This window comes from Talpa europaea (genome assembly GCF_964194135.1).
Source record: "Talpa europaea genome assembly, chromosome: 7".
Lineage (NCBI taxonomy): Eukaryota > Metazoa > Chordata > Mammalia > Eulipotyphla > Talpidae > Talpa > Talpa europaea.
Genome location: NC_140074.1, coordinates 131,950,192 through 132,018,932, shown reverse-complemented (window position 1 = coordinate 132,018,932; position 68,741 = coordinate 131,950,192). Strand labels below are relative to the sequence as shown.

The window sequence follows — 68,741 nt, the reverse complement described above, 5'->3', positions numbered from 1 at the left end:
ATTTCTTGCTAAGCACATGTCCTCTGTCCTTCTGACCCCTGTCACATCAATAGACTCTATGGGGTCTGCATGCTTCTCCGTGGCTTAAGTGTTTGGTCATCTGATGGGGTCTGTCTAATATGAGAGGATAGAGTTGAAGCAAAGTTGTCCATTTGCTATCCACCCCCTTATACCCAGAAAGTTCCCCGGGATCTGCAAGGCTCCTGCACCTGTAAGGAGATCTAAAAAAAAGCTGTTGATGAGTGGCTGGGTGTGGGGTTGGGGAAAAAACTGTATGAGAGTTTCCCCAGGGCAGGATTACCCCTACCTCACACCATACACAAAATTAACATGCCATGGATCACAGGCATAAATGTAAGAGCGGAGCTATAAAAAGTAGGGAGAAGAACCTATTGAAAATAGAAAGAAAAGGTAGACTTAGAGGAAATATTTGCAAATCATATTTCTGATAAAGAACTTGTATCCGGACTATACTGAGACCTACTGCATCCTGGGCATGGTGAGGAGCAGGCCACATGCACTGTCCCTGCACACCCACGTCAACCCCAGAATACTTGTCACAGTTCTCATTCCACAGATGAGGAAACTGGTGCCTAGAGAGATTAGGTACCTTGTCAAAGTCAACGTCACAGTGTAACTGAGGTTAAATGGCTAAACTGCTTGCAGAACCTAGAGCACAGAAGACAAAAGAACCCCACTGATCTTCGTATTCACCGGCACAGTTTATCTACACATGACCCAGCCTGAAAAAGCAGTACTGACTGATCCTGAGCTGAGCCCCAAGGCCGAGTGGAGCTGGGAAACTGTAAATATGAATGAGGGACTACCCAGAGGTCAGGGGCACCACAGAAATTTAAAACTCCAGTTATCTCTGCATGAACTGCCCTGAAACTAGCCAATGACCTTCAGCCCAGTCCACATTTCTTTGCCTCAGCCCGCACTTCGCTTAATAAAATTTAACTCCTTTGTTCTCAATCCTGGTTCCTAAAACCTTTATAAGCTCATTCCCTTATTTAACCTTGGAGGCAGACTTCAGCTTCCTTCCTGCTCTTTGTCAACTGCTTCCCAATAAAGTTTCTTTCTTTTCTCACTCGTGGTGCACGGTATTGGCCTGTGCTCATCGTAGCTAGCCCCCTGCGTGGTATCAACAGTTCTTACGTGCAGGCAGAGCCAGGACCCAGACACGCCTGGCTCTAAAGCAGTGATTCTTAACCTTGGCTATGAGTGTAGAAATACCTCAAGGGCTTTATAAAAAGCACAGCGCTCAGCTGACACAGACTGACTAAAGCAGAATCTCACCAATAATTTTTAAAACTCCCTCGGTAATCCCCACACGCAATCAAGCTCGAGAATTACCAGTTTAAAGTGAGGGCTCTTAATCTCTCAATCAGCATTTCTCAGATCTGAGCTGTTCGTTCAAAATATGGAGAGTCCCAGAGCCCCCTGCTGCAAATGCTGATCTGGATGTCTGGGGTGGGCCCCAGCAATCTAGGACTTCTCACAATCATCAGATGAATATCGGGACCGGCAAGCATCCAGGGTGTCGCCCCACGCCATCTCCAGGGTTGCAAGAAATCAGACCAGTGGGCTATGGCTGCTGACCTAAGATGGACGGTCAAGTGCAGGGTGACAGCTTCAAAGCATGTGCCAAGGGTGGCTTTGGCCCTGGAGGCCCTGGGGAAGGGGGAGAGGAGAATAGGGGCAAGGGTTGGGGAGTCTTGGGTGACTCCTAGGTCCCTTTGCATCCACATACATTGACGAGCATCACCCCACCTACTCCTGGACACATTTTGGCTCCTCAGACAAGGACAGGGGCTGTGACAAGAGCACCTTCAACTGAGTCTCCCCATGCGGCACATGGTTCAAGTGTAACAGGCCTGCACTTGGGAGCTCCCACAGGCCTGCCTGGCTCCGCAATTATCGGCTGTCTGCCCCCCTCCATGAAAAGATGATGGCTGTGTGCGGCAGCTTTGAGCACACACAGGGAGGCTAAGAGCTTGAGGAAACTCCAGGAAGACAAAAATAACATCTTTAGCCCAGATCATATTTTTAACAACTTTGCTTTCCTTCTTAGAGCTTCCCAAGGCCAAGGAGCAAGAACAGAGGCATTGTTTTTATCTGGAGGCGGACAGAGGGACATTTAGAGGCTGGCTGCGTGCCGGGAAGTCAGCTCATTCACGGCCCAGGGCGGGCGCTTTCTTGAAGGCCGGCAGGCGGGAGATGAGCAGGGAGGTTAGAGTGGAGGGGGCTCAGCAGGTCTCTCTCTGGCCTGGGGGTGGAGGGCAAAGGCACAGGCTGCCGGGCAGTCTGCAAAGCGGGCTGCAGAGGGTGCAGGGCCAGCATAAGTGCCCTCTGGGGCCTGGGGCCGATCATCCACCCGCGGGAACCAGAGGCCCAGAGGCAGAACCTGTGGGGAGTCTCAGACACAGGAACACGCAGAGCTGGACACCTGCTGGTCCCAACTTGATTTCCAGCTCCCGCAGCCCCGGCCCTCAGATCACAACCTTCACCACCTGGAAAACTGCTGAGCAATGACAACTAGCAAAGCAATTCCTGGAAAGAAACTTGGTGGCTCAAGAGCACCCTCCACGCTGGGAGCAAGACTAGCGCCCTGGGGGAGCCCAGGGGAGGCCACGCCCTGCAGCCGACCTGCCCAGTAGGGAAAGCAGATCGGAACCGGCCGCCCTCCCTGAGGTCCCTGGGCCAGCAGGTCTTTGCACCAGGGACTGAGGGCTCCGGGTGGCGCCTGCAGCGCAGAGGACCGGGAGGGCTGCCTTCCCTCTTTCTGAGGGACCTGGGCAGCCTCTGGAATCTGGGGACCTTACTGCCTGCCAGAGAGGCAGATACCCCTAGAACACTCCCCTGCCCTGCTGCTTCCACCAGGACAACGGCAAGCATGCTGGTCAGTCTGGGGTGAGCTCAGGAAGGGTGGGGGGCAAGAGGAGTCCCCAGAACTGGAGGGTGACCCAGGTCAGAGTTTACCTGCTCACCCCACCACAAAGCCATCTCTTGGCAGGAAGACCGGGTCTTTGTATCCCTTGCCCCCCGCCCCATCCTCAGCGCCTGGCACGGCCAAGGAGCCTCTACTCCCTTGGTGGCATGGGGGTGCCAATGTGACTCCTGCCATCTCCCAGGGCTCACCTGCAGGGCTTGCTTCCACCCTTTCAGCTCTCTTTAGAAGCCGCCCCCCTCCCGGTCCCCAATCTCCCTCCAGGACACAGGTGCTCCGGGTCTGACAGGAGTAGGAGGTGCAGGAGGCAAGGTGTTTGGAACTTGGGGGTCCTGCGCCTGGGGGGGCTGGGAGTGAAGACCTTGGTGGACACTGGGCGCCTGGCCTGGTACCCACTATCCTGCAGAACTATCCCGGAGGACGCCCCCACGGGGAGTTTCTTGCGGGTGATTATTACCCTCGGGGGCTCGCCCCTTCTCTCTCCACGCTCCTCTTCAGCCGCGGCCGTCCCCGGGCGCCCGCCCTTAACCTCGGTCGGCTCCTCCTGCCGCCGGGTCGCCGGAGAAGCGGCCGGCCGGGAGTGGCCTTCGTGGCGCGCAAACGGCTGGGAGCAGTTTACCCGTCGCCTAGCAACCCTGGCCGGCCCGACGCGGGGCAGCGCAGCCCGGAGCGCGTGACCTCCTGCCCCGAGTCGGAAGCGCCTCCAGGCCTCCCCCCTCGTCTGGAGACGTCTCTGGGGTCAGGAGGAAATTAACCCACAAGCGGGTCCCACAGCGCTGATGACGAACGTTTGAGGATCTGCGCCAGGGCGCTTATCCACGTCCACAAATATGTCTGGGGCAAGATCCTGGCGAGTGCGCCCTGAGGTCTGCGCCTGGGGGTCCTGCGCCCCGGGCTGGGGGGTCCTGCGCCTGGACTGGGGTTTCCTGCTCCCTGGCTGGGGTTTCCTGCACCCTGGCTGGGGGGTCCTGCACTCTGGCTGGGGTTTCCTGCACCCCGGCTGGGGGTCCTGCACCCCGGCTGGGGGTCCTGCACCCCGGCTGGGGTTTCCTGCGCCCTGGCTGGGGGGTCCTGCGCCCGGGCTGGGGTTTCCTGCTCCCTGGCTGGGGTTTCCTGCACCCTGGCTGGGGGGTCCTGCACCCTGGCTGGGGTTTCCTGCACCCCGGCTGGGGGTCCTGCACCCCGGCTGGGGGTGGCGCGCTCTGCTGTTCAGTCGCCGGTGATCTGGCCGTTCGTTTTCCGACATCTTCCTTGTCTGTTAAATGAGAATATTGACTTCCAGCCTCCCCTCTGCCCCACCCAAGTGGCCACTCCTGGAGGGCCGCGGCCGGGGTCCCCATGGCTCAGCTTGGGGGTTGGCACATCGTCAGCTTGGATGAGTCACTGAAGGAATAAATGAATGGAAGGATAAACAAGATGAAACGTCTGGTGGGCTGCAGGCAATGAAGTGAGCGGATGTAAACCACGGGGGGGGGGGGGGCGGGGATTGGGGGCTGACGTCATGGAACCCGGCTGGGCCATGCCAGCCCTGGTCAGAGATGGGGCAGGAGATCTGGGCTGAGGAGGACCAGAAATATGTCATCCAAGAATGTGGGTTTGGAGCTGGGCATTGAAAAAATGGTTTTGAGTTGCAGAGGGAAGGGGGCAGTGGTTCCAGACTGGGGGGGAGAGCATGGTGTGAACCCTGGAGGGGCAGCTGTCCTGGAAGAAGCACTGTGGGGGTGGGGGTGCCTCATGGTGGTTGGAGTCACATCCCTGCAGGGGAAAAAAGAATGGAATTTGCTAAGGTCAGCCAGGGCCAGTTTGTGGGGGGTCTGAGAGGCTGGCTGAGGTGCCTGGACAGCTTCCTGTGGGGTTTGGAGCAGGGAAACTACAGGAAGAAAGCAAATGTTCCCCACCCCCTCCAGCTGCCCAGCTCCCCATAAATGTGTCCTCACCAGCAAGCAGCTAGCTGAAGTGGGCAGGTGCAACATTTCCAAAGAGGGTCGCTTTCCCAGCTGCTCCCCACAGACCAGCCGCGAAGTGACTGCTGGCTCCGACTCCCCCACCCTTCACTCAGGTCTGCTGAGAGCAAGGATTCCCTTGGGGTGGGTGCTGCGGGGTGTATGGGGGCTGGAGGGGCAGCTGCAAGCCCGTTGGACAGGCTTTGTGAGGCCAATCAGAACCAGGGCCGAGAAGCCACAGAGCCCCGCTGCTGCGAACTGGGACCGAAGGACCAAAGATCTGTTCTCCCTCCACCCCCAGCTCTGGGAAGCTGAGGCCCTCTGCACACCCTCTGGGCGGGGAAGTGGGGAGAAAGAGAAGTCACCACCCTTGGAAATCTCCGTCACCTTTCCCACGTTATTGCAATGACTCATCACAGCCTCCCCGCCCCGCCCCCCCATTCAGAAGCTGCCAACCCCCAGGCAGCTATGTTCAGTGGCAACACATCTCACCCCTTGGCAGGCTCTTCCCAGCCGCCTTGGGAAGCCAGCATGAGGTCATATAATTAGGAATAGCACAAGGGTCCAACTGAAAACAATTTGCTCTATCTCTCAGATCTCCACCCAATGGCGGCAGAGTTGGGCAACTGAGAATCTGAGGCCTTGGGTCCTCCCAACCTCTCCCAGTTCCACAGTTCCCTGCCATGTTGTCCCCCACTTACCCCTCCCCCATTTTTCTTTTTATTGCGGTGAGATAGACAGAACAGAACATCGACCACTCCAGCATCGTTGAGTGCACCGTCCAGTGGAATGAACACATTCATAGTGCGGGGCCATGGCCCCCCCCCATCTCTGGAGCCGGTTTGGCCTTGCAAGACTGAAACTCTACACCCATCAGCACTGAGGCCTCACTCCCCTCCGCCAGCTCCTGGCAACCAGAGTCCTACCTTCTGAATCTGTGATTCCAGCTAGTCCCTGTGCTGCGCACACTGGGGATGGGGTGGGGGGTCAGGGGGGAGGGGTTAATGCAGTTTTCGTCCTTCTGTGATTGACTCATTGCACTTAGCAAAATGCCTTCCAGGCTCGCCCAGTTTATAGGATATCACAGAACTGCCTTCTGCTCTAGACTGAGCAATGTTCCGTGGTATGGACAAGCCATTCTTTTGTTTACTGGTTCACCCACTGAGGGGTGCCTGGGTTGCCTCCATATTTCCATATTTTACTTTTGTGAATAATGCTGCGGACACAAGGGTACAGACATCTCTTCAAGATCCAGTTTTCCGTTCTTTTGGGAAGTGGAGTCATGAGATAATGTATCATATGGGCCAGATGGTAACAGATTCTATTTACGTCATAGAATTAGTAATTTACAAAGAAAGCCATACATTTCCCAATGCAGCCTGTCCAGGCACGTTCTCCCCATGTGCACACCGGTTCCCTTTCTCTATGTCCTCACAACACTTGTTAGTTTCTTTCTTTTTTCTTTTTTAAATAGTAATTGCTGGGCCTCCCTGGTAGCACAAGGGGTTTGTTAAGATGCAACACTCACTATGAAGTTGTCTGCAGCACAAATTCGATCCCCAGCCAGGGAGCTACCCACATGGTGCAGCAGACCTCACCTATTTCTCCTGCTGCTCCCCTCAGCAGTGTATTTCAGTAGATCCACCTGTTCTGTTCCCTACTCTGTCTCCTTTCACCTACCGCATCTCTGGCCTGCACCCCAGCTCTTGTATGCATAAATAAATCCTTAAAAATAAATAAATACTAACTACCCTGATGGAGGTCATATCACATTATGCTGCTGATTTGCATTTCCCCACTGATTAGTGATAAGCTTACTGGCCACTCCTATTTCTCTGGAGGAATATATTTAGTTTAAGTATTTTATTGATTTAAAAAAAAAGATTTATTTATTTATGCATACAAGAGCTGGGGTGTAGGTCTGAGGTGCAGGGAGTGCAGGGATTCATTAGAGACAGAGTGGGGAGCAGAACAGGTGGATCCATTGAAATACACTGCTGAGGGGAGCAGTGGGTAGGATAGGAGAGATCTGCTGCGCCATGTGTGTAGCTCCCTGGCCTGCTGGGGATCGAACTCATGCTGCAGAGGCTGAAGATACTTCACGGTGCTGTGCTTAACCCCTTGTGCCACCAGGGAGGCCCTTTTTTTCTTGTTTTTGAATTGTATCTTTTTTTAAATTGAGGGAGTTGCACTATTTGTTGAAAGGAGATGCTTCTGGCTTCCTTGTCAAAAATCCTTTGACCATGTGGGTGAGGGATCAGAGTGTGGCACTCTGGGTCACCACAGGGATCCGGAATTGGAGGGAGTCCAGGAAGAGGGTGTGTTAGGTTGACCACAAGTTTCAAAAATTTCTCACTGGTCAGCCCGTATTTCCCCACAGAACATAGGAAATATTGGCAAAGGCCCAGCTCTCTCAACTACCTGGGCCAGTCCTCATTCTATCCAGGGTCCATTTGTTGGTGTGGAACACACACACACACACGCACACGCACACATACACGCACACACATATACATACACACATGCACACACAGGACCTGCCTTCTGGGTTGCTAATCCCGTGTTCTCTGGTCTTCCTCAGCTCCTTCTTCAGTCTGCTACTCCAGTGCCAGGGTCCCATGATGGACTGCTCCCACTTTTCCTGCATCTCTCCAGGGCGGTAGCAACCACATTGACATGGTGACGCCAGATCTGGGTCGCCAGCCCGGGCTTGAGTTGACCGCGTGACATTTCCACTCAGGTGTTACACCCACCCTGAAACCCAACTTATCAGGAGTGGGGTCCTCCTCCCCCGAACCCCCACTTGCACCCTCGGTCTTCCAAGCACCTCCCTCCATGCATCCAATCGCCTAATGATCGGTCTTCACCGACTCCCGTGAAACCAGGTGTCAGCTGTGGACGGCCAACAAGACCACCAGGCCACGCTCATCATCCGCTCAGCCGATGTCTTGAGCTGAGTTTATGCATCGAGCTTCAGGAAGGCTTTTGCGCTGAGCTTGCAGAAGATACCGGAGCTGGCACCTTCACCGGTTGCTGGCAAGCAGGAGACTCCCCCGGGAGCAGTGCTGGCGTCTCCACTCTCCTCCATCCTCTCCAGTCAGGACTTGAAAGTGGAGCACATTTTTTTGTTGTTGTTTAAATGATGGGACGGGGTCCAAGAGAGAAAAAGAAATTGCAGAATACGATGTACAGCGTGATCATGTTTCTACAAACAAGTGAGAACAAAACCTGGAGGAACAGACATCAAATGTGGGTATTTTTTTCCCCAGGTGGTTTGGATTTGGGGGATTTTCACTTTCTCACACAGCTTTGTCAAATTTGAAACGTGTGCATCACCCACTTTGTTTTGTAATTAGAAAAATAAGGATGATTTAAACTGATCTACCAAATTGAGAAACATGAGAAACATCTTCTTTTTTCCCTTTCTTTTTTTAAAAAAATTAAAAAACATTAAAAAGTATAAAAACTGCTCTGTACTATTAGGTCACGCAAGCAGCAACTTAGACTGAGGGCTCGTTATAGCCTGTTGGCGCCCGTACTAAGCAATTGGTGCATTTTCAATTAAATGCATGAAAAGGAGAAAGGAAGGGGAATTACCTGAATCCAGTAACATCTATTGGTGGCACACCAGGCCTCAGTTCATGAGCATAGATGAATCAAGAGGCGGGGACATGGACCCTGCACCTTTGAAATGAGACCTGGAGGCTGCAGAGGAGGGAAAACTCCCAGCAGATCCTGGCTCAGGGCAAGTGGAGATGAACCACTTTTGGAGAAGGGACCACTTTGTTGGCTGTTCCATGGGAAGCAAACCCTAGCTGGAGGCCTCAGACGTGCTGCTCCCGGCTGAGGCGCCACTGACAGATGGGCCTGCTGGAGTTCATTACTGGTCCCTGGCTTTGCATTACTTCCCCCTCTGGAAGCAGGTGTCTGGGTCTGGAGTCAGGCTTGGGGGCGGGGGGTAAGGCTACACTGGCAGGTCAGTGGGTAGAACAATGGCTGGGAGGCCCTTTTCCTGGGGGGAGAGCAGTGTGGGCTGAGATAGGGAAGGGAGCTGATACACAGCGATCGAACTATCCTTGCATGTCCCATGGCCTCGTTCTTCTTTTATACAGAGCCAGCCCGCAACTCAGGGGGTAACTCACTCCAGATCCCACAGGGATCTCACCAGGACATGGAATTGTAGTTACCTGAACAAAATCAGATTAACTACACAGAAGTTTCCTTGTTGCTCCAAGCCTTGTCCCCAAAACTCCCCATATCCTGAGTCCAGGGAGAAAGGAGGTTGTTCTGCTAGCTGGGCTGGGGAAACACTTCCATTCAAGGGACTCCTGGCAAGTCCAGCTTCTGCGTTGCCCCTCAAATGCTCCCAAAGGATGCTCAAGCAGTTCCCTTCAGGAAGTTCCTTGAAAGGCCGTAAATTCCAGAAGCACGGCAGCAGCAGAGGAAACAACAGTTTAGGGCCATGGGCCAAGAGGGGACCCTGCCTTGGTGAGCCGTGTGGTTTGGTGTTTCACCACACAAATGAGACACTGCAAAGGATGAAATCACGAAGGGCACTGTGTGTCTCAGGGGTCCCTGCCCAAAGAGGCACCCCAAGAGGGCAGAGGTTAGGAAGGGCACAGCAAGGATCTGGTACAAAGCTGGGGGAGGTAGCCTGCCTCATACCCACTGTCCCAACCCCCTAGGACTATTTAGAGGCACTCAGTTTGGGCTCTGGGATAGACGCCCTTGGCTCTGCCACTCTCCAAGGCCTTCCCTGCTCTGCACTGTTGACTTTTTTGCAAACTGAATAATCTCTTGGTTATTGTACACTTTGAAGAACAATGAATGTAAACATGTGGAAGAACCCCTGGTCCCCTGCAGGTACTCAGTGCCAGTTATCAGTGACCTCAGGAACAACCTCTCAGGGGAATTTTGGGGCAGGACTAGGGCAGAAGTAAGGTCTGTCTTTGGTCCTGATGAGGAGCCAGAGGCCACATGCACGAGACCCCATGACGGTCATTCAAAAACCTCACCCTCTGTCCTGTGCTGACATGGGCTCGGAAGCCCTGCCACCGTATAACCTAGCACTCATGGGCACCCTGTTCCTGGCAGCCGGCGAGTTAGAGTAGGCGCACAACTTAGTACAAGAGGTTTATTTCTCCCAGGGGGAGGCACACACACATCAAGCAGAGGTGCGCCCACCTGGCTCCGACAGGAACCGCCCGAGGGATTCTGGTTTAGTTTACATGCATTAAAAATAACTCTTTAGTCCCTGACAATGAAATGGTGAAGAAGCAACCCCTCAACGGGGCAGAGTTCCGGGCTGCATGCGCCTCGGCCACGCAAGGCGTGTGACCAGAACGGGGTGTGCACAGCTGAGTCCCGGCTGACCTTGGCCTCGCTCACCTGCGGAGGCTTGGCTGGAGCTGAGTCACTCCGCTGTCTCGGCAGTGACGAAAAGGTGGCTCTTCCAAAACGGAAACAGAACCCTCGTCCCAATCTACGGCCGCCACGTCCCTGCTTTGGTGCCCAAAGCTGCGGGGGGCCTCGGTGTTGTCAGGGAGGCTGGGAGCCCCACAGGCCCAAGCCCAGATCCTCCGCAGACAGGACAGTGGGGTCACCATTTCCGCTTGCCAACGAGCTGCTTCTCAGCAGCAGGCGCGGGGCAGGGCCTGGGCACCCGGGTGGGGACGGCGAGGTGGAGGACGTGGGGCAGAGCCCCCTCACAGTATCCACTCGGTTGTGCTGCTTTGCTACAATCTTGCTTTGCTACAAACTTGCTTGAAGACAAAGGGAAAGCAAGTTGCTCTGGGCATCCGGCCATCTCCCGGGGACAGGGGGTTCTGTTCAGCTGACCCTCTCGGCCCTCTTCCTCCCTTCAAAAGCTTTCTTCCCAGAGCAGGATGAGCCTCACCAATCAGACAGCGGCCTGGGACAGGATGTCTCGCTGGTCTCTCCCAGGTCCCCAAAGAGCCGGCCGGGGCCAGCCAAGGAACGATACACAAACCAGATGTTAGAAATGAGCCCTTCGTCTATGTTAAAAACTGGATATGTATGAGTCTCAATTCTTTGGAAAAATCAAAATATGTAAAACACTGGGGGGAAAAGTTAAAGTCGCTTTGAAAGTGTCTGTTAATACCTGAGACGGTCCGCAGCTGCAGCAAACTCACAGCATCGCTGCTGGCAACGCGGGGGCGGGGGACGGAAAGCGACAGGTTCCCATGTGTCCCTGGGGAACGCACCAGGCACCAGGCTGTGCCACCCCCCGCCCTGGAACCATCGGCCTCCTTGGCAGAGCCCCCAACACCTTCCCTCTGTGGCCGCAGGAGGCTGGCCTGGGCAGTGTCCGGTCGCGCCAGAACACACTTCCCGCGAAAGCACCTTCGGACGCGCCCTTTCGTCCTTCCCAGGGGACCCTGCCCCGCTGCACAGCAGGACAGGGGAGGCTCAGAGGGTCACGGAGCCTTCAGTCCTGGTTATGGGACCCTGAGCCTGGCCTGGCCCCCTCACGGCCACTGTCCACCTGGCGAGAGTGGGGTGCAGGGGTGCACTGATCCAGACGTCCAGCACTGTTGCCTCTGGGTGTGGCGAGAACAGAAGGACAGGCTGACCACGTCTTGGGCCTTCTGGGGGCACGAGGCTTTGGTTGGGGGTCTCAGTCGCCCCCCAGGGCTGCTCTCCTTGAATCCCAGCCGCCACCCTGCAGCAGCAGGAGGCTTCAGTCCCGCCGCGCTGCAGGTGGCCTCCGACGCCCGCGGGGTCCGGGAGAGAAAGGTGCTTGTAGTTGCAGTAACCAGAAACGCAAATGGCTGGAGGGGCAGGAACCGCCGCAGGTGTTAGGCCGGAAACTCGCTCCCGTAGTGCCGCAGGTGCTCGTCCGCCACGGACAGGTAGGTGGCCCGCATGCTGGGCGAGTACTGTGGGAGAGGGACAGTCAGGCACAGTCACACCAGGCTACCGATGCCACCGGACACGCACACGCCAAGGTGCGGCAACTCTCCGGGAGGGGAACTGGGTCGCGGCACCGCGTTTTGGTCACCGGGCCGTGTGGGGACAGGACACGCGAGTGGCTCGGGCCGGCGCCATGGTGAACACCTCCAGCTGGGGTCACGAGCAAGACACACAGAGACCAGCCACCTCCCTCCACCCGGCGGCCCATCCACGGCAGGGCACAGAGCCAGGGGCCGCCACACGTGTGGGAGCCGACCTCGCCACAGGCAGGGGGTGCAGGCCCAAGGCCCAGAGACCCAGGTTCAAATCCCAGCCATGCATCTTACCAAGCCCCTGGCCGAGGTCCTCTGACCTCTCTGAGCCCTGTTTCCTCACCTGCAAAATGGGCCTGAGAGCGCTCAGCAATTAAGTGAGAGGATGAAGTGACCGGTTAAAGCAGGCAGGACTTCCTGATGCAGTGTTTAGCAAACTGGGGTGCCCATGAGAAACAGCTGGGGGGTTTAAAAACTCCGGAGGCCCACTGGTATGTTTTTGTGGTTGGTGATGTAAGAGGAGCTCAACATACATAAAATAAGGCGTTTTAAAAAGCCAGCTGTTGCCTCCTGGCCCGGGGGAAGTCTCAGCATCGGGTCCTGGCCGCTCACACCAGGGGGCCTGGATGCCGAATTTGGTGGGGTGATGGTAAGGGAGGGATAGAGGCCAAGGCATTAAAAGGGCTTCTCACCAAGGGCGATTTCGCCCCCCAGGGACATTTGTCCACATCTGGAGCATTTTGGGTTGTCATATCTGGGGGGTGGAGTGCTATTGGCATGAGTGGGTGAAGTCAGGGGTGCTGCTAACACCCCAGAATGCAGGACCCTGCAAGAGGGTCCAGCTGCAAACATCTGTCCTGTTGTACGCCCAGGGGCTCCAGTCGGCTGCCCAGACCCAGAGCTCCCAGAGTGGGAATCAGCTTTTCCTGGGAACGCATCAGCGATGCCAACCCCTGGGCCCCGCCTGAGATTTTCTGAGTCAGAAACAGGATGGACCAAGCAGCCTGGGTGTAATGCCTCCTCTGTGATGGGGGTGTGGACTCAGGGCTGAGACCCTGCCCTTGGAGCAGCTTTTCCAGATTGAGCTGGCTGGCAGGGCTCCCGGGGCTGGCGACACCTGGGGTGGGGACTGTGTCCTTGACCGTGTGTCTCACCTGCAGCTCGTCTCCCTGCTAGAGCTCTGGAGTCGCCCACGCGCCTCTGGGATAAGATGCCCTCTCTTCTCAACCTGCCCCCATCACACCCCAGGCTCCCGTCCTGATGCTGCGTCTAGGTTCCCTGGCGTGAGGTGGGGGCACAGACCCCCCCACCCTCCAGTCTAGGGTGCAGGGTAAACATCACGAAAAGTAAAAAATTCCCTGGAGCAGAAAAGGAGAGCGCCCTCCTGCTCTTAGGTCATTTCTTCTAGAAAACTAATTATTGCCAATGGTTTCCATCCCCTTTGTGGGTACAACCCTTTAAAGGCACTTGTAAGTAAGGCTCTCGCGAGTCTTCCCACGCAGGAGGGTTTCTCATGGCCTGGAAACCCTCTCGGGGGAGCACGGCACCCCACGTCCATGGCACTTCACCAATCCTGATGTCACCCCAGTTAGGTGGACTGAGGATGGGCTAGTGTACTAGTGTCCTCCTTGAGGACAGCATTGGCCAGTGACCTTCCACGAGGGGGGTTTCCCTGGGGCCTGCGATGTCTCTAGCAGCTGCTGGCCACGGGCCACGGGCCTGGCTCGGTCGGTAACAAAACTTTCATTTTTCTGCCTTGCTGGATGGGCATTGGGTTGGCAAGTTTGGTCTTGAATTATTTCCCCAACAAGGGCTGTAGCCAGGACTTGGCCTTGGAAGCACAGGTTACCGTGGGAGGGGGGGAGCCTCTTCCGATGAGCGGCACATTCTCGTAGCGGGGGTTCCCACCGAAGAGCAAGGCTTGGTTCCTGGGGGGCAGAGAGGAGAGCTCAGGAAGGCCAAGTGCGCGGGGGGTGGGGGGCGGCGGTGGATCTTGACAGCGTGAGGGAGTGTGGGCAGGGCCAGAAGGCCAGCGCTCCAGGAGCCCCAGGGGAGGTGGCAGATGAGGCAGCAGGGCCAGCAGCAGGAACTCATCCAGGGGACTCCAGCCAAAGGCAGGAGGACCTTCCCGCCAAGGACCCTGGGGCTGCTGTGGGATACCAAGGCCTTCCCCGACCTGGCACTCTGGCCCCAAAGGTGCTGGCTGCAGACACAGCCCCCAGGGCCAGGAGGAGGAGGAGGGCTGCCCAGTCCGGTGCAGAGGGTGAGTGGGGGGGGGTCTGCCTACATGTACTCCGAGACAGGGGCGTTGGAGATGGTCTGGGCTGGGGGCTGCAGGCTGGTCTGGCTGCCCAGGCCACTGCTGTAGCTGCAGAAGCTGCGGAGAGGCCCCCGAGGAGGCATGTGCGTGGCAATGCGCCGGGCCTGTGGGTTGAAGGGGTCGTCATCGTCGATGTCATCATAGTCTCTGTCCCTAAAATGATAGGAGGCAAGGACAGGTGGTGAAGGGTGGGGCTTCTCTCGGGCAGGGTGCCCTGCTGCTCCCCAATCATTTTCCTTGCCGGACTCTCCCTTGGCTTGAGTGTTCTCTAAAACATGGCCCTGCCTCTTGCAGACTGCCACTTCCCAAGTCACAGCCACCTCCTCCAGGAAGCCCACCATGCATCCTCTTGTCTGATTTCCTCTGTTGACCTCCTCAATGAGAAGAAAGGTTTGCTGATAACAGGGTCACAATTTACCCTTCCTGACAGCCCCTGGGGCACCCCTCCCAGGACTGAAAAATCTTGTGGAGAGAGGACAGGTAAGAGATGCCAGGCTGTGACATGATGGCTGTCACCCTACTCTGTTCTGTCCCTGCCTGGACCCTCAGAACCATTTTTTAGGAGGTCCGTTGACTCTCAGGGAGGCCTCTGTAGAAAGGCACCTGCTCCCTGGTGAATGCCTGCCCCTGCCCCACCCCGTCCACCCCAGGTTACCAGCTCTCAGCTCTCCCACCTGCCCCACACCCCTGGAAGTCCCTCCCCACTGGGGAGCCCACCTGGTGGTAAAGCTCTTCCAGGCCCGGGGTCCTGCACAGATCATGATGGAGAAGGCCAGGGCAGCCAGGAGGGAAAAGAGGCCGAGGTAGAGCAAGCCTTCAATGCCATCATAGCAGATGCCAGTGAGGGCATCCAGGTAGTCCTGGAGGAAGGGGACAGGCAGTTGGGGGGACACAGGGGCAGGCTGGGGTCTGAGTTGGTCTCTGACCTGGGACCTCCTACCCGCTCCATTCCAAGCACCACATGCAGCTGTGAGGGTCCACGCTCCAAAGCGGGACTTTGGGGTCACTCTACCAACACTTGCTAAGCACCTACTATGCGCTGGCATGAGAGGGTCATCTCTGAACAAGACAAGCAAGGCTGCGGGTGAGGGAGGTGAGAGCACAGGGCTTTTATTCTGGGGTCAGGATGGCAAGGAGGAGCGGAGCTCACCTCGAGAGGTGAAGCACCGGGTACAAGCTGGGCAAGCTCAGGGAAGAAAAAGAAAGGGGCTGAGATGGTGCCCATCACGCTGGGCCTTTCAGGCCAGGCCAGGGACTTGCATGTTATCGAGGGTGTGGGGGTGGCAGGGGTGTGATCCAGTGTGCTTGGGGCTGTGTGTAGAAGGCCATGGGTGGTAAGGGGAGGGCAAGAGAAAGTGGGGACCAGTTAGGAGGCCATGGCTGACCCCCAGGGCAGCAGGAGCATGGCCGTTACGGAGGGAGAGGCAGGTGGATGATTCAGGATACTGTTGGCCATGCCCTCGCTGGGACTTGCTGGGGACATGGCTGGGGAGGTAGAGGGCACCAGGACAGCCCCGTGTTCTCAGCTCTGAAGCCAGACTGTCAGGGCCCAAAACCCAAGCCCTGGACTCGCCAGTTCCGGAATCCTCAGGGAGCTGCTTTATGGCTATATAATCGATATTAGGTATGGAATGGCGGCCGGGGTCGCTGTGACAACGGTTTGCTCTAAATCCATACGGGATGTGAAAGCTGCCCACAGCCCAGCTTGCTGCTTTGGGAGAGGGGCTCATATCCTACTGTGTCCCTGAATCAGTGCCCGGCATTCCAAGTTCCTGGGGGATCACCCTCGCAATGAGGTCCACTTAGGAAGAGCGATGGGTTGACCAGATGACTGGGAGCCTGGCCCTGGGGCACAGCCTCCCCCACATAGGTCAGGCCCACCAGTGGTCCAGGGCTAACCTGATCCCGCCTCCTCCGGCCCCCGACCCCTTCCACTAGGTCTCCCTGTCTTGGCTACTGGGGAGAAGCAGCAGCCAGGCACCTCCTCTGCCTGCCCATTGTCTGGCTTCCGCCCGTTCCTGGCCTGGAGTGCCTGCAGCCCACCCCTTGCCTCTACTGGCTTCTCTCTGGGAAAAGGCGGTCTGTGGGGGGCTCCTCCCGCCCTCCGTGCCCCGCCCCAGCACCTTGTGCAGCCCCCGGCAATCCAGCAAGGCCGTGAGCTGGTGCAGGCTGGACTCTGAGGAGTTCAACAGGAGCTGCATGGCGAGCAGATCATTCTGGAGTGGAAGGAAGAGGCAAACATGAAGCTAGACACAGCATGAGCCACGGCAGGGGAGGCTTGCGCGAAACCCAAACACAGGCTCAGCTCACGCAGAGGCCTTGAAAGCAGAGGAAGGAGGCCCAGGAGAGCGGGGGGGTGGGGAGGGGTTTGGGTGAGGGGCGGGTCCCCCAGCACCAGGGTGGCAGGGTCCACCAGCGGGGGCTCCCCCTCCTGCAGCAGAGGCGCTGCCCTACCTCTGCCGTGGGGAACAGGGGCACGGCGAACCGCAGCAGTCCTGCCACCTGGACCTGGATGGCGGTCAGTGAGCGCTGGAAGATGGTCAGTGCCTGGGCCGGGAGAGACCCAGTGAGCTGTGACTGCCCAGGCGTCCCCACAGTGCCTGGGCCTGCGCCCCCGCACCCCCTCTTCCGGCTGCAGTGGCAGCAGAGTCCCTGCAGATGGCCCCTCCTCCCGTGGGCTTCCTGAGAGCCCCAGCAGCTCCTGCTTCCTGCCACGGGCGGCCGGCACGTGGTCCCCGGACCAGCAGCATCGGCTTCCCTGGGAGCTTGGGAGAGATGGGGAACCTCGGGCCACCCCAGACCCACTGATCCAGAGGACGACTGTGAAACGGGGTGGCCCCTCTCCTCCGCCCCACTTGTCGGCACTGGGGAGCAGGACGCAGCGGGCAGACAAGGGGCTGTGGGCAGGGTGGGGCTGGCCCGGGCGGGCTGTACCTGCTGGAAGGGGCTGCTCGTGCTCTGACTGCAGTACAGGTAGTAACGGGTCACCGCTGCCAGGGAAAGACACGGGCATCAGAGGGCTCGCAGGTGCCCAGGCTCCCAGCCATCAGCAGAGGCCTGGCCTGGCCTCCTCCCGTCCCGAAGCATGTAGGTCCTAAGGCATCAGAGGCCCGGCTGGACCTCAAGTCTGGGCGTGGGAGGGGTCTGGCGACTGCAGGACCAATACAGGGAAGCAGGGCACAGCAGAGGCCGAGAGCCCGGATACCCAGAGCCGGTTACCTGCGCTGACGTGGCCCTCCGTGATGTTCAGGAGGAAGGTGTCGGGAGCCGCACAGAAGTCACTGGTGCCCTGAGCCGGAGGGAGATGGGAGGCAGGGAGGAAAGTGAGGACACCTGGCCTGGGAGGTGGGGGGCACCTGCGGCCAGGCATGCAGTCAGGGGCCGGTCTCCCCAGGATGGATCCTGGCTCTGCCCTCCCACCCCCAGGCCCATAACTCCTTTGAGCTGCCTCATCTGTGACGTGGAGAAGAAACACTCTATAGGGTAAGGAAAAGTGTCAGGCTTTTCTGGCCTCCCGCCATCAGGGCAGATGACGGATCCTTGCGGCCCTGAATGCATGCCTGATGGCGGGCACCTGGAATAGGGTGTGGGCCGAGGTAGATGGGATTCACCTGGGCTGAGACTGGGCTTTTAAGGGCGGCGTCACGGGACGCCAGCAGAAGCCGAAAGAGAAGCCGAGAATGAACAGAAGCCGAGAGAGAAGCAGAGAAGGCCGGAGAGCCCAGATAGAGTGAAGACTTGCTGGGGGCTGGGAGGCCTGCCAGCCTCCCGGCCCCCCAGCACCCCTGCCTGCCATATGCCTGGTGAACCCCAATAAAAGACCTGCAAAAACCCACTGAGGACTCTGACTCCTCCTTTACCCGGTCTGCTGGATCAGAAAACCTGCACCGTGTCCAGTCCTGCCCCTACACGCTCTTCACCTTAAGGACGGACACAACACCTGTTGCCACAGAGCCGGGCCCCTCCCCTCTCTCTTCTCCCAGAATCTACTCTCCACCTCTGTTCCTCATGGGTGCTTCCTCTCCCCCCTCCTCCTCAGCCCTCACCTCTGCCTTCGGCCTCTGACCACTGGGGCAGGGGGCCGGGGGGTGGGGTGGGGTGGGGGGGTTGTTGCAGGAGGCTCAGGACAGTGCCCCAAGCCAGAGCTCAGCTTCCCAAACTCCCACCCTCTCCATCGTCATCCCAGCAGATTCCCAGGGTTCCCGCACCTTCCTCATCAAAGTCCTTTCTGGGGCAGGGAAGTGGGGGTGGCGCCACCAGGCTCTGGCCCCAGGGCCCTCAAAAAACCCACCAAAAACACAAACACAGGCCTCCCAGAAGCAGGGACAGCACAGGCCACACAAAAGCTCCCACAATGGCCTTTGACAGCACCCCCTCTCCTGGGGGCCCCCTCCCTGCCTCCCATTAAAATGCAGGAGCATCTCCAGCCTCCTCAAAGGCCTATTCACACTCTGTCTCTTGCACAAGGGCCTGACTAAAGGAATTAGGGAAGCAGCCTTTCTCTCTGGCTCACTGCATTCCAGGGCACTCAGCTGGGAGATTAGAGGCCTCTGTTTTCAGGCAACCCCAAGCCAGGGCAGAGGGCACAGCCCCACTGGGAGGGAGCTGTCTCCCAAAGGGAGCGCCTGGTGGCCTGCGGGATGCTGTCCCAGCTTCCAGAGAGGGACAGCAGGGAAAGCCGCCGCCTGTGCACTGCCCTGGCCAGCACCCCTGCCCTCCCTCCTCTCCCCCCAAGTCAGCTCCTGCTCCCAGCTCAGGATGCTTCTGACCTGGGTCCTCCCGCCCAGGTCTCCCTCTTGCCAAGGGACAGCTGCAGAGTGGCGGGGAGGAACCGGCTCCCCTTCCGAGCAAGCTCTGCTGCAGGCCGCTGTGAGCCCAGCAGCCCAGGACCAGGGTCCCTGCATCCTGTGGGCTGCATCCTGTGGGTCCACCCCACCTCACTGGGCGAGGCATGAGCTTGGGAAGGGAGAGGGCTGGGGCAGCAGAGGGGTCAGGGGCGCACACCACCCTTTTATCCCCAGAGGGCCAGGGCAGAATAGATACGGCTCACACCCTAGTCTGAGGTCCTTGAGTCAACTAGGGCTGCCCTGGAACCTCCTGGTAAGTCTGTCTCCCCCTCTGCTCCCCGTCCCTCTGCCCCCCAACACAGCACACTGGCACTTCACAGTTGACGCGTGGTGGCAATGGGTTTTGCATCCCTCGCCATGAGCTGAAAACGCCAGCTGCGTGAATGAAGGGCTCATGCGCACAGCTGAGTTCTGGCGCGGGGCTGCTGGAGACCAAAGAGACCGACAGCTCGTGTGTTTGCCCACCTAGGCACCTGACGCAGAAACACACACCGCTGGGCTTCAGGCACGCGAGAGCAGCCGGAGGGGACAGGCTGGAATGCCAGCGGACAGCCCCGCGCCCTGCCCCCCTCCAGGCACCCTGACGGCCCGGGGAGTGTGCACCGAAGCTGGGGGGGGGGGGCAGCGCTCCAGCCCGAGCATCAGACCCGAGAGCCCCCTCCCCGTCGACCCAGTTTAGTTCACACCCAGAGAGCCGTCTCCAGGCAGAACAGGCTGTTTTTCCACGGGCAGCAGGGAGGGGCCGGGACCGGGCGTCTGGTCTCATCTGGCTCTGCGCCTCAGTGCCTCGTGGCCGTGGGCATGGCGCTCCCTTCCTCCATGTGCCCATCTGAGGGGCGAGGGGCTGGGGCACATGATCCAAGTCCCTCGGTTCTGAGATTCTGGGGTCCAGGTTAGGAGCCACAATCGGAAGCTGGTTCGGCCCGGAGGGCTCTGGGCACCAGAATAATTGTCTTGGTCAGGCTCCCCCCCCACGGCCAACTCACCACGGCTGCGGCGCTGTCGGCGGCCAGGGACGTCCAGCAGAGGATCAGGGCCAGCAGCCCGCAGCACAGCGCCCTGGGAGAGAGGCAGGTGCCCGTGGGGTCTGGCAGGCGGGTATCCTGAGACCCAGTCACCTCGCCGACCTCCAGCACCCTTGCTCTTGACCCCGGCGCTCGAGTCTCTCGCAGCCCGGCCCCTGCCCTAACATTGGCCTGACCGAGCCTGAGGCCTGGAGCTCAGGTCTGGGGGTGGGGCGGGCCAGGGAACACAGGACACAGCAAGCTAAGGGGAGCCGGGAGTGAAGGCTGGAGGCTCTAATGTTTGGACTGTTTCTTCTGCTGCTCAGCAGAGGGGCGGGGACACGCACATGGGGGGACATGTCTGCTGGTGGCACTGCCCCCCACCTGCTCTTCCCCACAGCTGGGCTACTCACGAGGCCAGGAGACACCGGGAGCGCTTGGCCAGGCCCAGGCAGGCCAGGAAGCAGATGACCAGGTCCAGGACGAAGAGCAGGAGGTAGGACAGCCACCTGGATGGGTGGGGAGGTGGGGGACAGAGGGAGGAGGGCTCTTTAGAGGGAGGAGGCCTGAACAGCAGCCCCAAAGTTGCCGGACCCTTTGTGGTAACGAGCTATTCCTTCCGCGGCCCCTCACTGCACATCAGCAGCTAAGCACGCAAGACAAGAGGGACCTGGTGTGTGTGAGGGGGGCCGGCCCAGGGGCTCTGGGGGGGCTGCACCCCACTTGCAGCTGGGAGGCAGCCCATGGCTGGCTGCCCCACCCTTTTGAGCCTGGCTTCCCACACCTGTACAGGAAGCCGGACCCTCGGCCCAGCAGGCCCACCAAGCTCGGGCGAGGAGGAAATGCTCGCTGAGCACACAGGGTCACGAGGCCGGGCAGCCGGGCCCTGAAGTCTGGGCTTTCCTGTTTCTCCACAGCGCAGGCTGGGGAACCGGAAGGCCTGGAGGCCAAGGCCGTTGGGAAGATCCCCAGCCTCTGTCCTCTCCCTCCCGGGAAGGCCCCTGGGCATGCTCACAACTCAGCTCACAACTCAGCACCCACCTCACCGAGCAGCCGTTTCTGTTCTCCCTGCACTCAGGAACCAGCCTGAGCAGTGCAGGGCCTGGGCAGAGGGAGGGGGCCCGGGGACATCTCCCGCTTCTGAGGGGGAAGTGCAAGCATCACTCTCCCTTGATACAAGAGCCAAATAAATTCAATTCAAATTCCTCCTAGCATGGTTTTCTCCACCAACACCAGAAAATGGTAAGGAGGAGTCTGGAGTGTGGGAGCGGGCAGAGCTGGAAGAAAGTGACAAAGGGGCTGGGGATGGGGTGAGGGTGTGTGAAGAGTCCGTCGGTTGCCACCTGGCAGCCAGCTGAGGTTCTCTCCACCCTGGTGAATGAAGGTTTAATGCCCTCAAAGGGGTGCAGGTAAAATCTTTGACTCTCTGCGCAGGGCTGGGTGGGCCTACTGTGGGTCTCTATGGTTCCCAGGAATGGAGTGGGGGGTTCTGGACAACTGCAGAGCCTACCAAGGAGCCAGTTTCCTTAGAAGTGGGGTTAGAGCTGCAAAGAACCTCAGGGATCACCAAGAGTGGGGACCCATCAGACAGATGGAAAAACCGAGGCCCTGGGCTGGTAAGCCTGGCCCAGGAGTTCCGGATCCTCCGAGTCTTGTGGCCTTCCTGTAAGAGATACCCAGTCCCAGACACCTCTCAAAATCCTGGGTTCATGTTTTGTCCCCAAAGCTTTCTTGTTCCTTCCCACCCCCCTCTGGGCATCAGCAGGAAGCGAGGCTTGCTTCTGATGGTGGCTCCACGGCAGGGAGCTTTCCCTCTGCCTCCAGGAGGAGTTCCTGAAAAGAGCTCTGCAGGGCGCTGTGTCCTCCCAGAGGAGCCGGAGGATGGCCAGGGATGTGTTTCTAGCCAAGAACTTGGCTCTGGCCCTCCGGCCCACAGCTCCTCCCACGTCCGGCCTCTGCGCTGAGCTCCCACAGCTAGACCCGCAGCAGCCTCTCCCATTGGTGGTCTGCTGGCTTTTTATGGCTTCCAATGCTTAGCCAGGCCTTGCAGCAAAGTGCTAAAGTATTATTTGCTTAGCTAGATGACTATGCTCTAGAGCCATCTGGAAAGCAAAGATGGGGAGTCTAAGCAAGGAACCCCAACTCCTAAGACTGGTTAGGTCAATGAGGAAGGTCTGGGATCCAGGGCAGCGGCTGGGAGAAGCCAGCCAACAAGACGAGGGCCAGGCCAGAAGGGGCTTCAGTTTCCGGGAGCCACAGGGCAGCCTGGGACTAAAGCAAGGTGAGGTTTGGGGATGGAGGGCCTGGGGACGCCCCCGGCTGCCCACATTGACATAGAGGTTATGCAGCGGCCATCAGCCGTCCCTCCATTTTGAATGAATTACCTTGAAAATAAGCGCCTCTGCTATGTTAACCCTGACCCATTCCACCCACGGGAGCATCACGGCGTCCGCAAGGACCTTGAGTGAACGTACTTGTCACCCTCAGAGGGGATGGGCGGCAGGGTCAAAATGGACACCCACTTTCTACCTTCCCCTGCAACACGGCCCACCCAGGACAAAAAGATTTTAGGCCTCAGACAAGGAGTGGCTCTGCTGTCACAGGACTAAGCGGAGGCTGCAGTCCGGGCCACAGGTCACAGCCAGTCCTTAGCATCACAGCTTGTTCCTCTCGCCCGAAGAACAGCACTTTGGCATGTGAGTGTCCAGCTCAGGGACGTGGAGAGAGGCTCTCCCACCCCGAGTGTCTGTGACACTCTAGAAGGAGGCGCGGGGGAGACAGGCTGCAGAGGGGAGCGGGTCCAGAGCCCAGGGTCCTCGGCCAGGCTCCCCCGCCACCGCCCTGGAGCCCCCACCCTGGCGGCCGACAGGGAGGGTTTCTCTGGACTCGCACTTGGTTGGGCCTGAGGTGGGGCTTTCTCACAAAGGGAAATGTCCCCAGAAAGCCAGAATAAATGACTTGAACTTTGGGGGAAAGCCCCTGATCTGTGCTAACTGCTGGAAGTGGAGCCAGCATGGGGAGGTGGGGATGCAAAGACCTGATAGTTGCTCTTCACAGCTCATTTATCCACCGTACCCCAGCGCTGCCTCCCTGCCAGGTGCACCAGCACCAGGGTGCACAGCAAGGGTGGTCGGCCCCTGGGCGGGAAGCCTCCCAGACGCCCCCTTAAATGACCCTGCACTGGGAGTCGGGGGGCAGTCCCCCTGCTCCCCTGTGTCCAGTGCCCACCTAGGATGGAAACAGGAAAGCTGGGGAGATTCAAGGCAAGGACCCCAGAGGTTAGGTGACACAGATATGAGTGTGCACATCTAAGTGAGCGTGGGGGTGCCCCTGGCCCCCCTTCACTCAGGCGCTACACTTGTGAGGCTGGGGGTGTCTCTGGCTTGCTAAGAAGTCACAGTTGGAGAGGCTCTGTGCAGGCAGAGAGGCCGCCGCCTCCCACCGCCCTGCCCTGGGTGCCGAGGCCAGAGATGCAGGGAACTATTACACACGCTCCACCCCCAAGGCCCCCCGCCCCGAAAGCTCTCATATCCTCTGATTTCAGATAACGGCTTCCAGAGGCACATCCCCCACGGGGCCCCAGTGCACAGGCGGGGATGGAGGAGGGGTGTCCCCCCGCCCCGGCCCCTCACCTGTAGTACTCCACTTGGTCCGTCTTCGTGACCAGCTCAGTCAGCACCTCGGTGACCTCCTTCCACTCAGGCACGACGGTCAGCTGGACCGCGATGTTGGCCGCCATCTGCTGCATGAACTTGAGAGTCTGGATATAGTCCTTCTCGGAGGCTAGGATCTCGTTGAGCCGGGCCAGGTGCCGCTCCAGGTCCACCTTCACTGTCCGGGTGGTTTCGGACACCTACGGAGGGGCCCGAGGGTGAGACTGGCCTGCAGTGGGAGGAGGCTCCTGAGTCTCAGTCTGGAGAAGTCTGCCAGCCGCGCTGCTCGGCTGGGCCTGGGGACCATGCTGCCCCCCAGCTTCTGCCCACAGGACAGAACAGAGGCCCCCGGCCGCCGCATGTCCTCCCACCAGGGGGCAGGGCCCGATGGGACTCGGCCAGGAGCTGACCAGGAGCTGAGCTCAGTGCAGTGGCGAGGCAGTTGGGGAACAGACAAGAGAGTACAAGATTCTCTTCCTTTAGATGCTTTGCATCATGAATTCACTTGCAGAGCGAGGAATGCAAGGCTGAAAGCGGGGAGTCCCTCCGTTGCGACCTCACTTCTACCCACTACATGACTACTCCACGCCTTGGAAGAGGAGGCCTTGCTGTCCCGCTAGCAGCAGCTCCAGCGCCCTGCGCCTGAGCGACATGGAGCCCTGGACTGGGAAATAACACACAGACCCCAGCTGCCTCCCGGGAGCCGGTCAGGCACTCGGGGCTGCTCAGGGCTGGCCTGGACGCCTGTCCACCAGGTGGATGGGCTGGCTCTGCGCCCTGGGCCCAAGCTTGGGGGCCCTGAAGGAAGCAACTGTCTATTCGAGGGCAGACAGGGAGGGTCCGTGGCGGTGACTGCCCCTGACTTTGCAACTAGGAGCTCACACAGGACTCAGTATGGGAAAGCACTTTCAAGCAGCTCAGACCAGGGGCCCCCAGGGCCCGGGTGTCGCCTCGAGTCCCCTAAAGTCTGCTCTGCGCCTGTGTGTTGGCAGTCAGGAGCAAGAGCCTGGTAGTTCTGAATTGCCATGTGAAATCAACAAGCACCCCTGGCTGGAAGGTGGGGTGTGTGTGTGTGTGCGCGCGTGTCTGTGCATGCATGCGCACTGATACCCGGGCAACCTTCAGCTCCCCCAGGCCTGCACGGAAGATAAACATGACCCAGAGGGGCAGGTGCTCCCACAGCGCCAGCTCAGCCACGAGGCGGGTTAGATAAGGGACCTGGCGCCCTGCGTCAGGGGGACCTGGCAGCGCCTGGTGGCCGTCCCAGCTGCTCTGCACCCTGTTCCTGCTTTCCGAGGACAGAATGGCTCTTTGTTTCATTTTGTTATTTTCAGCGTCAGTGGCTCGCTCTGTTTTCTGGTTTGTTCCTGTTTCTTACAAGCTGGTGAAGGACTCGGGGATGCCAGAGCCCAGACAGACCCCTGACAGACTGGCAGCTTGTAGCTTCGCACGGAAAACACACATCAACGGAAATCCAGTAACTGAGCATCACTCGGACGCGTTCCTTTCCAGTTCAGTGAGATCACTGTACAAGTGCTTCGTGTACCAGTGCTTAGCGACCTTGGGCACAGGAGGCACCCCCTGCCCAGGGGTACTTTTGTATTCCTATGCTCTGTTAACCAAACCTGAGCGCAAGGGGCCATTAAAAACCATCTCTAAACGTCTTCTATAAAACCCCCTTTTCTCCTTCCCTAAAGTTCCTATTTCCTAAGTCCCTCCTTAAAACAAAACAGTAAACACCTGTGGCCCCCAGGTCCTCAGAGGTTAGGTAGGGCGCTCCCTGCAGGGAAGCCGGGAGGGAGTTCCAGAGAAGAGCCCAAGGCTCAGCCCCCAGGCTGGGATGGGGCAGGAGCTGGGAGAGGGGGTGGAAGCTGAAGGGTGATCAGTGATGGGGTGTGGTCCCAGGCCAGGTCCGCAGAGCAGCTGGGAACTCATTACAAATGCAAATTCTTGGCCCCACCCCAGACCCAGAGAATCATAAACTCGGGTGGGGCCAGCAATCAGTGTTTATCAAGCCCTCCTGGGGATTCTGATGCAAGCTCAAGTTTGAAAACCTCTGGGAAGAATGAGGTTTGCTAGAAGGGAAAAAGGCCCAGAGCCAGAAGGGTGGAGCCACAGCCGACTTCTAGCTCCCTGAAGGGAAGGACAAGGGCCGAGGTTCTGGGTTCTGATCCTGCTCCCTAACCCACGAGCCTCCAGGCCTGGGGCAGGAACACCAGCTTCCTGTGCCCTTAGGTTTTTGAGCCCAGTGGCCCTGGATGGAACTCACGGGGCTGTAAGCACAAGGCCCTTATTTCCAGCTGAGCCCACACTTAGGGGAGTGCCTGGTCGGCTGAGTGAGCCACTGGAGCTCAGGACTCCTTCACTGGGGCCCAGATGGGGTCCAGGGATTGGACTCACTGGCACTCCCAAAGGACGTTTCTGGCCCCAAGTCTGAGCAAGCAGCTGGTGCAGAGGCCCGTCAGGCCTGCTGAGCCCCACCTCCCCGGGCACCTGCTTCTCTCAGGGTGGAAGACATAGGCCTGGGGCTTCTGGGCCAGAAAAGGGGAGCTGGGAGGGTCCACCTGGCTGTGGCCCAGGTCTGAGTCATCTAACCTGGCCCCCGAGTCCCACCTTCCCCTGCCCCCAGCAATCCAGGCCTCCGCTCTCCTTCATGGTTACAGCAATATAACCACGATTATAGTAATATACACGATTACAGTCATTATAATAATGGCGCTCATTATCACAGCCAGCCCCATTTGATGGGCACTTTGAAGATTACCAGCACTTTCCTGGACTTGGTCTTATCTGCATCATTTGCCCGATACTCGGCCTTCACCTCTTGGGTCTGGGGAGCCCTCTGTGATGAGCTGCCCCTCCTGGAGTCCTGGGGACTGGGAATGCTGGTGCCCACTCCGAGCCGTGGCCCAAACCAGCCTCCCGGGCCCTGACTGGCCCAGAACTTGGCCTTTCCACCCAGAGAAAGCTGCCCGTGCCGGCCCCCAGCTGGAGAGGGCAGTCCCGGGAGGGAGGCAGCACCGGGCTGGCTGGACCCTCATGGAAGCCTGGGACTCGGCGGTCACTCTCAGACATGTGGAGAGGATGAGCAGCGCCCACGGGGAATTTAGAGAGGTGGGGCTGTCTTTCTGGAAATGTCCACCCCGGACCCTGGAGCAGTCCTGGCCTGGGGTGGATGGGCCCAGCTTGGGGTCGTTCCCAGCTCACCTTCCCACACGTCTCATAGGGGCCGGGAGGGGGGTTAGGCCTTGAATGTAAATGCCCTGGGAAGTCACAAGCCAGTGACAAGGTCATGGCTCCTGGACCCCAGGACAGGGGGTGCTCCTTTGGGCTGTCGTCGTTCTTGGGGGAGTTCTAGAACTGGAGGGTGCAGGATGTGAGGGAGGCAGAGCCTAGAGGGCAGTAGCCAGGCCATTCCCAGGGCTCAATGTGCTGGTCAGGCCGTGCCTGGCACCCCGAGGCTGTCCCTAGCCTCTCCCATCCCAGCCACCACCCGCCCCAGCAGCGTGTCCTGGTCTAGTGTGCAGACAGCTCAGCCTCCGGGACGGTGCACAGAGGGGCCAGGCAGCTGGGGATGAGGCTCCTCTCATAAACGGGAGCGCAGTTTGCTGAAGTCCCTCCTCTGCTGGGGACAAGGTCGGAGCCCAGTGGATGTCCAAAGGTTGGTTTCCCTGAAGTTTCCCTGGAGCCTGGCTCCTTGGGGTGCTGGGGTTGTCCTGGGGCTAACTTACAGGGAAGGCACAGGGAGGGTCTGGGAACCCCTAGTGCCCCGTCTCTGTGCCTCGGGCGAGAGGCCCGGCAGAGCAGCTGTTCCCGGTCAGCCCAGCACGATCCTTCACCCTGAGGCCCGGCTGGAGTCACGACTCCCTGAAGCCAGAGCCGGGGCCCCCACCCAGGACGCCCCACTGCTTTGAAGAATGTTTCCCCCTTGCCATCTGCCAGAACCTGCAGTACACTATACGCAGCACTCGGGGAATAAGGAAAATAGTGGGTGATTCGAAATGTTCAGGTCTCCCTGGGCAAATGAGAAAGTGGTCAGTTCCCCTGACCAGGCCTGGGATGGACCCTAGATCTGCCCGCACCCCCCTGGCCCCGTTCAGTGTTCTTGTTCCCCGCTCTGTCCCTGTCGCTCCCCCTGCCTGGGGAGGGGAGCAGAAATCGCCTGCTTGCTCCTGGTAGGGCCAACTGGAGCCTAAAGGGGAGTCCAGCCCCCCCCCCACCCCCCCGGCATGGAGTTGGCTGGATGTGAGTGGGGCCCTTGTTCTGAGCACATGACCTCAGGGTGCCCGGCCGGCCAGCTGTCTTACCAGCGCGTCTGTCCCGGAGAAGGTGTGGTTCGCGTTGTCCAGGGCGTAGAGCAGCTGGTACACCCCATCATTCGTCTCGCTGTTGCCATAGAAGCCAACACCCACCGCCGCACTACAGCAAGACAGTCAGAGGGGACCCCCAAGGAGGTTTTTTTTAGTAGGCTATTTTTTAGAGCAGTTTTAAGTTCACCGCAAAATTGAATGGAAAAGACAGTTCCCATCCACACCCCTGCCCCCCCATACACATGGTCTCCCCATGATCAACAGCCCCCACCAGCGTGGGACACCCGTGACAGTGGCTGAAGCTGCACTAACTCGTCACTGTCACCCCAGGCCTGTGGTGGACATTAGGGAAGACACCAGCTGGTGTGCTCTCTGTGGGCTTGGACACATGTCCCACAGGCACCCCCCTTTATAGGGTCACGCAATTTTCTCTAAAAACCTTGTGCCCCACCTATGCTTCCTTCCCTTCCCTTGACCCTTGGCAACCACAGTCTGAACCACCCAGGCCCAGGCCGTCCCACCAGCTCCAGGTACAGAGAAGCTGTGCCCCAGCCCCTCACTAGCCCCCCAACCCTTCCCATGCCGTGGTCTTCACACCCACCCACCCCCACATTTCTGCAGGGAATTGCTGCTACAGTCTCTCCTCCTTCCTATAGATGAGTTGATTTTTTAACCAAAAGCAGAACTTGAAATCAATCCCTGTGAAATTTCATCTACTTGGTTTTAGTCCAACATTCCAGTCTGAACAAATCATCCCAAATCTCGCCTCCACCATCCATCCTGGCTTATCGGCCCCGCGCCTCGGGGGGCTATCTGCAGAGCTGGGAAAGTGGTCTCCCGAGTTTTCATCTGAAACATAAACTTTTGGGTAAAAGATACATGGACACGAGCTTATGTTTATACTTAAAAAAAAAAACAAAAAACCCAGGACGGGCCCTAGACTGGGCTCCCCGGGAGGCTGGTATAGGAACCTCCCTCAGGGGGCCCTGGGTCCCTAGTGTTGGCCAGGGCAGGGTCACCTGTGCAGGGACCAGGTCCCACGCTGGCCGTTGAATCGACATGGTCGAGTCCCAAGATGCTACCTGGGAGGTGTGCACACACGCACACACGCTTTCCCACACTTCGGCGTGCCCCTGGGAAGTCAGTGTCCTCTGGATTCAGCCAAGACCCCCTTCGCTGCTGTCATCCGTCCGCTCTTGTCCACGGCACCCACAGGGACGCCGTGAGGAACGGGCTCGATGTCCAGCAGACACATCTGTGCATTAAGCACCGTGTTCCCAGCAGCCTCGGCTGAGTAACTCGATTAAAAAAGATGCTGGGAGACTCCAAGAGACGCCCGCGGCTGCTCCTTGTGTTTCTCCCTTTCTCTTCCAGCTGTCGGAGTCCTGATCCAGCACTTTCTGGGGATTCAACATGAAACGAGGCTCCCGCCTTCTAACCTCCCTTCCCCATTTTCGAGAATGGGGTGTTCTAGAGGGGGCTCTCCTTTCTGGATTTATGGGGGGGGGGGCAGTGCGCTGGCCTATGGCCTTCCCAGACCAGCTCGCCCGGCTGCCTGAGGGGCTCGCTCCCCCCTGGTGTCCTGGGTCCCGATGGGCTATTCTGCTGGAGGGAAGAGATGCGCCCAGTGGGGTGACACTGCACTTCCCCCCAAATCTGATGCACTGTACCCAAAGAGAGGAGCACAAGGACCTCTCCCCAAATCTCTTTTACCTTCCTGGGACCTCTTACTGCTACTTTCTTCTACAAGTTCAGTCTCCCTCTTCTTGGGGATCCTCCTTATCAGAGCAGGACTTGAGGTCTCCCTCCTACTCTAGCCTCACGACACCCCTTTTCCTTGACCCCTCCCCTGGCCTCTCTTTTCTGGTTCCCTCTCCCAACCCCCCCTCCCCCCCACTCCTGCCTCTCTCCGCCTGGCTCCAGTCCGAGCTGGGGCTCCGGGCACAGTGGCCACCGGCCTCGCCCTCCCGTGCCCTCTGCACTGGCCAGTGCAGCTCCCACCCTCTGCAGACTTGTCCCCCACCCACGCCACGCTTTCTTGACCCTCTGCTGTGCTCGCCAAGGCCTGGTCCTGGGCCCACTTTCCCCCCGCTCTGCTTGCTTTGGCAGATCCCACCTGGGTCTGTGGCGCCCACACCATTGCACTGTCTGCTCGAATGCCCCCCGCAATGTGAGTTTCTAAATCCTATCTGGGGCCTCCCTGGTGGTGCAAGGGGTTAAGACGCAACCTATGAAGCTCTCTGCAGCCACTGCTCCCCGGCCAGGAAGCTACCCACATGGCATAGCAGACCTCTCCTGTCTCCCCGCTGCTCCCCTCAGCAGTGGATTTCAGTCAGTCTGCCTGTTCTGCTCCCCACTCTGTCTCTGGTGAATCCTCTCACCCCCCACACCTCTGGCCTGTACCCCATTCTTGTTTGCATAAATAAATCTTAACCCCCATCTTGGTTTCCACGGGCACCCCAACACTGCCTCTTGCATGTGTCAACGGCACCTTAACCTCAACCTGCATGAAGCCAAGCTGCCGCTTCCTCTCTGCCAGCGCCTCCGCCTTGGGGATCACATAGCCCCAGGTTCCCAGGCCAGAGCCAGCGAGCGAGCCTCAGCAGCTCCTCCCCCCTCAACTCCCCGTCAGTCAGACACACACACACACGTACACACACTTGCCCTGGTGCCAGCCCCGGGCGCTCCACCAGGCCACCTGACAGCCTGCTCTCCATCTTGCCCGTGCATCACAGAGTTAAGTCCCTCTGTCCTGGTTTCTGCTCAGGCCTGACTCGTTGACCCCGTTTGCAGTGGCTCCTGCTGTCCTTCGAGTAGAGACCTAAATCCCAAACAGTCTGTGAGCCCCTGCCTTGGCTCCCAGGAGGCTCCTCCCTCCTCACACAACGCACACGCCCTCCGTGCTCCATTCCACTTCCGGCTGACCCCCACCTCCCGCAGCACCCCACCCCAACCCCTCACCCGCTCTCTGCTCCAGCCATGCTGGCTTCGTTCAGTTCTTCACATGCTCTGTGAGCCACAGGCCTTTGCACACCCTCCTCTTCCCTCTGCCTGGAAGTATCTCCTCTCGCCCACCCCACCGGTGCCAGGTAAGCACTTCGTCCCACGGACCTGGGTGCCCTTGGCACTCAGGAAAGCCCCGCTGGGGTAGGGCATCCAATCTTGGGCTAATTCCCTTCCTACAGGGGCCTCCTATGTTTGGAGTGATTCAAATCAAACACATATAGGAACCTCTTGCAAAAGCGGTGCCTGTTTTTCTGACTGCTGGCTTCCTCCGGCCTGGCACAAAGAATTTTGTAGACTATGCCACACGCTCTCCTTTTCTTCTGAGATTTCCTTCATGACAGGTCATGATCATGACTTAATGGAATTGACCTCCACGGTCATTCTTACTATTCCGCTGATTGACGTCACGAGCGGTGTTCCTTGACGTCACGAGCAGTGTTCCTTGAAGAGTCTGCGCTCCCTCTGTAGCGAGCGCTGCGGCTTTCTTTGGATGACTCACAGGGCCTGCTACTTCCTGCCTGCCCCTGCCTCTCCCTGCCTCTCCCTGCCCACCTTGCTAAACCCGGTGTCCTCACCGCGGGCTCCCTGTGTCCTGTCTACCTCCCGCCCTGCTGCTGAGACAGCGGGGTGACTCCTGCTGTTGGATCCCACACTTAGCCATGGGGGGCTTTACCCCTTGGAGAGGCTCAGGGCGGACCTGAGCTTTGGGAAAATCTCCGTCAATATGAAAACAAGAAAAAGAGAGAACTCCTGAAAGACAAGCGGGCATGTGTGTGACACAGCAACACCGCGGGGGGGCGGGAGGCCCCGGGTGGGGGGGGTGCGCATGGGCCGGGCAGTGTCCGTTCAGGGCCATCAATCCCCAATTCACCACGCAAGCGAAGACTCCCTGGCGGAGGGCGCTGAGAGCTATTGATCTTTCAGGGAGAGGAGACTGATGTGGCCAAGAAGGAGACTTGATGCGGCCTCGGAGACCCAGGGCGGCAGTGGGGCGAGGGCAAGGACAGGGCGAGCCGAGAGGCCCTCTGTGCGGGAATGCCGGCTGGGAAAGTGCTCAGCGAACCCCTGTGGGGCGGCCAAGCCCACACCAGGGCCGGTGGGGGCACACTAGGGTGATCCCCAACACCACCCAGGTATCTGAGTCCCGCGCTTGGCAAGAAAGGGGCAGCATTCACCCCCAGGACAGGAGAACGTGGCCAGCAGCAACGAGCCACGCCGGGAGGCAGGTGGCAGAGGGCCCCGGCGCCAGCCACCGGCAAGACACGGGTGGTCGGGCGCGGGGCGGGGACACTCACCAGCAGACGAGCCCGGCCACCACAGCCGTCCAGGTGACACAGCAGGGGTCACGCTGCTTGGTCTCGTCCCGCCGGCAGCAGCGCGTGCAGGCCAGGTAAGCCGCCAGGAAGAGCAGGTTGACGCCCAGGCCCACGGCAGCCACCAGCGCCAGGAACAGCAGCGACTGCAGAGGGAGAGGCGGGTGTCAGCACCTGGGCCCGGGACCCCAGGAGCCTGGCCCTCGGGCCCCGAACACCACAGCGCTGGGCTGAGCAGCGTGTGTGCTCCGTCCTCCTGCCCTCCTCTCTGGCTGGTGCTCTGGCGCTGGGAGGGTGTTGGAGAAACGAATTCCAGCCTCCTCCCCAGGCGGAGGAAGAGCAGGCGGGAACTCAGGAATGGTGAGGTCAGGAGACGCTTTACTACTCATGCGTGAGGTCCCAGACCTGGGGAGCCCCATATGGGTCGAAGCCTGTGGAGGCCATTGGGGGGCTCACAGACTCACAGAGGTGAGGGCTCCCACTGGGCCTGCGCGGGCTGGCCTCTGCGCCCCTGGGTCCGGCTGCTCAGTCAGTTACCAGGACCCACAGATTCTGATCCTCGGGGACAAATGACCGAAGTGGCGGGGACACCCCAGTGCCGTGGCAGGAGGGGCCGGCGCAGCTCGAGGCCTGGAGCGGCCAGGGCCCGGCAGGACATCCCGAGCCGGGACAGGGAAGGGGTGGCTGGAGTGTCTGCGTCCTCCCAGCCTGTGCTAGGCCTGGGGTCCATCCAGAGACAAGAAGTCAGCTCCGTGCTGTGGGGGGACGCCAGGACAGGCGCCTGGGGTCCCTTCCTGTGAACTCTGAAAGGGCCGGCTGGCCCCCAGGCGCCAAGGGCGCAGCAGAGCCCAGGACTCTGAAGGGGGAGGGGGCGCCTTTCAGGCCGGCCGGGCAACTCAGGGTCCAGTGAGGGGAGCTGCTGTCTGTAGGAGGCCCGTCCCCCCACCCTCTAATCTCCTGATTCCGCCAGATGACACCAGATGGCACCAGGATTGTGGCCGCCAGCCCAGGCCGGCCCTGGCTCTAAGTCAGGCTCCTGAGCAGACAGCCTCCGCAGGCTTCCCGCGTGCCCCGGGGTGGGGGGGGGGCTCCCCATTCAGAACCCCAGCAGAGCCGTTTCATTCTGCGACCAGCAGAATGGGGGAGATGTTAGGACGCTTGGTCCTTAAGGGGGAGAAAGGCTGTGTCTAAGGGGGAGACCACCCTGAAAATCAGAGGTGGGCCATTTGGGGGCTCACAGACTCACAGAGGTGAGGGCTCCTACTGGGCCTGCGCAGTCTGGCCTCTGCACCCCTGGGTCAGGCTGCTCAGTCAGTTACCTGGACCCACAGATTCTGACCCTTGGGGACAAATGGGCAGAGCAGCGGGGGCAGCCCAGGAGATTCGGCTCGTTTGGCTTTGACTTAGAGTGCGGCTTTCACCTGCACCTGGGCCAACAGCACAGGCACAGCCAGGAGCTGCCCCCACCCCCCAGCAGGGAAGACCAGGCAGCTGGGAAACCCGGGGACGGGAGTGGGGGGTATGGCCTTGCTGAAGTCTTCGAAACCCAACCTGGGCCACTGGGCCAGTCCCTGGACTGATCCCGTCGGCCCCTGCCCTGGTGGGGGGGGCAGAAAGGAGCCTCCCCTGCCCAGTCCAGCCCGGCCCGGCCCCTCCCCAGAAGCTCGGCGGTGGTAAGGTCAGAGTGAAGTTCACCAGCCCTGGGCCCAAGGCCCGAGCTCTCTGGGGAGCTTGTTACAGCGCAGGGTGCAGCCCCTCCTAAATATGGGAACCAACATGCATCTCGAGGTGATCCCACGCAACCTGTGCCCCCGTCAGTAGTGTCCACAGAGGTGTTCACTTTCCAGGCGGCGTCCCTTGCCGTCAGAGCCTGATGCACAACCTTCCTCCTACTTGACATTGCCGCCTCACTTTGAGGCCTCTCTGCTAAAACCCAGGGATCCCCTTCACAACGTGCGAACACTCCAACATGGGAACCCCACGACCCAGCAATTCCACGCTGGATTATCTCCTGATAGAAAGGAAAGTTTGTGCCCCCATGAGGTACATAAAAGTGTTCACAGCAGTGACAAACTCTAGAAACACGTGTCTACCAATAAGATAATGGATATATACGTATGTATATATAGAATGTATTAACAGTCATGAGCTTAATGACCAGGACACATTCTGAGAAATGCCTCATTGGGCAATTTTGTCTTTGTGCAAACATCATCGAGTGTAATCACACAAACCTAAATGGCACAGCCTACTGCACACCGAGACTAGATGGAATAGCCTATTGGGACATTGTCAAATGCGCAGCCTGTTATTGACCAAAATGGTGACTGGAATACTATGCAGCCGTGAAAAGTGAACTGCTGCTACACGCAGCAATGGATGACTCTACCGACGTAATGTTGAAGGAAACAGGCCACAAAGAGACTGTAAGTAGGCCTGTGTCTGTGCTAATCAAGGTGTGAACAGTAGCTGCCTCAACTGTTGGGAGGGGATCTCAACTGTTGGGAGCACTGTGGGGTGTGGGGCAGGGGAGGCGTGTACTAGGGATGGTGTCACATATGGTGTGTGCCCCAGCGTATGCACTTTGCTGTAAGTTACTGCTAATGCAAAAAAAAAGTAACAAACCCCACACAAACCTCTTGAATAGATTGGAGCTGGTTAGTATCCAGACCGCCCTGTAACCGCCCTTGACTTCCAGCCTGCTTTCTGGCAGGTTCCCCTCTCAATCTAGAAAACCCACTGGCTCCACCAACTGTCATCCCTGCCCCCACCAAGCAAGGAAGGGCCCCCTGAAATGGTCAAGACCTGGGTTGGTGCCATTTCAATCTCTCCAAACCGCAGCCCCGCCTTCGCCCCTGCGGCTGGCTTCCTCATTTCATACTTTCCCAACTCAGTCTCCTGGCCTGGGAGCCGGCCCGGGGCTGGGGCCTCGCCAAGTCGGGCAGCTGGCCGCCACGAGGTTAAGGCCTGGCGGGGCCGGCCCAGCCTCAGAGGTGGGGAAACCCAAACTCCAGGCTCTTGGTTGGCCTTTCACCCTGAAGCTCTCCCCAGGGAAGGGCCCAAGGAGGTGGGAGGGGTGAGGAGGGAGGGACGGGGCAGCCAGGGGGACGAGGAGGGACAGGAGGACTGGGAAGGACTGGCGGCACAGCTAATGCGAGCCATGTTGCAGGCCGTGCTGGTGTTGCCAGCTCTCTAATAGGCAATTATTTTCTTGCTCCTAATTAACACTGCAAGTACCCAGGGGGGTGGGGGAGGACGCAGAACCTCCAGTCCCAAGGGAGCCAGTTCCAAGCCCTCCTGCTCCGACAGACAGAGCCTAGAAAGACAATTTCCCAGGCCTCCCCGAGCCTCCCGGTGCCCCGCAGCCACCACCAACCTGCCCAGCGCCCACCCAGCGCCCACATCAGAGCTCGGGCTCGGCCTCTCTCCTCATCAAAGTGACTTCAATTAGTTCTGGTTTGTCACTTTGTGGGGAGAAAGCCCAGGTCAAAGCCAGGACCCAAGCCAGGGGGCGTGGGCAGCGGTGACCCATTTACTCTGGGAAAACCTAGGCTGTACCCCCAGAGGGTGCGGGGGGGGGGTACTGGGCGGGGGAGCGGGCAGCAGGCTGAGCCCCCTCACCCCCAAAGACATTTAGAGAAAGAGCCAGCCCAGCCCAGGGGGAGGGAGCAGAGCAGACAGAGGGAGAGAGAGGCTCCTTCCCAGCGAGGGAAGGGTCACTCCCCACCCCAGGGAGGGGGCAGCTGATGGTCTGATGACTGTGAGTGTTCGGACTGCATGAATGGGGCTTCCTCATCCCAACCTTGGGGCCTGGGCTCCCTGCTCGGCTGTCCCTCCAGAGTCCTGCCCCCAAGTCAGGGTGGGGTGTGGGATCCCTTCCTTCTGGGTCCAGCCCTAACTCTCTCCCTCCAGGGAATCTATGAGGCCTGCCCCCCAAAGTGAACACGTGCAAATACTTGCCTAAACATGAAAGGTGAGGGATTCTCCTCCAGGCTCCATGCGCGTTCCTGGGACGGCAGCCCCAGGGTGCAGGGCCAGGAAAGGCGGGATAGGAGCCATGTGTGGCACCTGGAGCTTACCAAGGCCTCTTGGGGGGCTGTTCACCAGTGTCTGCCCCCCCCCTTGAGGGGCTGGGTGGACGGCGATGGTGACACCCAGGTCAGGTCAGATGGACCCAAGCAGCTTGTTCTGGAGACACAGCAGGTCAGGCCCCTTTGCGTTGCCCCCAACGCTACCCATAGACCCCTGGACAGTGGGGTTCCCTTCTTCCCAGCAGGGAGAGTGGCGCTGGCCACATGTTTTATGCCCACTAGCTTATCAGGACCTTTCAGGAGCTCTTTGAAGGGCTCGTCCCCACCTCCCCATCTCCACCCCTCACCTGGCAAAGGTGAGAAGACTCAGGTGGAGGGGTCTGACCACTTCCCCACAGGACAAAGTCCCATCAGCCACAGCCATGCCAGCCACAGCCACATGGGGCAACCTGAGCTGGGGGCCCAGAAGGGTCAGGCTCCTTCCTCCACCCTTAGATCCATCTCGTCTGCCTCTCCCAGCCCAAGGGTGACCTACCCAGGAGCCTGAGGACAGAGCTTGGGCCGCCTGAGCAAGGACTCTAGCTCAAGCCCTTGGGGTATGTGGGGAGGCCTTCCACTGCCCCCTAGCACCCCAGCAAGTGGGGGGGGGCCGGGCTTCCTCAGGATAGTCTGGGAACTGATCTGGCTCAGGAGATTCCAGTTCATGGGCATCCATGGGGACTCCTGCCCCCCTAGACCTCTGCCCCCGGCTGTCCTCGGGCCTGCCCATTTCCATCTCCAGAGCCTTTTGTGTGTGTGTGTGTGTGTGCGTGCAAGTGTGCACACGGCCACAGGCCCGCACTTGTGTTTCCTGCTTGTGTTTTCAGTTTCCTCTGATCAGTGTCTACCACTTTCCTCTGTACTCCAGGGGTACCGTGCTTGGGGCACCAGGCTGAACCTCAAAGCCAGCCACTCATTCCATCCTGTCACGGGGCCCTGCGACCTGCCACGGGGCCTCTGTGCACCAGGAGCGCGACATGGACCAGCCCCTCTGGTACCTGCAGCGAGGGACATGGGGCTCGGGGTATGCACCTGCCACAGGGGCACAGTCAGTGATAAAATGGACTCCAAGTGGGGGGCAGAGCCTGACTTCCAGCTTCTCAGCTGTGGTGGCACCGAGCCTAGAGGTCCTGGCTGCCTGGGGTACGCGCACCCCACGTCTGGCACAGCGCTCGTCCTGGGTCAGGCTTGCTGAGAGCTGAGATGACTCTGGCAGAAGGTGCCCAGTCTGCGGCAGCCTCTGGCCCTGGCACTGCCGCTCAGGAGGAGAGGGACGTGGAGGGAGACAAACCACAGGGGAACTTACCACAATAGGAGGCGCTTGAAATAACAGCAGAGGCAGACTTCCAGCCCCCTCAGGCCTCAGGTCAGGGTGAGAGGCTGGGGCCGGAGCCCTGGTCCAGGGGAAGGGGCTGCCCCCTGGCATCCTCCGAGGCCCCTGGAGTCATGTGTGCCAGGGTCTCTAGGGCTCACCTGCCACCTCTCCTTGCTACTGAGGGCGGGGCAGGCTCTGCTCCAGGGGCCACAGCTGCGGGGGCCAGACAGGTGCTGTCACCGGGGCCACCAGGGTGGGGGCCCACCCCTCCCCACACGGGGTCTTCACTCCCCGGCCGATTCAGACTTCCTCCACTGGGCGTAAAAACTGCGGTTGGAGATGTCCCTGGTACAGGATCTGGGCACAGGGTCTGGGACACCCCCCCCCTCCCCAAACAGCTGCCTCTGAAATCATATCCGCCTCTTCTCAGGCATTCATCAGCGGACGGCCCCCTGGAGCCATCCCCGGAGGCTCTCCGGGAACAGGACTTCCACAGGCCGGGTCTGGGAGAGGGAGGGGCGGGCAGGCTGGAGGGAGTTGAGCCTCCTTTGGCCCCATGGTGTGTTTGTTCTCCCTGATGGGCAGGAAGGGGTCCTGATGCTCCCCTCCTCGGGGCAGGGCAGGCGCCATCTGCGGGCCGGAGCCTCAGGACAGCAGGGGATATTATTAGGCTCCGGGCACCGGGTCCACACACGCCCAGCCGGAGCAGGACCCCCAGCCCAGCAGGAGGGGGGGTATGGGGAAGGACAGCTGACTCCCAGAGCAGCCGCCCAAGAGGCCCCACTCCGCCCCGCCAGCCCCCCACAGGGGGCCGGAGCCGGGAACCTGACGCTGCCGGCGGCGCTGCCCGGGGTCAAAGTCCGGGGCTGGGCACGAGATGGCAGCGAGTGGGCTCCGCCAGACCCGGGCAGGCTGGGACCCTGCGGTGCCGTCTGGGGGGGGCTGGGGCGCACGTCCTGTGGGGCCAGGAGCCCCCGGGCCGGGCCGGCAGGGCAGGAACAGGGCGAGAGAGCCGAGGGGAGGCGAGGGACTGGCCCGGAGGCCGAGACCCCCGCGGCCGGGCCCCGAGAGTGCCGGGGTGGGAGAGGGTCCCCCGGGGCCACCTGCCTCCCCCCCGCCGCGCGCGCCCCCGGCCCCGCGGCCTCCCGGAGCAGCCCCCGCCGGGGCCGGGGGAGGGAGGCGCGGACACCCGGGACCCCGCAGTTTCTGCCCAAACTTCTCCAGGCAGCGCCGGGGAGAGAGGCTCGTCTCGCCGCCCCGGGAGAAGGAAACCGGGGCGTCCCCCGGCGCCCGCAGCTCCGGCGCAGGAATTGTCGGGGTCCCCGAGTAGACGGCGCCGCCGACCCCGACGCCCCGCGCCCCTCCCTCCCCCACGCCAACTCCCGGCTTCCCGTCCCCGGCGCGCGGGGCCGGGGGGGCGGGGAGCGCGGGGCCGGGGGGTTCCCGAGAGGCGCTGCAGAGCCGGGGAGCGGGGAGGGGGGCGGCGGACTCGGGGCGCCGGCGGGCTCGGGTCTGGGGGACGCGGACTCACCTCCCGGTAACTCTCATCGCGGGGCTCGAAGGTGCCGTCGACGGGCTGCAGGCGCAGGTCGAGGTGCGGGACGCTGTGCAGCCACCGCACCCACCAGGGCGCCACGGCCCCCACGCGCGCGGCCGGCATGGCGCGTCCGAGTGCGCCGCGGGCGGAGCGGGGCCGGCGCGGGCAGCGGAGGGAAGGAGGGAAACCCTACGGGGCCTACGCCCCGCCCCGGCCCCGCCCCGGCCCCGCCCCGGCCCCGCCGGCCCCGCCCCTGCCACGCCCCGGCCCCGCCCAGGCCCCGCCCCGGCCCCGCCCACGGGTGCTCAGGCCCGCCTCGCCCGGGGAGTGGCAGCTGCTCCGCCAGCCCCGCGCGTCCGCCGGGGCGCGCCCCGCCCCGCCCCGGGCCCCACGTGCTCTCGGGGCCGCCCCGCCCCGCCCCGCCCCCGCCGTGGGCCGCGCCGCGCCCCAAACCTCCGGGTCCCTTTCCTAGCGCGGATCCGCCCTGGGCCCCCGGCGGAGGGTGAGGGAGACGCGAAGGCCGGGCTCCAGGCCGGGCTGCCGCTCCTGCGCTCACGTCCCGGCTCGACGGGCCCGCGGCGCGGGGAGCGGCCGCCCCGGGGAGGGGGCGCCCTGGCGGCTCCGCGGGCCCCTCCGAGGCCGCACCTGCGCGGCCGGGGGGCGTCGTCGCCGCGGGCCCTGCCGCGCCCCGCCGCGCCCCCCGCGCCCCGCCGCGCGCCCCGCCGCGCGCCCCGGCCTCGGGAACGCGGGTCTGACCGCGCGGCGCTCACCCGGGCCGGCGCGCGCGGGGCTGCCGGGGAGCGCTGGGCCCCCGAAAGGCTCGCTGCTTCCCAGGAGGAAGGGCCTGGGGGTCCGGGGAGCGCAGGGGCCGCCGTCCCGGGGGCGCGAGAGCCGCGGGCCCCACGTTTCCGCGCCCCCGCCGGGTGCCGGGCGCCGCCGCTCCCACCGCGGGACGGGGAGCCCCGCGGCCCCGCGCGCAGAGGCGGCCGGGCCGGGCCGGGGGAGCGAGGCGCGGCGGGGCCGGCGGCCGGGAGGGGGCGGGGCCGGCCCAGCCCTGGGCTGCCGGCGGGGGCCTGAGCCCCAGCTCCCCGAGAAGGCGACCCCGGCACCTGCGAAGCGCCGCGGGTGGGCGGTGGGGGTGCAGGAGGGCCCGCGGGGGGGGTGCTGGAGCCAGGGTCCCGGGCGGGGGGGGGCGGCTGCGCTGGTGACGGGGAGCGGGGTGCAGGGGGAGGGGGTTCGTGACAGAGTCTGGCTCGGGCAGCCGGGCCGAGGGGTGGTAGTGCTGAGAGAAAGGTGGCCCCGGAGAGACCCCCGGGGTCCGGCTCGGGGCCTGGACGGTCGCGGCTGTTCTGCCGACACGCGTGGGCGCCGGAGCGGGGCGGCCCGCAGGCGCCCCCGGCGGGTAGTCCTGGCCCGGGGGGGTCGCAGCGGGGTCTCCCCGCCCGGGGCCGCTGGCGGTGCCTCCTCTGCGCGCGCCCGAAGCTGGGGGTGGAGCCGCGGGTTTTCCTGCCTGGGGGTCACCACAAACCCTAGCGCACCCCACAGCCGGCTCTGCACTCGTCAAGGGGAGCCGAGTCGGGGCCACGGAACTCCCCGAGAATGGCCCGCAGGGGGTTAGCCGGAAGGTGCCCGGGGGAGGGGCGGGGGGCAGTGCCCGGAGGTCGTGGGCTGGCGGCGGCAGGGGGCACCCCGGGGTCTCCCTCTCTCCGGGAGGGGGGTCAGGACGGTAGGGCTCCCGGCCTGTGTAGGGTGGGGGAGCGCGGGCTTAGAGGAGCTTCCCGAGGCCGGCCTCCGCCTCTCGTGCAGTGAGGGGTGACTGTTACCGTCCACTTTACTTGAAATTTTGAAGCACTTTAAATCTTTCTTAAACGGACGGGGAGAGGGAGGCCGGGTCAGCCAGGGGCCCAAGAGGACAGGGTCACTCTCCGTCCTGGCCCGGGCAGGGTGCTGGTCCTTGCAGTGGCCGCTGCAGGAGAGGAAGCCGGCCCTGGGGTGCCGGTCACCGGCGTGCCTACCGTGCCTGCAGACAAGCCCTCAGCCCCCCGGGCCCTGGCGCTCAGCACAGCCGGGGCCTCCTGCCCGGCCCCCACCCGTCAGCCACAGCCCAGCGGCAGCTGCCCATGCCCGTCGTCACACCGCCTTTAAAGGGCGGAGAGGCCCGGGGACCTGCCTCCTCCTCTACCCAGCCACATGGCGCACTGGGAGTGTCCCGGGGGGAGGCGCCAGCCCAGACCCGGTGGGAAGGGTCTGTGTCTGGGCCCTGCAGTGGAGTCAGGCCCGAGGACTGACCTTGAGCCTGGTATCAGGGAGCCCCCCCCCCCCCAGGCAGGGCTGGGCACAGTGAGGGATGGGTTGGGGAGGTGGAGCCTGTCCACCATACAGGGAGATGCCAAGTTCTCCCTGGCGGCATCCCCGAGGCCACTGGCTGCCGCCTGGAACACCGAGGCCGCGCGGCCGGCCTGCACCCAGGTAGTGACCTCTCTAGCTGCTCCCCCGAGGCCCGCTGGCCCAGACAGCGAGCCCGGAAGCGGAGGCCAGGCGCCCTCCCCAGGCCTCCCTAGGGAGGAGAGGCAGGGTTCCTGCTGCAGACCTGCCACTGGGCCCCCAGCTCGCTGGTCACTGGGGGCGCAGCTGGGCAGGGCTCAGTGAGGCGACAAGCTGACCTCGGCAAAGCCCTGTCCCCAGGGCCGATTCCCGCCAGCGGAGCGAGAGACTCATGTCCTGAGTGGGAGCCTCTGGAATCCGCCCCGGCCACCGTGGTAGATTTTTCAGAAGCGCCCGGCTGCCGGGGCACCGCAGGGCCGGGAGCTGGGTGAGAGGAGCCAGATGCGCAGGCTCATGTCCCAGGAGCCAGGGCTCCTCTGCACAAGGCCTGGGGAGACCCAGGCGGTAAACTACCCCGCCCCCAGCCCTGACTGCTGAACGGGGGAAGCCGGAGCCACCGAAGGTGCCCCACGTGGTGTCAACAGCCGCCAGCGCCCCGCGGGCCCCTTCTAAGGAGACAGGACCCAGCCTCCCTCACACCCTGAGCCAGGGGTCACTTCCCTTGATGAGCCAGTCCAGGCTGCCGGGGCTCGGAGGTTGTGCGATGGCGCCCCCTTGTGGCCGGTGCCAACACAACACCCCCGCATTTCAGCGCTGCGGCTCAAGCTTGAGCCAGGCCCCGTGACCCCTGCAGGAAGCCCAGGACACATCACAGCGACTACTTGCTGGAACCACAGGGAAACCGAGGCCACGATGACAACTGCCAGAGGCGGCCTGGCAACCCCACCCGGCCGAACAGCAGGCCCTGGGCCGGGAACCCGTCACTGGGGAGCCGCACAGCCCACGCAGGCTGCCCCGTCCTGGGACGTTTGTTCCCGGATCCATGTCTTGGCTTCAGTGCGTGTCCCATGGCACCTGCCAAGCCCACTGCCCAGTCTGTCCTCTGTGGGGAGGAGGTGGGGTCCTTCTACCGAGGGAGAAGGGGGCCATCCTCAATAGGTGCTGGGCGGCCACTGGCCATGGGACCAGCACCCCTGCCGCCGCTTCTCCATGTGAGGCACTACACCAGGCAGCTCCACTTCCCCAGGGCTCAGCTACCCCGTGCAGCGGGCAAGCTTGGAGGCCCCTCCCTGGACAAGTGTCCAGTGCCTAGTGGTCAGACCCACAGAGGGGCAGTAACTGCTCAAGACCATGCAGGTTAGTGAGGGGCAGAATTAGTCAGGCAGGGCTGAGACACCTAATGGCCCACACTCACTCTAGGGGGGGGCTTGGGCTTCAGTGAGCAGCCGCCATCCCTGCCCAACTCAACCTCCACCCCACTCCCCAGAGGCCCAGGGCCAGATCCAGGCCCCGCCCTTTAAACGTCAACTGGCTATTCTAATGATTGCTCTAAAATTATGAAGATTCCTTCTCTGGACCTCTGATGCAAATGTTCTCCCACCAGTGTTACCACCCCACACTGTTCTGAAACCCCACTTCACTAAGTATCCAGTCTAGCTCTGCCCCGGAGACTTCAGAGAACAGGCACGAGAGCCCACCACACCACAAGGACGACAGCGCATAGTCATTTCCAAGGCTAGACAATGTCTCACTCCATGTTCACGACCAGGGAGCTTTCGCCCGAGACCTTCCTAGCTCCCAAGTACACGCTGGCTCAGTCCCACCAAGCCCTTGCTCTTCCAACTGCCCACTTCCATCTTTCAAACTTGGGTTAAAGAAAGGATGGCCGGGCCTCCCTGGGGGCACAAGGTTAAGCACCGCACTATGAAGCAATCCGCAGCCTCCGCAGCACGAGTTCCATCCCTGGCCCGGCCAGGGAGAAACCACATGGCAAAGCAGACTTCTCCTGTCTCCCCGCTGCTCCCCTCAGCAGTGTAATTTCAGTCAGTCTGCCTGTTCTGCTCCCCACTCTGTCTCTGGGGAATCCTCTCACCCCCACACCTCTGGTCTGTACCCCAGCTTGTGTATGCATAAATAAAATCTGATTTGTCCACTGGGACTACAGCCCAAGATGAGGGGTGCAAGAAGGTATCAACTAGGCCCCAACCCAATGTCCCCATCAGAACCACATTTCCCTTTCCACCCTCAGAGACAAAGCACAGGTTAAGAATTTTTAAATGTTTAATACAGTTCAAGTCAGCAGGCCCGGCTCACTTCAGCTCCTTTACTGCCAAACCTGGAGGAAAAGAGATACAGTGAGTCTCCAAAACCCCCTCTGAAGGCAGCACTTCAGCTCAAGTGCACCCCAAATGCTCATGAAGTGGACCCACTGGGGAGGTGTTGCTTTAAACAGTAAGTCAGTGATAACAAAAACACCCCCAGGCTTGGGGCGCTTTCTCCAAGGCTGAGTAGCGCTCCCTGCGAGCCCCCTCTGGCCGCCCCCCATGCTCTGCTCACTCTTCCCTGCATTCCCCGCCCCCACCCCCCAAATTTCCGAACAGGGACAACTCCAGACAGGTGGCACCGCCAGGCAGGCTCACCTGGGGGCAGGGACTGCTTCAGCTTCTCTGCCTTCTCTTTGTCCGTGATGACCAGGGTGTACAGGTATCTGCTGCATCGGACTTTAAACTTCACATTATCCTTGTTTTTCTTGATCTTCACGGCTGGAGAGAGCAGCGGGCAATTAAAAATTCCACCCCAGAAAACCAGCCACAGAGCTCACCTGCGGGGACGCCCTAAGAGGCGGTCACCGCTCCCCACAGCAGTGACCCACAGCAGAGCTGTCTTCCCTGTGCTCGGTGTCCCGGGGGCTGGGTCTTAACAATGAACTGCAGAGGCGCCTGGCCAGGGGCACAGCACCCCCACCTCACTCCACAGAGTACCCTGGGGGCGGGGGAGGAGGGTGGAGAGCCTCACAGGGCTCTACTCCTGGGGACCAGTTCCCCACTGAGGCAACCTGGGGTGAGTCGGGCTGTCCCTGCAGAGTCCCGCGCCTGGCTAGGGGCACAGCACCCCCACCTCACTCCACAGAGTACCCTGGGGGCGGGGGAGGAGGGTGGAGAGCCTCGCAGCGCTCTACTCCTGGGGACCAGTTCCCCACTGAGGCAACCTGGGGTGAGTCGGGCTGTCCCTGCAGAGCCCCTTGCCCGACCGTGCAAGCGGAAACCTCCCCTAAAATGTAGGCAGAACCCATTTCCCAGGCTCTTCACGCTGCCCAGTCCATGCCGGGCCCACAGCGCCACACGGGCGCTCCAGGCACGAGGTGGGCAGGGCCGGCACCCCAACAGCCAGGCCGTGTCCGCGTGCTTCTGTGGGGTGGAAGACATCACCTCCCAGCTCAGACCCCCAAGAACAGGCTGCTATAAAAGGAGAGGTGCCCACCCGGAACAGGGCCAACGCCCAAACACCAGCCTCACTGACTCGGCCCAGGCCTGACCAGACACCCCCCCATCGCCTAGAAGCAGCAGGTCGACCTGCACCCACAGCACGCCTTCTGCCAACAACCGCAGGGGCCAGGGCAGGAAGCGGACACACTGGGCCGGGAGCCTGCCCAAGCACTGGCTGCAGCAGCTGCATTTTAATCAACCCAGAGGCCCCGGTATTCCTCCAAGTCCACCTGCCTTTGATCTGCACTCACAAATGGCGATCTTCATTTTATTTTTCTTTTTGAAACAAGACAGGGGCTTCAACCCAGCAGTCCGAAACCGATGAAACCCAAATTGTTTGCCATCGACCTAAATCCAGACTGTGCTGAAGCTGTTTCCTGCATGGTTTGTCTCCCCAGTCACGGTCCAGAGGACTGAGAGGCTGCAGGAATATGCAGGCGCAGATGGAGGGCCCAGCTTTATCTCCAACACCGTGGAAAGGGACTATACATCATGGGGCAGCGCCCTGTGCTCCTGTTCGCCACCTGGACAGAGCCCAGGAGAGCGACCTCCCTGGGTATCCACGTTGGTAAATGGCCATCTATATTATGCACAATCTGAAAGGTCCATGCAGGGGGCCGGAATGCAGGAGCCAACCAGGAAGCCCACCTGGGGGGCAGGAATGCGGATACCTGCCTGGAGGACAATGAGCCTCCCCCTAAGAGTCTCTTCTCAGACAAAAAACCTCTACCTGCCCCACAAACTTTTCCTGCCATAGGAGCCCAATTACCCACCTGACCTCTCCTCACCCTATAAAACCCTGCATCCCCCTAACAACGTGCGAGGCTTCACTGACCCCCGCCTTGGGCGTGTGAGGTCTGCCCGGGGCGCAATAAACTTTCCCTCCCTTTGAGAAATGTAGCCTGGCTCTCCTTTTCTTTACCGCCCCGAACCTTTCACAATCGAGAACTATAGTGCTTGTTAGAACTATAGTGCTTGTCAGTATCGCATGCAACACTCGCTGAACACCCTGCCGAGTCGGGGGCCACCAGCCCCAGCCCTCACCAGCCAGAGTCTAAACCCAGGCTCCCTGACAGAGGCAAGACAGACGAGTTGGATGAGGAGCCAGTTCCTTGATGTGCTGTCTGCGCCAGGCCAAACCTGATCCCCCTGCAGAGACACTGTTGTCACCCCAACAGAGGGGCTGAGGGGTTTAACATACGGACCACAGTCACCCACGGGTAGGGCTGGGACTTGGACTCCATAGCCACCCAATGCTGCGATCTGAACAAAACTCACAAGATCATTTTTTCCCTCCTTATGACATGATGTGTGCAAAACAGGGTCACCTGCGCACCCACAGCCACCCCAGGGCAGCATTCCGTCCGGACCGCTGGTGCCCACGGGTGCTCATACAGCAGCCACCACCAGCTTCAGGTCGTGGGGACACAACCAGGCCCCCCTCGCCCTCAATGAACCCACCAGAAGCCTCTCCTGCGCACATGGTGGCTGCTCCGGCCATGGACAGAGCATTACATGGGACCAGTGTCCTCACCCCCTTCAGCCCAAGCCCCAATTTCCAGAATGTCAGCTTTTCTTTTTATGGCAAATCCACGTGGGGGAAAGGAAGCTGCCAGGAGCTTGAGGGCTGGGGGCTGAGGAGCCACTCGGGGCCTCGCACTGTTAGGGGGAAAAGGCTGTCCTAAAGCTAATCCCACACAGGCTTTGTGGCCTCCACCCCCACCCCAGGCCAAAGACACTGGGAACTCCACATCCCATCCCCACCTAAGGGAAGGTGGCTGGGACCTGAGGGTGGGGTTAAGCAGCCAGGTGGGGATAAAGCCAGACACGTGGGCTTTGGGGGGTCCCCCATTTTGGCTCTCGCCCAGCTCGCAGTGTCCGGCCAGCTCGGAGAGTGCCTTTGGGTTTCCAGGTCGGCGGATCGGGGAGGACGCATGAAAGACTTTATTTCCCTATTTTCTCGCTGAGTTGTCCATTTTCCTGATTTCCTTTTCCCTTGTAAATAAACCTTTTATGAACCTTCTGTGTGTGCCTGCAGTGGAGTGTTCATAAGTCCCTTGTCAGCGCGCGGGTGAGGACCCACAGCCAGGCACCCCGCTCAATATCGGGGCTGCCCTGTAACAGCTCCGCGCCCCGTCCTGCCGGGCCCATCACCACGGGGCGGCAGCATCACCCCCAGGCCCGGCCTGACAGCCCCGGCGCGCTCGCCGCCGGCCCCAGCGGCCGCGCAGCCCGAACTCGGGGCTCCGGGCGGCGCCCCAGCCCCCCGCGGGCGGCCACTCACACTTGGCGTCCTTGCGCCGCGCCGTGAGCAGAAAGTCCTTGATCTCCTCGATTTTGCGCGGCTGCAACACAGAAGAGAAACGGGGAGTGAGCCGCAGAGACGGGGTCACGGCCGCGGGCCAGCCCGCCAGCCGCTCTCGGGGTCCCGGAGCCCCGGGCACCGGAGCCAGGCCCCCCCCGGCGGCGGCCGCACTCACCATGGTTACGGGGCTTGGGGACGGCGCGGCCGGCACCTGCGGGGAAGACAGGCCAGGACGTCAGCTCGAGGGCCCCCGGCGAACCCCGCGCCCCCGCCCGCCCCCCCGAAATACCCGTCTCATCGCCCTCCATCCGCCTCCCCCTCTACCCCGACCGAGGCCCAGCGTCCCCAAGTGTCTCCTGGCCGTGGATTACCCCGGATTAGCCCCCGACCCCCGAGTACCCCGAAGACACTCACAGGCACCGGCGAGCAGCAAGGAGGCCGGAAGAGAAAGGGACTTCCGCTTCCGGGAGGTTAAGCGCTGCCACAGCAACCGGAGTACGGGGTCTGAGAAGGGTCAAAATTCACATAGGCGTTCGCCTTGCCCATTGCAGCATCTCTGCCCCCGTGTGGCCGAGACTGATAGTGCAGCTCCGCGCACCTACCTGGCCGCCTCCCCGCTGCACCTGGCGGGTCCCGCAAACCCCAGCTCGGCTTTGTTAGATCTGATCTCAGTTGCAGCTTGAAGACGGAGCATGTCCTGTCTGCCGCTGTCATTAGACCTGTGCACGGGGCCTCGATGCAGAGCGTTTCTCATTTAATGGAAGGGCCTCGGCTGTGGGGGGCTGAGCATCTCCGTCCAGGATTCATTCCCTCGTGGCCTCCTCTCCCGCCCACCTGTGACCCCTCCCGCGCAGGACTCCCTTTTCTCTCTCTAGTTAATGGAGCGTGCCCACTTCCTGCTCCCGATTCCTTTAGGGACAGGTGTAAACAAAAGCAAGTAACACTTCTAACAGCGGAGGTGACCCGGGGACCTCAGTGACCTCAGGGGCCCCTGTGCCAGGCAGCTCTGTTCTTACCAACGAGGGGAACGAGGCTTGTGGGTGCTGGGACCCCCCACTGCTCAGAGTCCCAGCCCGGGTTGGGGGTCCTCAGGGGCAGCAGCCTGGGAAGGCAGCCACTCCTGGCTCTTCCTGTTCCTCCAGCCTGCCTCCCAAGCCTGATAATATATATATTTTTAAGATTTATTTATGCGTACAAGAAGTGGGGTACAGGCCAGAGGTGCGGGGGGTGAGAAGATTCACCAGAGACAGAGTGGGGAGCAGAACAGGCAGATTGACTATAACACACTGCTGAGGGGAGCAGTGGGGAGACAGGAGAGGTCTGCTGCGCCATATGGGTATCTCCCTGGCCTGCTGGGAATCAAACCTGCACTGTAGTGGCTGCAGACGGCTTCACAGCACTGTGCTCGACCCCTTGTGCCACCAGGGAGGCCCCTGATGATATTTTCTCAGCGTATGTTTACCCTCGGCTCTCATGAACCCCCTCCTCGGGCAGGCTGGGGGAAGCCTATACTTATCGATTTTATTCTTATGCTCCACTTTTATTTTATTTTATCCTCTCTACAAGTGTCTACATTTTATTATATTTGTTCCCCCCAAATTTAATAACCTCACAACAGGATGCAATTGCCCGTGTGTGTTACCACCGAGCAGCTCACACAGAAGAGCCAGGACTTGCCTTGGAACTTGGGCTGCCCCCACCCCCCACCCTGTCCTTTCCTCCCGCCAGCCCAGCCCAGCCCAGTCGAGCCTCTCGCTCTGGGTGCTGGAGACACAGGGAAGACTAGACCACAGTCCTGGCGCCTCCCCCAGCCCCCCTCCCCTGGCTGGGGTCACCAGCCTTCTAATTGTACTACAGAGTCCTTTAAAAGTAGCCAAACTCTGGGCCTCCCTGGTGGCTCAAGGGGTTAAGATGCAACCTATGAAGCTGTCCACAGCCACTGCAGCACGAGTTCGATCCCCGGCCAGGGAGCTACCCACATGGCGCAGCAGACCTCTCCTGACTCGCCTGCTGCTCCCCTCAGCAGTGTATTTCAGTCGATCTGCCTGTTCTGTTCCCCACTCTGTCTCTGGTGAATCCTCTCACCCCTCAAGCCTCTGGCCTGTACCCCAGCTCTTGTAGACATAAATAAATAAATAAATCTTTAAAAATAAATAAAGTAGTCAAACTCTGTTTCTGTAACTCCAGAGGCATCGGGGTGCTAACGACAGGAGAAGTTAACTGCTATGAGGTTCATCTCACAGTGTCTGAAGGTCGGGGCCCAGGAGACTCACCCTGCCTCAACCTGCCTCTGGAGGGACATCCCCAAATTCCCCCCAGCTTTCCAGCCCTCCGCCATCTCTGGAGCGATGTCTCTCTGGTCCTCTCTATCCTGCTGCGCCGCTGGGAGCGCCCACCCTTTCAGCGCAGCCCACATACCAGCGCCGCCTGGCTCCAGGCGCTCCTGGGCCCGGTACCAAGTCCTGCCCATCCCTCGAGCCCAGCTGCCACCGTCAGGACGTTTCCCGCTGCCCCTGCCGCTGTCACTCAGGCAGTTACTCACGCACACCTCCTGACAAGCTGTGGCAGCGTGACACTTACACGTTTGTACCCACTTTCCTTGGAGGGCAGGAGTGGGGTTGGGGTTCTGTTGCTCGGCCTAGCAATGCGCCTCCTGAGCTGTACCTGCTCCTGGTGCGGGCGGCTGGCGTTCCAGGGCTGGCGGGGTGGAGGAGCATCTCCGAGCACTCGCTCTGTGAAGGGGGAGGAGTTGGTGGGGGTGGGTGGAGGGACGCAGGAGTGGGTGGTGGGAGAGGGAGAAGGAGGAAGAAATGGAGAGCTGGGAGGAAGAATGGATGGACGACAGATGGACGGGTGGGTGGGTGAAGGGCTAGACGGGTGGACCCGTGGCGGCTTGCGATGATGGACGGGTGGAGGCTTGGGGTGATGGACGGGTGGAGGCTTGGGGTGATGGACGGGTGAAGACACAAATGGATGGAGGGAGGAACGTGAATTGAGCACTGCCCGGCACATAGTAGATGCTCAAAAAGTTTGAGGAGCTCTGCCTGGTGCTCCCCACCCCCCAGCACTGGCAGGACAGGGGTGGGCAGGGGAGGGGCTGCACCTCCCCTTCGGCAGTGATCCCAGACAGACAGACGTCCAGCGACCCGCGCCAGGCACATCTACTCAAGCCCCAGAGGCTCACCCCAGCTCCCCCAGGGGGCGGGCGGCAAAGTAAACTGCAGCTGCAGAAAGAAGAGACAGCAAACCCGGGGGCGCTTCCCGGGAGTCCTGGGAGAAGAGCCCCAGGCCACGGTTGGGGGGCGAGAGAGGCCTGCAGCCCGAGGGGGAGCCCAGGCCGCTCTCGCTGCTGGCGGTGCTGCCCCACGTGAGGGGGACAGCTGCACCGTGGCCCCGGGGGGAGCCTGTGCGGGTGGAAGCCCCCGACTGCCAGCAGGACGTGGCATGCCCTGGCACAGTTGCCTGGCATCCAGGTCGCGCTGACCATGGAGTGTGGGGGGTGGCGTGGACCGTCCAGGGGCAGCAGGGCAGCACCCGAGGCTCCAGAGCTGGAGTGTCCCGGCGCCATGGCCAGAGCTGCGGGGCCCTCTGCTCCTCCCTTGCCGCCTGCACCCGCTGGGCTCCAGCCACCCCGGCCGGGTCCACAGCAGGGAGACCCCCGGGCACCGCCCGGCCGCCCCTGAAGGCTGGTGGGCTCAGATCCTCTTTGGTTTTCAGGACACACCGCAATTGGGAGCCGCGCCGGCGCCCACCTCCCTGGGGGGCAGAGGGGTGTGACCCATGCATGGCCTCCCGGCCCCCCAGATCTCTCTCTTCAGTTCCGAGTGTTCAGCCAAGGACTGTTTCCCGCGCTCCTACTCTGTGCCAGACCCGGGCGTGCCCTGGGAGTGGCCGGCGCGGGCCTCGCAGGTCGCCCTCCTGCTCACAAGACAGGCCCAGAGCAGCGCGCCTCAGACTCCGCTGAAGACGCTTCCCCAGGAGGCTGGACAGCCCTCGGCGTCCAGCTGGCCCCCCTGGGATGGAAACAGAGAGAGAGGGCTGGCCTCCAGCTCTGCTCTTTCCCCCACGAGGGGGGCGCCGCCCTCAAGGCCTCAAAGGCCCCCATCTCCGAACACCATTACATTGGGGGTCAAGGCTTCAATATGTGAATGTTGGGGTGCGCAAGGTGACTTGAGACCTCAGCCTTGGGGTGTGAATGGGATTTGCCAGCGGGGCGAGTGTCAGGGGAGGACTCCGAGCAGGAGGAGGAGGGCGCGGAGCTCTGCGAGTCCAGGGAGCGCCTGGTGCTTCTGGAAATGAGTGACGTGGGGAGCAGCGGCCAGTTGGGACTGGGGTGGGCTCGGGAGAAGTGACCAGAGGGAATGTTGGGGGGATTCGGAGGCCTGTCTTGCTCCTGCACGTCCGTCTTTCTAAAGGGACGTGTGGGTTACACGGCCCCCTCCCTCCCGGGCTGCCCAGGACCTAACGAGCTGATGAATGTCCTCCGGCAAGCAGCGCCCCGCCCTGGGCGGGTGTCCCCCAGCGGCCACGCGGGGCGCTGGTCAGGCCTGGCTGTGGAGACAGCCCCACCTGGAGTTCTCCAACCCGGGCTGGCGGGTCCACGATGACAGGCCGCGTGTGTGTGGCGTTTCAGACCCTCCGGGGTGCCCTCGCGCCTGCCCTCTCGTTGGCTCGCCAAGAGGTCCAGGCCTTCGTCTGAGGCAGGGCTGGCCTTTACCCCTTCGCGGAAGGGAGCTGTTTATCTGGCTGTAAAGGTTTTCAGTGGGGGAGAGGCGCAGCCCCCCGGAGGAGCAGGGGAGAGGGGCAGCCCCCCCAGAGGAGCCGTTACCTCAGAAAAGGACAGGGGGCAGGGAGGGAAGAAGGCAGGGTCTGGGCAGTGGGGCTGCCCGCCACCTTTTTTTTTAAAGATTTATTTATTTGTGCCTACAAGAGCTGGGGTGCAGGCCAGAGGTGCGGGAGGGTGAGAGGATTCACCAGAGACAGAGTGGGGAGCGGAACAGGCAGACTGATTGACATACACTGCTGAGGGGAGCAGCGGGGAGACAGGAGAGGTCTGCTGCGCCATGTGGGTAGCTCCCTGGCCGGGGATCGAACTTGTGCTGCAGAGGCTGTGGATAGCTTCATAGGTTGCGTCTTAACCCCAGGGAGGCCGAGGGCTGGCCCTTTTTGGGGGGACCCAAGGTGGCGAGTCTGAAGGTGGGCATGTTATTCCCTGTCCCCCCAGGGATCCTGTGACCTGGGTGCCCTGGGGGGTTCACAAGTGGAGGGGTCTCCCAGCCGTCGTGCTAGACACCACAGCGCAGGCCCGTTGGGCTGGAACTGGGCTCCTCAGACTGGGACTGCGGGCCTTTTTGACACAGATCAGTCTGTTGGGGTGGGGGGCTGCCCCTCTAATCCCCAGATGCCAGACCCTCACAACTGTGACAAACCAGTCTCCAGACTATACCCAATGTCCCTTGGGGGACTCCATGCTGACGGCGCTGCAGCGGAGACCATGGGGAGAAGGTTCTCTATCCCCAGGGCGCCGCCTCTGTGCTCAGGCCCTCGGAGCCCGCGTGGCACTTTCCCTGCAATGATCGAAGGTGGGTGTCCCTTCCGCTGCTTCTGCTGGGGTGCTGCCAGGGTGGGGTGCGGCAGGCAGTTGCCAGGACCACGGAAGCCCAGGTCAGAAGCCCTGAGAAGCCGGACTCTCCTGCTAGGTAGGTCCCGCCTCCCTTTAGGGGCCGAGAGAGGTAACGCCCATCCACCCAGGCAGCTCCTTGGCAGACTAAGTGGCTCTGCCCCATCTTCAGAGCCGCCCCTCCTGTCAGCCAGGCACCGTGCAAGGCTCGATCCTGTCTCTGTGTGTCAGGCCGAGGGAAGGTGGTGAAGACGCAGGAATAAGATCCTATCTGCGTCCTGGTCCCCATCTCAAGGAGCTGCTGTGGCAGCAGGGACTCTGCAAGCACTTTTCACTGTGGGACCACATTGGGGCTGTGGGGGACAGCACAGGGGACAGGTGGCCCAGGGAAACCCACCAGGAAGAAGTCACAATGCTGATTCACAGGCAGAGAGCCTGCCCAGCACCCTCTGGGCAGCCCGCCTGGGCGTACAAAACCCTGAAGGCAAATCCTTTCCAGGGGAACTAGAATAAAGCAGTCAGACTGGGCAGCACCCATCCTGGAGGACTTCCTGGAGGAGGCAGTGGAATGGGGTGGGAGAGAAATTGTTCCTGGATTTGGACTGTTTGGGTTCAAATCTTGAGTCTACCTGGGAGGCCTTGCTTCAGGGCCCTGGGCATCTCTGAGCCTCAGTCTGGGTTGGGGAGGCATATTGGTCCCTTTTCCAAGCCTTCTGGGCCCCTGTGCCATTGTGGATAGCCTGTACCGCCGTCGGCTGCTGGCCTGGGGGAAACCTGGGGCACAGCTGCAGGAAGCGAGTCGGCAGAGGTCTCAGGGCAGGAGGACTGCTGCTGAGACCTGGAGGTGGCTGCAGTGGCCAGCAGCCCCCCCTACCCCCCTGGAGGGGAGGCGAGCCTGCCAGGTCTTCTCCAGCAGGGGCACCACCAGTTTTCACAGATGACACCTCAGCTCCCCGCTTCCCCCCGCTGGCCTGTCCACTCGGGGAGCTGCTTCCAAGGTGGCCGATCTGCTCCCGTTAAAAAGGACAGACGCGGCGATGTCCAGGCCGCGAGGAAAATGATAGCGGGGGCCCGAGAGAATGCATCTGGAGCGGAAGGGTGCACGCCCCCCCTATCTATCAGCCTGCGTCAGGGTGAGGGGCCATCAGGGCGGGGGAGAAAAGGGCACAGTCCCTCGAAGCCGGGCCAGGGCCCGCGGTCGGCCGCCGAGCCTGCATTATGCAGAGGGGGAGAGGAAATCAATAGCCCTGTCAGGCTGAGTGCAGCCAGCCGCCTGGCCGCTCAGGAGCTCCAGACGGATGCTTCAAATTACAGGCAGGAGAGGGGAGAGGGCCGGAGGGTGGGAGATAAACACCCTGACAGGCCGGAGGGAGAGCAGGGACCCAGATGAGGATGTGGGAAAATTAAAGAGCATACATCACGAGGCCCGGCGAGCACCGTGGCTGCGAGTGACAGGAACCCTGTCGTCAGCCCTGGGGTCCCGGGTCTTCGGCCCCCTCTGCCGGATGGGGGCCCCCTGGAAGGAGAGGGGCATGTGGCCAGGCCTCTCGTATGGACGGCGTGGAAGTCGGGTGGGTTGAGGGGTGCAGGGGGTAGGGGAGCAGGTTGAAATGAATGGTGACCTCTTCCTGGGTATTGTGAATATGGGGGTGCATTGTGCTGGGGGCAGGTGGGTGGATGGCAGACCTCTATAGGGAGGGCTCCCTACTACTTGCTCCCTTCCACGATGCTCTGGCCTCTGGCGGCTCAACAGAGCCCTTCCAGCTGAACCCCACCTCTCTCTGTCTGTCTGTCTGTCTGCTCCTCTGCTTCCTGCTGTGTCCAGCCCACCGGGCACCTGCTTCTCCCTCAGGCTCTTGCTCACAGGGTCCTTGGCATAGGCTCCCCTCCATGTAGCCCTCTGTGGTGACCCTGGAGGGGGAGCCTGAGTGCTCCCCAGCGTTGGCAGGCCCTGGCTGGGGAAGGGAGAGCTGGCATGGAGACCCCAGGAAGAACGTGTGTGAGGGGTAGCAGTGCACCCTACCAGTAGCCACCCCTACCCCAGCCCAGGGCCCCTCAATCCAGGGCGGGCCTGGCTCCAGGAGTAGGGGTGCACTGGCTCCACCGGCTTGGCCACACCATGCTCTGGATCATCCCGTCATGCCAGGAGACTGGCACAGCGGGGGCGGGGCATTCTGATAAAGGGCCTGGCTTTGAAGGTGAGGGCGGGGGCAGGAAGCTAGGAGGGGGATCCACACTAGGCCTGAGAGTGGGAGGACTTCACGACAGGGGGAAGGGGCTTCCTGATTGAGGGGGGCTGAGACCTCCTGCCAAAAGGGGGTATATGGACATCTTCACCCAAAAAGACGCTCTGCCTGCTCAGCCTCTCTGGAGGGAGGGGGCAGCTGCATGCCCAGGGCTCAGTGTCTGTCCCCCTCCCTCTGCTGTCCTGTCTCCCCCCGAACAGGTTCATGCACCAGCCTTGGGGCACAAGGCACAGTGAGGTGCAGATGTGATGGGACGGAGGGGCCGCCTCCACCCTGTGGGCCTTCTGGCCTCATGAGGCTGTCACTCTTCCTCATGGTCCAAGGCACAGAAGCTCCCCCACCACCCCCTGCAGGGCCCAGCTGTCTCTCTCCTCTCTGCCTCAGTGTCCCCAAACCCAGGCTGTGTGTGCAGATGCTGGTGCCCTCAACAGGTGCAGGTGCTGCCTGGCTGGCGCGCATCCAAGCACAGGTGAGCCCAAGGGCACCCCCCACCAGCGAGCCTGCAGGTGACCCCCTCCCCAGCGCCCACACAGGGGATCCTGGCCCCGTACAGCCACCCCTGGCTGCCCTTCCAGGGTTTATTTCCTCGTGTTACAGCACCCGGGACAAGTTTCGCCAATTAAACCGGTGACCGTGTCTCCAAAGCAATTACCTGCCTGCGGCCAGGCCCCGCGGCCGGAAGATGGAAGCGACAGCTCGTGGCCGGGGTGCACACGGGTCCCGGGGCCGGGCAGGAGGCACCCGTTACGTGCATGGACCTGCCTTGGAGCACAGGTGCTCAGCCCGGGAGTCCAGTGGAGGAGGCTGGAGTGGGGGAGCCCAGGACGCAGCCCTGAGGTTGGCAGCCCCCCAGCTCAGGGCAGGCGCGGGGGTGCCGTTCCCGTGTCCTCCTTCTCTCTGGCCGCCTCCTCCGGTGTGAGCCAGGGGAAAACCAACCTGCACCAATCTGACTCCATCCCGGAGGCAGGGCCGCGGCGAGCTGGCTGTGACAGGGACGGGTGACCCACGGGGGCCGCTGCCACCGCCCCTCCCCCAAGGCCGGCTGGCAGCCCTTGGCTCCATGTCGCGGGTCATGCAGCGTCTTCGGAGCAGGAAGGATGGAGGCAGAAGTGCCTCTGATCAGCCTCCTGCCTGCCTATGGGGCCACAGCAGCACCCACAGTGGACCTCCAGGGCACCCTTCTCTCCCCAAATCCGCCCCCGCCTTCCAGAGCACCCCGGGAGGTGACAGGGGTTTTCTCTTTCTCCGATACCCCTCCCCTGAGAGGGAGCTGTGGCCTCTGGAAAGAGCTTCAGGAATGGGGACCAGGAAGCTGCAGGAACAGAAAGGTGGCGAGGGGGGTTGGATTCAACCCGACCCTGGTGGGTTCACACCCCTGCCCGGTTCCTTCCGGCGCAGTCCCTCTCAGTCCTTGGTGGACACGCTGATCCCTTAATGGACAGATGCAGTGACTTGTTAATTATAGCAGATCAAGTCTTCAGCCACACTTCCCGGGAGGGCACACCTTATGACCTAGTGATCCCTACTCCATGACTGAGTGACCCCCCATGGCTGAGTGATCCCACCCCATGATTGTGTGAACCCCCCAAGATTGCTCTAAACTGGGGCAATACTGGGAATGGAAGGGGGATCTAGAGACTCTGGCTTGTGGCTGGGATTTCATGCAAACTCAGGGGCTGGGGATCCTTATTTGGGGGTGACCACGTTGGGGATGTGTAGGCAGAAGTCAGAGATTCCAGAGAAACAGCAGCTGTTGACAACTTGCTGGTGACTGTGCCAGTGGGCTTTCTGCCAGGGGTGCTGTGAGGTTCCTCTCAGCCTTCCCACTCATGTCGACCTTTTCCTTGAGCTGAGAAGAATTGTTTCCATTTTTGGAAACTAAGGCAGAAGAGCTAGAAGGGAAGTCTTGGATAGCAGGAGCACAGAGGAGGGGCCGGACTTCCTTCCTGTGGCTTCAGCAAATGCCTGGGTCTCACCAGGCAGAGAGAGAAGACAGAGGGGCCCTTCCAGCCAGAGGGAGGAGAGGCGGCAGAGGGACTTCAGACAGAGATGTGCTAGCAAATGTTTAAAATCTGGCTTTCTGATCAAAAAATCCCTTCAATTTGTAGCAGTTGCTGATTGCTGTGGTGTAAATGCTTCCACCATTGCCAGTTTCAAGCTGCTGAGGTGATGCCGATGCTTGAACATGCAACAAGCAACCCTCAGGGGCTGGTAGGAGCTAGTTCCAGCTGCTACACATCTGGTTGTCAGCCGTCACCGTCCCCAAAGTGCAGGGCGCATGCGCAGGGGAGGGCCTGGAGAGGTGAACTGAGACAGGGTTGAGTTCACACCCCGGAGTGTGAGCTGCAGGATGCAGTGGTGGGGCGACTCAGGTTGTGTGTGGGTCGGCAGCTGTCTACCGTTATCCCCTTCCGTGGGATCCTGAATGCCTCGGGGTTCCATCTGGGCCTGGTAGAGACCTAGAGAGGGGAGTTCAGACTGTGAGGTGCTTCTCTAATGGAAAGGGAGAGGAGGGCTTACATTCGCCCTCAGCCCGCTGCACCCTAGGCCCATCCCTCATCTTAATGAGCCCATCCGAATCTCATTCGCTAATGAGGAATTTAATGGTCACAGACCGACAAGCGAGACTGAGAGGGGAGACAGGAAGGTCGTTACGAAAATGAAGCGTGTGACTAAGTGACACTACGCTGCCATCCCGCCTGCCCGCCCGGAGCGAGGGAGAGGTGGGGAGCTGGGGGGCAGCTCATCTCACCTCCAAACCTGGCTGGGCCTGGGGGTCAGCACCATGGACAGGAGCCAGCTTTGCTCTGTGCTCTGCAGCGTCCTTTCTTTCCCTCTGCGGTTTGCTCCCCACCAGAGCATGTTTTCCCAGGCTCACCTGGGCTGGTTCTTCCCCTTGGAAACCTCGCACACAGCCCCAGGGGTCAGGGGTCAGCTCGGCGACCTCTGCACCTTCTCACACTGCCTGGTGGGACACAGAGGGGAGCTGTTAGAAGGGTGACCGAGGAACCTGCAGTGGGGGGTGCTGAGATGCTCGACTGCTTTCCTCTTAGTTGGTGAGCAACCTGAGCTCCCTGCATCCCGAATGCGGACCATGTGTCCAGCGCTGTGCAAGGCAGAGTGAGAGAAGTTGTTGACACGAATGAATGACCCAGTGGACAAATGAACAGAGGTGTGAGGGAAAGAAAGAATGAGTAATGTCTTTGATGGGACAATCAATAGAACAGACTCACGGCAAGGCTATTGAAAGGGTGGGAAGGAGTTAAATATGCAGGAAATACCCCATCCTCTAAAGTTGCAAAACAGTTAATTTAAAAGAGATTGCCATCCCTCCTCACATCTGTCCCCACAGTCTTCCATGATAGAGGGATATCCAGAATAAAAACTACATGTCCCAGCATTCCTTGCTATTTACCTGCGGCCACGTGACTAACTCATCGCCAGTGGGGTATAAGGAGATATGATGCAACTCGAGGGGGCAGCTCATCTCCTCTTTGTCCTTCCTGTTGGCTGAACTGTGGGGTTGATGGCTGGAGCTGGAGCAGCCGTCTTAGACTTGGAAACTAGCCAACTTGGAGCACCATGATTGAGACGGGAGAGTCTTTTGAAGCCGGCAAAATGGAGCTTCTAGACCAGCCCTGGGCTGCTACCATCCATATTGCAATGGGAGAGAGATAACCCCTGACTTTTTTTCCTGCCGTTATTTCGGATTTCAGTGCTCAGCTGAACCTAGCTGCTAGGTGCACTGTCGCGAGTCTCCTAAGAGCAAAGGGCAGATCGGTGCAATGGAAATCGTGGAAGAGACGATGGAACAGAGTTGCCTGGGGCGACCCAGGGGGCCATCTGAGCTAGGTCTTCAAGGGGGAAGGAGGTGCAGCGCTGGAGTCAGATTGCATGCCAGGTCTTTGGTTGGTTTCTGCTTGCTCTCCTGGGTGGAAGGTTCTCCATCAATCATGCTGGCTGATGGCTTGTTTGTTGGGGCAGTCCATCTGGCTGGGGTCGGGGCCAACTGTGGCTGTGAGGCTGGCTCAGGAAGGGACAGCTCCTCGTGACCTGACTCTGAATCTGGGAGGAAAATTGGCAAAGGAGCTGTGATGGAGGGCGTGGTGTGCAGGATCCTAAAATGACCTTGAAAGACCCAAGCCCCTGCACAACCCACTCCTCTGAATGTAGGCAGGGCCTGTCCTTGGCTTCTTAGCTATAGACTATGGCAAAAGTGAGGGGATTTTGCAGATGTCGCCCCTAAACTCTTAACTTTAATCAAAAGGGAGATTATCTTGAGTGGGTGGGCCTGACCTAACCAGGTGAGGGATTGCAACTCAGCCTCCCCATTGACTTTTAAGAGGCAATCTGCAAACAGTGCTACAGCTGCCAGGAAAGACTTAAAATAAAACTAGCATAAGCATTTATTTTGGGGTTTTATTAGGAGATCAGCCTGGAACACAGACCCACAAAGCACTTGAGTTGCGTGTCCAGAGAATCCTTCCAATAACTACGTATTTGGAAAAGGACCTTGAGCCCCAGAGGATATCCTGGTCCCCACTAACACCTTGAATGCAGCCTGGTAAGACCCCGAGCGGAGGCCCCAGCAAAACCACAACTAGACCCACCTGACGCGTGAGACCCGCCTGACGCGTGAGATAACACACGTGTGTTGCTTGAAGCCACGCCATTGGTGTGGTTCCTTATGCAGCAATAAAAAAGTCATACTGAGGGTCAGATAGGCCTGGCCTGACCCTGCTTTGCTGCGGCCCCACGGCCTGCCTCTCCCGGTTGGCAGACAGAGCTGCATCGCTGCTCACGGTCAGGTGACCACGAGAGAAAATTAAAATCCAAGATGGAGCGATTTGAAAGCTGTAATCTCGGCAAACCGTGGCACTTGGATTTCCCATTATTGATTCCTCAGTGGATATTCTCCAAACTCGTAATTACAGCAGGACTTTTTCAATTTGGACTGAATTGCCACCCCTCTCCCCAGCCCCGCCTTCATTTCCTTAAACTCACTAAACTCACCGCAAAGCAGGGTAGATTGTATGCAGCTGTGGAATCTAAATAAATGGTGCTAATCATTTTAATTGAAATCCGATTCCAGCAGCAGGAAGGCTCCTCTGAGTGCGTCCTCCTCTTATCTCCTCTGAGCAGGGAGCAAATCCTACCCTTGGGGACTGGCATGTCCTGGGGCTGCCCCTCTGCGGGTTCCCAGGTTGTCTTGGTTGCTGGGAGATGCTGACCAGCATCATGACCTCTTTAGTGAAACCTCTTTATCGCTTGAAATTCAGGGGGCTGCCAGGCCCCGCCCTGAGAGTGCACTGCATGCCCTTGTTGGCCCCTGGGCAGTTCTCCTTAGCAGTGAACCATTACTTCTCAACAGGGGGTGAGGCAGTGGGAGGGCAGGAGAGCATCTGTCCCCCACTCTCAGGAGCACTGGGTGATGACTGGAGACATTTTGGGGTGTACAAACTGGGGGCAAGGTTTCTGCTAGTGTCTGGTGTGAAGGTCAGCGTTGCTGCTAAGCAGCCTACAGAGCACAGCACCACACAGAACTAGCAGCCTGACTCAATGAGGAGGCTGAGAACCCCTGAGTTGATCTAAGTCCTTGAACCCATTTCTTTTTGTAGAACAGAACAGAAGTCAGGGGTGAACTTGGATGTGCACACACACACACACACACACACACACCCCTTGCTCCAACTTTGCCTTCACTCCTGCTCATCCTTCAAAACTCAGACATCACCTCCTCCGGGTGCTTCTCCATACCATATGTGATGCATCCCTCCTGACACCTACATGTCTAGGACTCCTTTAGCATTTCTCCTCCCCTGATGCAATCCAGTTGTTCAGGCCACACCAGGACATGATGATAGAGTCATGCTGCCTTGGAGGAGGGGAAGAGAGGGGGTGGGGAGAGGCAGGAGGGGGCTGCTCTAGTTCTTTTCCTTGGCGTTATTCACAGCACGTTGTTTGTGTAAACACGCTGCGTGTCCACACTCACCAGCTGTGCATTTTATGTGTGTATTTTATAATTTAATAAAATAAACTTAGAAACAGTCTGGGTTCTGTGTGCACTGGCTCACCTTGCCCTTGACTGTGACCTCACTCAGGTAGAGGTGGGTGTTTCTTCTCTTGCTGTGCTCTGCTCTGCGTCTTTCATCTGCAGTTCTTGGACCCTCTGATCCATGCTTCTTTGTTTCTGAGGGGCTGATCACACTGATCTCTGCTGCACTAGGTTTAAAATATGTTTGTATTAATAAAATGTCTACTGAACACAGTGTCTGGCACACAGGGCTGGGCCTGTATTATCAGCTGCTCAGTGACCATTTGTCGAATGACTAAAAAATCTAACCTGAAGCATTTACACACCTAAGTGCCCCCCAGACCACTATCATCCTAGCTGCGTTCCCAGGTGGCCCGAGTCTCTCCCTCCTCGAAGAGATGCCGTCAGCCACAACTCCTGACCTGGGGCCTCTGTCCAGAGCCTCTCCCCACCTGCTGGGCAGGAGCACATTAAGGAGAATTGTCCCTCTGAAGCACCAGGGAGACATTTACCATTTACCGAGAGACATCTCTCCCTGGCAAGCCCATTAAGCCTGCATTTAACCGGGAGCCACGTAGCTCTGCTTCGGGGAGAAACTGCCACTCAGGTCTGGAACCAGGGGCTGTGCTGCTTTTGCTTCTCATAGCTCTTCTCTCCAGTTCTTAGCAGGGAAGCAGGACTTCTGCAGCAATGGCCTCTAGCTGCCAAGATGTCTGAGAGTCCTCAGCTTCCAGAAGATCCAATTGCTGCAGCAGGTGCCTCAAGGCTGGAGGTCCTCGTTTGTTGACCAACACCTTGGAGGACTTACTGGCCTGGGTGCTGGGGGTACAAAGATGAAAACCCCAGATCTAGCAGACTGCCTATGAGCTTATAGTCCCCAATCCACATATCCCCCCACCCTGAAGTGAGGGGCTTGGTGGGGTCCCCACTTCTTGTGGGATCTCCACGACCCTGCAGACTTGGCCATGATTTGGAATGTGGGGTCTGCATCCAATCCAGAAGCAATGGTGTGGGGGGACTCGAGGAAGGTCACTGGAGACAGGGCATAGGCACTGCTCACCAGGAGGGACACTGCTCCACAGGGGGACGGAGAAAGTGGCTGCAGCCCAGCTTCCCTGAGGTTGGCCAGACAAAGAGCCCGGAGGGAGGGGGTGGGGTCCGAGTAAGGGGACTGTTGCTCCGGTCCTCCCGAGCACCCACAGTTTTCTGGTCTCTTCCCTTGCCCATGTCCTTTCCCAAGACCCTCGGTGTGACTCCTTGGTAGAGTGCCCACGCAGCCTCGTTTGCCCAGGACTGTTCTGACTATGTCTAGTGTGCCAGCATCATAGTTAGTGCACGTCCTTTTCGCTCTGAAGTGTCTGCTTCGGCCTTAAACTACAGGTCACCTGTGCCTTGGGCAATCTTCTGCCTAGGAGCACACATGCCTAAGGACTCCCCACATGGAGGAGCTGTGCCCTCAGATCATTACAAAGCCACCAGGGGAGTTCTGTAAGTGGGGGGCTGAGAGAGGGCGGCTAACCCAGATGGAGGGCGTGGGAGATCTTTCTGGAGCAGGTGATTCTGACAAAGACTTGAGGTGAGGGGGTTTAATCAGTCAAGGGGACAGGAGGGGACCGTGAGGACCCCTGGGGACAGTATGACAGGAGGTGAGGCTGGAGAAGCCATGAAGGGGTGTGGTCTGTGATACCCTGCCAGTCTGAGAACTTCTTTACCAGGTAAGTGCAGAAATTGAGAAGAATCTTTTAGAAACTTTCATAGCAATTGACAAATGAATTTTATATCTGTTGATTTAATGGTAATACAAATCAGGCTTCTCTTTGTGAGTTATTTTAATTTCGTTTTCCTAATAATTCCTTTTAAATATTCTTTCTACAGAATTTACTGGTATAGCCACTTTAGGAAAGAGTTCAGCAGTTCCTAAAAGAGTTAAACATTGAGTTACCACATGATTCAGCAATTCTAGGTCTACATTTGCCCAAGAAAATGGGAAATTTACATGGAACACGACGGTTGATTGCATCATTACTGACAACAACCCAAATGTCCATCAAGCAATGAATGACGGGCCACACTGTGGAATACTCTTCAGTCATGAAAAAGAATGCAGTGCAGATGCAGACTTTACATGGGTGAAGCTTGAAAACACTATTAAGTGAAAGATATCAGACTCCAAGGGGTTATGATTTAATTTGATGACATCTCCAGAACAGGCAGCTGTCCGGAGCCGTCCGGAGTATGTGCCGTGGTGCATATGCGTGCCATGAGTTCGCTTTACCGTTTCGCCTTCGGGGAACCACAGGTTTTTCCTGTAAAACACATGAGACTGGGAGGTACAGGGGGAGGAGCTACGAGGGTATAAGAGGAGAAGGCGGGAGAGAGAGGGGAAGAAGAAAAGAGATTTAAGAGGAGAACCACGAGAGAGGAGAGTGCTGCGAGAGGAGCAGAGAGAAGGCCAGGGAAGGTAGAAAGACAGGGAAAAGTAAAAGAGAAGGAAAAGGAAAAATAAAGAAGCAAACGCTAGCGTCAAGTTGTCAAGCCCCTCATTTCAATCCTCAGCCCTTCTCTTTTCGTGCCTCCGAATCCCGCGGGTCGGGACAGGCAGCGTAGATTAGAGGTTACCAGGGGTGAGGAGGAGGAGGGAATGGGGCTGACTGCTAATGGGCACAAGGTTTCTTTTGAGGGTAATGGAAATGTTCTGGAATTCATAGTGGTGGTGGGCACTCAACCTTGTGAATGTGCTAAAAACCACTGAGTTGTGCACTCGCGGTGTGCAAAGTATCTTAATTTTTAAAAAAAAATATTGCTCTACCACTCATTGGAAACTGATAAAACACACTGGTCCTGCACTGCAGAGAGCTGAGAAACACAAACCTGTTTCGCCTTCAGAGAAGGACCCTGCATTCCAGCCAACAGGAGGTGGGGCCCAGGTCCATTCCAGTTGGGGTGATGAACCCAAGCCCCACCTGGAGGGCAGCATTGGGGTCATCAGTCACACACCTGCAATGGTCTGTGAGAGGCTGCTCTGGACATCAGTCAGTTCATGAAACTGGACACTGGGGGTGACACGACCACTCCCCCAACACCTGAAAATAAAATATCTGCAAGGAAAGACTGTCTGAGAGAGTGAGGATAGTTCTGGACTGTCCTTCCTGATCTTGTTCTTCCTTCTATGTCAGCTGGGAGGTGGCCACCCAGAGACCGGGTCCCCTCTGTGAGGCAAAAGGCAAGCTGGTCTGTGAGGATTTAGAACCCGAACAGCCGGCCTCTGCCCAAAACCAGGGGCTCATTTCCCTGTCCTGAGGGGCTCCCAAAAAGTCAAGAGGGGGCTTCAGCCACACACAGCTGTGTTCAGCATCAATACCCAGGGATATCTGCCTGATGACCCCCAGGTGTGCTGGTCTGTGAGACAAAGAGAAGCAATGTGGAATCAGGGCAAATGATGACAACCGTAACCACGGAAATCGCTAGAGTTTAATGGTGCCCACTCTGAGCTCTGCTTTATCAAATGCTCTCATCAAATATCCTCAACGTTGGAGGTGGGTGTTACTGTTGTCTCTAAATCACTGCTGAGGATTTGGTGCCTGAGAAGCTGTGTGGCCAGCTGGGTCCCAGGGCTACCTGGGGTGGGGCCTTGCGTGCAAGGGTCCTTGCCTGAACCCTGCACACATTGAATCCTCCCTGCTGCCCCCACACAGAGCGGACAGCTGGCAGCTAAGGGAGGAGAACCAAGCTCGCACAAGCAAACAGGGAGGAAGCAAGAGCTATTTGGAGGTGATGGGGCTCCCACGCTGGTGGAGGGTCACCCACATTCTACCTCTCACAGTCCTTCCAGACCTTTGAGTCTTCTGAGGTGTGGCTGACATCAGGGAAGTTCTGGGGGAGTCCCCAAACTTCAGACTCTAGATTTTCAGGCTTGGGGTTGGCTGCAGGGCGAGTGCTGGGTGGGACCTGGGATTCTGATGCAGATGTGGGCAACCAGGAGAGACATAGGAGACCCAGCCCTTCCTGGGGTTACATGAGGGCATGCCTCCCTAAAAAGAGAGGCTGAGACCCTCAAGCATGCAGAGCAGCTCCTTGGGAGAAGCTTCTGGGAGAGAACACTTGGGGAAACAGCAGAGTGGAGTGGTGGAGGCTGGCGATGGAGGGTATTCCAGGACATTCCACCACCATTTAACTTTCATTTCGTGACTCCATGGCATCACTCACTCCGAATGCAGATCATAAAAATTACAATTGATGTTTCAATTAGTTATAATTTACAGAGCGATTACATTTAATTTCTCTTTTATTGTATTTTAATGGCTTCAAATTTCTTGTTGATGAGATTCAGCCCCATGCACTGAAGCTGGGGCCGCAGGGTGGGGAGGGGGCTTGGTTTTTATGGGGGCAGGTGGGCTTGCAATGGTTCCAGGCCCTGGAGGTTGGGTCTCTCCAGGCTGACCCACTGGCTTCACATCAGTCCCTCCACTGAGTGGGGAGTGGCGTGTGGGTGAAGTAAACACTCAAGAGTGGAGGGCCCGAATGGGTTGGGGCCCTCGCCCTGCGGGCTTCTGTTGAAATTATCCTGCTAATGGAGGACCATTTGCATCTTCTTAACTAAGGTTCTGGGGGAATGAGGCGCAGAGGAGAGGGGGCTGGTGCAAAGCCTGTGAAGGGAAAGCCAGGCTGGGGTGGGATCGCTGGACTGAAGCCCTCCCCTCGCCCCCGCAGGCTACCCGAGCCAGCGCCCCCTGAACGGGGTGGGGGGCTCAGCGCCAGGCCTGAAGCTCTGCTGTGGAGAGACGCCAGCCTGTATGTTTGTTTTCCTTGCGTGTCCGGTTCGGGCAGGGAGAGTTCACCCCGCCACCCCCACCCCCACGCCCCTTGATGAATAAACATCAGCTGGTCAGCAGGGTGCTTCTGACCCCCAGCTCCAGGGCGGCTTTCCCAGGTGGGGGCAGTTCTTTTTGAAGCTCGGGTCACTGGGAGGAGCTCCTGGCTCCGGAACCCCTCCTTTCTCCCCGCTGTGCTGTGGCGAAGCCGGGGAGAGGGACTTGGTGGGCTTGATGGGGCGCCGTGCAGGAGGGGTCCAGGGGTTCCGAAACCCTGGACCAGGCACACGCTTCATCCCCGAAGAAAGAACCCCACCAGGACTTCAGCCCCACTTTGTGGTTGTCATTGAGGGGCGCAGGGGTGCAGTGCCTTGTGTGGCTGGCGTTGAAGGGTCTTCAAAGTGTTTTCCAGAAAGGCCCCCAACGTGCCTGAAAAGCAGCCTGGACTCTGCCAGCATGAGCAAGGGCAGAGGACAGCACCACGGGGCGTCTCCTGCTCCAGCCCGGGATCAGAGGTCAGAGCCAGGTGGACTGGGGTGGAACCCCCTGCAGAAGCGGCCTCTGGCCTGCAGCTCAGAATTTCTGCCCAGGGGGCCGGCTGCGCTGCTGGGGCAGGGGCGAGGGCTGCGGTGAACTGGGGCAGGGAGGAGATGCGGGAGGGGTCTGACCTCAGCAGGCTCCATGCCTTGGGGTGCAGGTCTCCTTCCCAGGAATGGAGATATCAAGCTGGAGCAGAAACACCCCGCCAGTGCACTTTCTAACTTGTAACCATCACATTAAAGGGGAGCAGCAGACCCAGCGGCTGTGCCCCCTGACCCTGTCATCATCTTGGCCCAAAACAGCCAGGCAGCCTGCCCCAGGGTGTCACCGGTACCCTGAGACATGTCACTTCCTGACAGTTCTTGGGTTCTCAGCTGTGACTGCCACGCACTCCAGCTTTTCCTGACTAATTAGATTAACAAAAGGAAAATAGATCATTTATCAGTTTTACTGAAGGATCCTTCCCTTGTTCGGAAGTCCTCAAGCTACCAGCAGGAGGCGGCCGCGTGACTTCCCTGGGCCTCAGTTTACTCCTTCCTGGGGGCGGGGATGGGCATTAACTAGGGGAATTCTAGGACCCTGGAGTCTCTGACTATGCTACACGTGCAGGAATGTCCTGGACACGCAGTCTGGAGGGGGAGGCTCCGCCCCGCACCCCAGCGCCATGGCCTCCCGGGACCAGTTCCCAGGGCTGCCCCGGCCAGTGACCACACTCCTGGTGGTTTAAAACCAGGGAAATGGTTTCTGTCACGGTTCTGGGGGTGAGCGTGAAGCCGGGTGTGAGTAGGCCTTGTTCCCTGTGACAGAGGAGGGGAGGATCCTTCCCGCCTCTTCCAGCGTCTCAAGTTGCTGGCATCCCTTGGGGGCACCCCATCTCTGCCCCCATTTCACATGACCCCAACTTCCCAGCATGGGGCCTCTCTCTCTCCTTGCGTTCAGGGCCCGGCCTAATCCAGTGTGACCTCATCTCCATCCTCAGCTCCACGGAACTGCACAGACCTTGTATCCAAATAAGTTCATATTTTAAGGTTCTGAGTAAACATAGTTTTGGGGGCCACTCCCCTCAAACTCCCCAGCCTGCCTCCCCCCTCTTCCTGGTAACATGCCCTACTTGGTTGGGAGTCTCCCACCCCCCATGGCATGTGACTGCCTCGCAGACAGTGACAGCGTCCTTCCCCATCTGCCTGGCTGCAGGGTCACGTGTGACCCGCAGAAGCTGTCCTGTCCCCGGTCCTAGGAAAGAGGGGGGAGGCGGGGATCTGAGCACCCAATCACGTCAGTCAGCCCTGAGATCCAGGTACTGCCCAGGTGTCTTCGGTGGGGAGGGATAGTGAGCCCTCTAGGAGCCTGAACTAGGTCCTGGGCACCAGCACGGGGGCTGTGGCCTCCCCGGGCCTCCCGCATGTTGCGTGGGCAAAGCCAGCAGGCAGGACGGGGTGAGCCGGAGACCAAGAGACGCAGAAACTGGCAACAGGGAGGCGGCGGGTGTGCACAGTGTTAAGACAGGCAGAGAGAACAAAGTGGGAAAACCCAGATCCCTCATCCTGGAGTCCAGGCCTGCCTACACCCAACCCACCTTTGCTTCCCCTCCACAGTTATGGGGTCACCACGCCCCTTTCTGCAGCAGTGAGTTTGCAGTGCCTTCTGTCCCTTGTCACAGAGTCCTGGCCCATGAACAGCGGGAGGAAATAATGAACAGCCATCAGGGGTGCTATTAGAAGGGAGCCCCGCTTTGCTGGGGGAGGGGGGCTGGACTGCATTAGGGCTTCAGAAGTAGCTATTAGGCACCTCCTGTCGCCTGGTCCAGGGGGTGCTGAGATGGGAGGCAACAGTGAGGTTATCTTGCATCTATGTAAAGTAGGTCAATTAGGGGATAGGAGACTGGGGAGGCGGCTCAGCTAGCTGTCGTTGGGGGGAGCCCCCTGCAGCTGAGGAGGCAGCTCCCTGTGCCGGGTGCACAGCAGGTGTTTGGGGAGTATTTGTTAAATAAATGAATTTAGATTGTTTTATGGTTTTACCTGCTTATGTCTGCCAGCGATTCATGCTGCTTAATCCTTCCTTTGCACACCTGCCCCCCAGTACACACGCGTGCACACATCGGCTCGAGCATGCAGTCAGCTGCCTGGCATGACCTCGGCACCT

At 59.9% G+C, this 68,741-nt stretch overlaps 2 protein-coding genes across 2 annotated transcripts; both read right to left on the bottom strand.

The window, feature by feature from the left end:
• Positions 1-11,565: 11,565 nt before the first annotated feature.
• TTYH2 (tweety family member 2) lies at positions 11,566-39,356 on the bottom strand (the record flags this gene model as incomplete). Its single annotated transcript, XM_084238912.1, has 14 exons — positions 11,566-11,792; positions 13,708-13,786; positions 14,146-14,331; positions 14,896-15,038; positions 16,302-16,394; positions 16,633-16,725; positions 17,113-17,168; positions 17,398-17,467; positions 20,012-20,084; positions 20,443-20,538; positions 23,662-23,882; positions 27,990-28,101; positions 32,294-32,457; positions 39,228-39,356. The coding sequence occupies 14 exons, from the start codon at positions 39,354-39,356 to the stop codon at positions 11,712-11,714; spliced, it is 1,596 nt and encodes a 531-aa protein (XP_084095038.1). The 3' UTR covers positions 11,566-11,711.
• Positions 39,357-43,845: 4,489 nt separating this feature from the next.
• On the bottom strand, positions 43,846-47,780 carry RPL38 (ribosomal protein L38). Its single transcript, XM_084237748.1, has 5 exons — positions 47,763-47,780; positions 47,524-47,559; positions 47,328-47,388; positions 44,198-44,320; positions 43,846-43,893 (listed from the first exon to the last, which is right to left on the bottom strand). The coding sequence occupies exons 2-5, from the start codon at positions 47,524-47,526 to the stop codon at positions 43,868-43,870; spliced, it is 213 nt and encodes a 70-aa protein (XP_084093874.1). The 5' UTR covers positions 47,527-47,559; positions 47,763-47,780; the 3' UTR covers positions 43,846-43,867.
• Positions 47,781-68,741: the final 20,961 nt, after the last annotated feature.

Bases quoted from the DNA above. Each gene is read 5' to 3' on its own strand.
- RPL38 (XM_084237748.1), bottom strand. The intron at 44,321-47,327 runs GTGAGTGGCCGC...TGCTCTCTCCAG, and splicing joins GCGGCGCAAGGACGCCAAGT to CCGTGAAGATCAAGAAAAAC. The intron at 43,894-44,197 runs GTGAGCCTGCCT...CTTTTCCTCCAG, and splicing joins GAAGCAGTCCCTGCCCCCAG to GTTTGGCAGTAAAGGAGCTG.